Here is a 72089-nt window from a genome sequence, read left to right as displayed (position 1 = left end):
AATATGGAACCCCTGATAAAGCAGGGAAAAAGCCAAAGAAGAGTGAGTGAGTGAGTGAGTGAGTGAGTGAGAGAGAGAGAGTGTATTTATATTGTACTTGTATGTTGGGTCACACTTTGTTTTTGATGGTCCGTTTGTTGAATTTAGGTAACATTGCATCTACATGTCAACTAATTCTCATTAGATTATGTAGTCTGTTAGGTTGGGGTTATGGTTAGTGTAAGTTGACATGTTCTTGCAAAGTTGCTTATAGTCAGTTGAATGTCTGTTGAAGGAGCAGTATAAACAGATATTAAGCAGACAGTCTACTAACACTCAAATGGACCATCAAAATAAAGTGTTACCATATGTTGTGTGCCAGTGCCGAATATGAGTTTCTGCCAAGAACTTTTGTACAGGCAGTAAAGTAAAGTAAAGTAAAGTATTACTCTGCTGTTTGCTTTGAGCAGAAATTAATCCTAAAGAAGTTTCTGACTAGCTACATCATGTCCTGTCCTGTGCATCTGTGTCCTGGCAATCAGCTGTTTAAATTGCATTGCCTGAAAAATTATATGTCAGCCTCCGGAAAAAGAGAGAGCAATATGACCTCTTAGAATAAACTGGGATGCTGCTGGCCAAATGCTACTGACAGAGAGGAACAAAGTTATTAGCACTGTGGGGCCCAGCTTGACTGACAGTGGTAAGAATAAACCGAGCGGTCAGATTTGGAGCTTACGTTCTCCTCAAACACTGAGCATTCTCTCTCTCTCTCTCTTACTCTCTATCTCTCTCTCTCTCTCTCTCTGTCATTCTCTATTTTCCGGTTGAGCTAAATGAACACTTGCTCTGTATTGTTTCCGTAGAGCATTAAAGACACACCCTTGGTTCACAGCTTCCATGGGATTGCTACAGAAACAGACATGAAGCTTTTCAAGGTTTGTTGTTTTTCTCTTTTGTTTTTCCCCATATTTCTTTCATCGGAGTAAACATTAATCCACATCAGTTCACATTTATTACCCTCCCACATAGCAAAATTTCTTTGGCCCAGCTCTGGCCCACACAATCAGCTTTTGCTTGGCCCACATGCCACAGTGAATTACGGTACATAACTGAACCAAGTCTGGCTTCCATATAAGGGCCAAACATGGACCATATCTAGGCGTAGTCTCAACCAAGTGAATAACCCATAACTCGGACTGAACTGGGCCAGCTGTTGACCATGTTTGGCCATTGTCTGGAAGCATATTTGGTGTGTTATGACTGCAATGAATTTGATAAACCCATGAAGCATTGCGCTTTAGGCACGTTAATAATGGTATTGGTTAATAATGGTAAATAATAATATAATCTGTAAAATAATAATTTGGTTAATACATTTTATGTAATGTAAGTTAAATTAAGTTATTTTGTACCATACAGAAAACAATAGATTAATAAATCTTGATTGTTTCATGGAATAAAATAAAGGCATTAAGGAAATGACTTCAAAACATTTCCTTACTCATAAACTAATTTAAATGTATTTTAAATGTGGGTCAAGATAGGCCAAACTATACTTGGCCCACATATAAATGTTTAACATCTAGGTCAAATACTACATTTGACATCTGGCCCATGTCTTGCGTGCCACCTTAAAGACAGTGCCACCTCTGTCAAACCTGGGCCATGTTTGGCTCACATGCTGTATGCCAGAGCCGGATGAATGCCTGCTGTGCCAGCTTTATGCCAAATCTGGGCCGGAATTCATTGCGACCTGGGCTGGTAAGCACCACACTTAACCGTTATGGAAAAATCTCCTGGCAAAAAAAAAAATAATAATAATAATAGCAACAAAACAAAGTGAATTAAAACTAGTAAAATCAATTTAAAATAGCACGGACACACACACACACAGACATAAATAACATTTGAATTATAATACTTTACTATTATTATTATTATTATTATTATTATTATGGGTCTAATGAACAACAAACAAAAAACAATCAACAGTTAACAAGAATCACACATTGACAAACTATTCAAAACATCTACAAGCCTGTGTTTCAATTTCGAAATCATTTATACTCTTTTTAAATTTAGTCAAACATTTAGTCAAATCAATTCTTTAAACTGCAACCTTGGTTGTATATTATTCCATGCAAAAGGTGCTGCGTATTTAAAAGCCTTTTTTCCCATCTCAGTCCGCACTTTAGAAACGGTAACTTTTACTTTAGGACAGTAAATAAATATCCTGTGACCGAAGGCCATAGCTAAGGACAGGTTTTTTACAAATGTAATTCTGAAGATGTAATGGGAGTAAACCCAATATAAATTTGTAAACAAGTTGTTAAGTAATACAGTTAAAGTCAGAATTATTAGCCACCTGTTTATTTTTTTCCCCAATTTCTGCTTAACGGAAAGAGGATTTTTCAACAAATTTCTAAACATAATAGTTTCAATAACTCATCTCTAATAACTGATTTATTTTAGCTTCACCATGATGACAGTAAATAATATTTGACTAGATATTTTTCAAGACACTTCTATACAGCTTATTGTGACATTTAAAAGCTTAATTAGGTTAACTAGGCAGGTTAGGTTAATTAGGCAAGTTATTGTATAATGATGGTTTGTTCTGTAGACAGTCGAATAAAAATATACAGCTTAAAGGGGCTAATAATTTTGACCTTAAAATGGTTTTTAAAATATTTAAAAACTGCTTTTTTCTAACCGAAATAAAACAAATAAGACTTTCTCCAGAAGAAAAAATATTATCAGACATACTGTGAAAATGTCCTTGCTCTGTTAAACATAATTTAGGAAATATTTGAAAAAAAAAAATTCAAAGGGTGTTTAATAATTCTAATTTCAACTATACATTATTCCTTTCCTTTCATTAATTTTCCGTTGGCTAAGTCCCTTTATTCAAGGTTTAATCGCCACAGCGGAATGAACCACCAACTTATCCAGAATATGTTTTACACAATATGTTTTGCCCTTTGGACTGTAGGGGAAACGGGAAGAAACCCATCACGAACATGGAGAAAATGTGCAAACTCCACACAAACGGCAACTGACCCAGCCAGGACTCAAACCTGCGACTTTGCTGTGGTGCTAACCACTGAGCCACCGTGTCACTCGTATATATATGTTATATATAAGATAAATAAAAAAAGGAAGAGAAGAAGACAGGATTTTGCTCAGCTATCTTTGCTCAAGTATGATACAGAAATATTCTAAAATGGGGCACAATTTGTCCTAAATGAGGCCAGAATGTCCTGAAAAAAATGAATGAGTTATAGTTTTATGTCTTAACATAAGTAAACATTAAAATATTTCTTGAATTTATTTACATTTGGTATTTGTGGGAAACGACTGTGTATTTTTGGGTTTAGAAAGGAAACTATCTTCACTGACAGGTGTATAATGGCCCGGTGGCATATGTTGTAATCCTCTGTAATGCTGTAGATGGAAATGTCTAATTTGTTACTGTCATGTGTGTCCACAGGAAACAGTAATTGTTGAGCATGCATGCTGCTATTCCCGAGTAGAGCAATGCTGCTGGCTATTTGTGGTGTTTAGTGCTGTTAAAAGGCTGCATGGCGAGTGTTGGGTTTCAGAGTAAGCCTGATCTCTGGCTCGGGGTCTCCTGTTGCCTGGGCTTGTTTTAGATCACAGGTGCTGACTTCAGGGGCTCTGGCATGCTTGTTGCAGGGGAAAATGTATCCAGACCTCTCCCATTTCCTCCAGAGAACTAGGTTGGGTTCATTATGTGCAGGACTCGGGTTTGAAAACCACGCGGTCATCAAGGAACATGCGAAACTATGCAGATAATCAAACATAATAATAAATGTGACAGTATGATGATAAGTCACATGGCTCATTGATTATTTAAAGAGTGTAATGGACTGTTAGTATTAGATTTTCTGAAAGGAATTGTTCACCCAAAAATTTTAAATCTGTTATCTTACAACGCTAATTGTTTCTTTCTTCTGTTCGACACAAAATAAGAATTTTAGTAACCTGTAACCATTGACTTCCATTGTATTTGTTTTTCCTACTATGGAAGTCAATGGTAACAGGTTTTTAGCTGTCTTCAAAATATCTTGTTTTGTTTTCAACAGAATAAAGAAACTCAGAGGTTTAAAACCACTTGAGTGTGAGTAAATAGTGATAAAATGTTCATCTTAGGGTGAACTATTCCTTTATGAAACATTTGTAGAATGATTGTTAAACTTTCGTCAATTTATATATATTGCAAAGCATCTGTATTTCAAATAATAATGTATTTCAATCTAAATGCTGTTCTTTTGAGCATTTGTATTCAGATTACTAAAACAGTGTATCACGGGCAAAGCAATGCTGCGGATAATATTATGAATTGTTCCTTGAGCTGCCAATCATCTTAATAAAATGATCCCAACTGTAAAAAAAATCCTGGTTGCCTTAAATTTTTAAGCTGAATCAAATTAACCTTATCAGTCCATTGAACTTATATTATGTTAAACTGACTTAAAACATCTTGTGTAACTTTTAAGATTGAAGACAGAACATGATTAACTTAGTTTAATGAGTTACAATGACCTAAAAACATATGCTGTCAGGACTAATTGATCATATAATTTTTTACAGTGTGAAGGATCTAACTTTAATGACTAATGACATGTTCTATGAAGTGTATAAAAACTATTTATAATCATATTTGACAAAAATTTTACAATTGGTGTGTAATTATTTTCAGGGACCACGTGGCTAAAGTGGTTTTAGGCAGGTTTTGCATTACACAGTTCATATTAGTATGCTAAATGATTTCAGTTATTTCACAGCTAAAACTGCAATAATAATAACAATAATAATAATAATCTAATCAAATCCAAAGGCTTTAAATGAGATGCATAAGAAACTATCACTACACACAGGAGTGGTTTGAGGACAGAAAGCCGACAAATCGCTTGATACAACAAAACAGTGTCTTTATAACCACACTGTAAAAATTATATGATCAATTAGTCCTGACAGCATGTTTTAGGTCATTGTAACTTATTAAAACTAAGTTAATCATGTTCTAACTTAATTTTATAAATTACGCAAGCTGTTTTAAGTCAGTTTAACGTAATATAAGGTCAATAGACTCATAAGGTTTAATTTGATTCAGCTTAAAAATTTAACCAAGGCAACCAGGATTTTTATACAGTGTGGTATAAGCAGAATAATCAACTCTGTTCTATTGAATTATTAGAAAATAATGCATGCTCAAGGTTATTAACCCTTTAACAAGCATCGTAACCACCTGGTCGACTTTTTATCCATCATTATTATTTTAATTGCTTATTACTATTTATCAGAGTTGTGTCAATATATCGTTTAATGAAAGCGTGGGCCAAAGAAAATATTTTCAAGCAGTGCACCTTAAAGTATTAAAGGGATAGTTCATCCTAAACTGAAAATTCTGTAATAAAACTGTGCCTTCACTTTGTTACAATCCTGATTGGGTTTCTTCTTTTAAACAAAGAAATAAGATATTTTTTGTAGAAAGTTGGAAACCTGTAACCACTGACTTTCATAATATTTGTGTTGTCTATGGAAGTTAATGGTTACAGGTTTCCACTTTTTTCCCAACCCATCTTCTTTAGTGTTCAACAAAATAAAGGAACTCATAACAATTTGTAACCACTTGAGGATGAGTCATTTTTAATTTTGGGCCAAACTATCTAGATAATCCAGTAAAGAAAATGCTGAGTTTTTTCAACTCAATCTTTGGTAAAATATGGACAAAATCAACAGCTGGGTTAATTTTTCAAATTTAATTTACAGTATCAAATTAACTCAACATTTGGGTTTGTCAATTTTAGGCATGGGCCGGTATTAGATTGTGACAGTATGGATAAAAATATCACGGTTTAACGGGTTCACGGTATTGCGATTACTACTCTAAAATATATTCTTTTTAAATTTCTGGGTAAAAAAACAACTTTTTTACCCTTTGAACAGAAAATATTTTATTTTAAGAAACATTTAAAAAATGTTGGAACAGTAAACATGTCAGGCTAAATCATTCAAATGAATCATTGACTTTTGCTGTCTTCATTTGTTTCAAAAACACACGGAAATTAAAAAAAAAATGTAAAACTGCTAAAAGAAAAATCTTTTCTGCTGGAGATACTGTTGTCCTAAAAATGAAAAATAAATAAAAATAAAATAAAAATAAGTAAAATATAAAATAAATAAAAAATCCTACACATACCTTAGAAACAGTATAGCAGAAAATGTTGGCGGTTTTAAAACCTTGACTTTCCAAACCACGATAAACCTTGAAAACAGTTATCGTCCCATGCATGCGTAGTCCATATTTTACCTAATTTGTGTTGAAATGACCAAACTTTTGTGAATATATGGGTGTGTTATTTCTTACATATTGCTACACTCTCAAAATTGTATTACTGATGTGTAAAATTTTGCAAAAAATATGTATAAAAACTAGGGATGTCCATATCTGATCACATATCGGAAATTGGGCCCAATCATGCGATTTCAGACTCGAACGGAATTGGACGTTACCTCCCGATCAGGACTTGAATATATATGTACATATATAGAGAGATTCTCATTATTTTTAACACATCTATAGTTATGAGGTGGCACAGAGTTAGACCTCTTTCTTGACTAGTAACAGCAACACGTGCAGCATGACATCACTTTGTTGCAGAGACGCTATTGGTTAAATGCCGGCAAAGAAAAACATGGAAGCCGCTTGAAACGGACTGCTTGTCTGCAGTCTGGAGGTATTATAAAGTTGATGATCACAACATTGCCATAGCAAACTGTGAGAACTTGGGATTGCTGTGTATTTTAAGTTGAGGAGCTATTTGTTTTTATATGACATTTTTTTTATATTTACTGTTGCACTAAAGTCCAAAAGTGAAGAACTAATGTTATTTATTACTTGATTTTTCAAGCTACATCACAGAAGTGCTCTGTTTGTTAATAGAGTTGCTTTAGGTTAAAAATAAGGTGAATTAAAAAAAAAGGATTATCCTGGATCAGTTTCTTTACTCTTTTTATCCTTTTTTTATGGATTATAGAAAGTATCGGATCGAGTTTCGGTAGCAGTAGATACTCTAAATCAAATGACTCGGACTTGGACTTAAGGGCAAAAAAACCTGATCAGGACATCCCTAATAAAAACCTTAATTATTGTCATTGATGCTTATAAAAAATGTGTCTAAAACACATTATTTGCCAAAGATCACCGATTTCTTCAGCCTTCAGATTAAACTGGTTTACTAAACATTGGCTCCCCTCAGCTGTGACTACTAACCGGCACTGCACAGAAGCCACTCACTCGCCCACAGTTGTTTCCCTCTTCCCTCTCCCTAAAGCAGCCATTGAAATGGGGTGTAAAAGGGGAGCAGCGGGTGTAGGGTGTCTTGGGGCCAGTGTGAACAGCTGAGAGGTGTGATTTCACGGCTCTGATTGGGCTGGACAGCAGGCCCCAGATCCTAAAGGACACCAACAGGTGGAGCAGCACGGGGCCGAGGGGGAGTATAAGGGACGGCGAACACTTGAAAAGCCCAGGAGCGAGTGGCAACGTCTGGACAGAAATCAACAGCCACGCAAAGAGGACGGTACACTGTAGCACTCAGAAGAAGAGGAGAGATGAGGACTGAGAGGTGTGGGGAGAGCTTTCATTTGGTGGTAGTTGAGGGGGCTTTTGATAGCACTGTTTTATTGTTAATGGAATAGTCATTTGATAATATTTGAGGCTTTAGTATTTTTTACAATTACATTTTTAAAGATTTTTTATTATTATTATTATTATTATTATTGTTATTATTATATGCAGCTCTGGAGACCACTAATTATGTTTTTTTTAATTTGCCGTTTATAGGAACATGTTTTAGTAGAATGCTTATTTGTTTTTTATTTATTTCTACTGACAGCATGTCTTCAGCATTAGAATTTTGTATATAAATATGATCATTTTGAGCACCTATTTGTAGAAAGTGACAATTGGTCAATATAAAATGTCAAATATTGGGGAAAAAATGTATATATGTTAAATAAATTTATGCAATTTTTCTTTTTTGTTGCAATATTTAAGGTCTAAAAACATGGAATATGTAGTATTGACTGTTATTTTACAGATACATTGTCTAAATTATAATATTCTTACTTTGAAGACACTTAATAAAAAGTTTCTAAGATAAAATGTTAATGAACAATAACTATTTCATACTAATGGCAAATCTAGAAAACCAAAAATAATTTATTAATAAGTTTTTTTCCAGAGCTGTATATATAAATTAAATAAATAATACATTTTAAAATATTTAATGTAGTAGTTTTAATCTATTTTACAAAAATATATTTTAAGTATTTTCTCACTCTTTAATTGTCAATGCTAATTGTTTTTTATGATTTCAGAATAAATGCTGCAACAGCCTGCATTTTATTAGAACTAAAGTTTTTTTATTTTTGCCATGTTTTTTCTTTAACAATACGTAGTTCATCTTTATACATTATCTATACCTCAAATTCGGGTTTTCTTTTGTTCCTGAGATGCTGGGTGACATCTCTATTTTTTACGAGGCAGCAAATGGAAGATTTTACACTTCTGCCTCTGGAAATGGTGTTGTTAAAGGAAATGGAGGTCTAGCGCGTTACTATGTTTTCACCTGAGGTGTTGTTACTCGACTTTGATCTACTGTATATCAAGCTCCTACATCAAGAAAGAGTCTAAAAGGGGCAGTTTAGCCACATGTCATAATAGAAAACCAGGTCTATTTAAATGCAAGATAGATGTCAGAGTGCTACATGTGCTAGTCCTCTTCTGCTTGACTGGCCTTCCTCCATGTACTTTTCTGTCTACGGACACACAAAAAACAAGTGAAGGAAGAGACAACTGCACACAGGTAAATGCGCTTTTCTTTGCACATTAACTGTAATATTCCTCAGTTGACACAATGTCAGTTTTTGTGTGTGTTTTGAAATGAAGAACAAATGTCTGGAGTCATGAAGGAATCCTGAAATGCTGCTTTCAACCCAAAGTTTTGATTGATCTGAAGTTATTGTTGTGTACCTTCATTTAATATATAGCTTAAACAAATGATTAAATTAAAATAATAATAATATACTAATTACTTGTCTGTATGTGTGCCTGTTCTTTGAAGGAAACTGAATGTTGCCTCTTGTGAAGACATGCTTCCTTATATGCCCATATTAATGCTCAAGTTATGGAATGTAAGGAAGTGTGTGGTTTCAGGGGGAAATTTCTCCACACACAATGATATAAACTGATTAATTATAATTATATTGTACAGTTTTAACCTTAGGTTGACTTAAATTGGTGTCCTATTGAGCTCTGATATGTTCTTTGTTCATAAATATAAATAGACTATTTGTGAATAGATTCTTACTGCACTTACTCTGGTGGTAAAACTGTTGTTTGAGTTGGTTAGCAGCTCATAGACCTCCACACCGCGAAAATCAAGCCTAATTATGCCATCTTTTTCCTTTTTTATCATACTCTGCTTCGTTTTGCACTCAAATATGAAAGGAGCTCGACAGATGCGCAGTAGTTAGCGGATTACTGTATTTAACTTTTAATTTGCGCGTGCGCTGTTGTGCGCGGTCAAACCCGATGACGAAAAACGCATCACGAGGACAGCGTGCGACCCATTGCTTGCGACCGAAGACTATTTATATAGGTATCGTTTTTCACTGATTCACTTCTACTGAAGATCCTGGACAGACTGATAGAGCACAGCTGTTTCTTAACTTCAAACCTTGAGGTTTTTCTAGAGAAGAGAGAGTCTACTTTTCTCAATTATCAGCATATTAAAAAAAAAAAAGTAGCAGGATTTCATTCATCAGCTGTAGTAAAAGTGTAGTAAATAGATTTTAGTGCTTTGATTACCATTTTTTTAAACTACTGTTTAAAGGGATAGTTCACCCCAAAATTTTAATTGACTCACTATTAACTCGCCCCCATGTGGATACAAACTTTTATGAGTTTCTTTCTTCTGTTGAACACAGAATATATTTTGAAGAAAGCTGAAAACCTGTGACCAATGACTTTAATAGTAGGAAAAACAAATAGTTTGGAAGGAAATGGTTGCAGGTTTCCAACATTTTTCAAAATATTTTCTTTTGTGTTCAACAGAAGATAGAAACTCAAACTGGATTGAAATAAGGCAAGGGAGTTTTCATTTTACTATCCCTTTAACTACAAATGGTTAAAGTAGACAATAGCCACACCATGGTTGATTTGTTTTTACCATGGTTTATCTACAATAAACTTTACTTTATTTGCTCTAAAACTATGAATAATTTTCATAAGGGTTTAAATGTTGTCTTACCGCAGAAGAAGCCGAAACAATTTGTACATTTAGCAAAATTTTTTAAATGATAATAATTAATTGTACTTTGTCTTCAACAGGTAAGCCAGGAGAACAGTTTCCTGAAGATTGTCAACATAAGCTCTGTTAGACTTCCTCCGTCTCTTTCTGAAGCAGCACGCCTTGCTGTGGCTGGTCAAATGGAACCAAGTCAGGTGTTTCTGCGAGGTTTGGTCCCCTTCAACCAGCTACTGCGTCGTGAATACAGCCTACATATAGATTTTAAGAGAGTATATGTCTGCTTAAAATGTACTAACACTTACTTTGAAAAATAAAATACCACTCAATAAACTATTTTACTGTTGCAATGTTGTGTTCATTTCCTTCTTAAATATAATTGAAGAAATGATTTGATAATGATCATTCAGTCCCTGAGCTTGCATTCAGTGCGTCTTTAAAAAAAGATGTGCACCTAATTGTTTTTAAATCTGCACTCGCTTAATAAAGAAAAACAAACATTTTCATGTTTCTTAAAGCTTGGCTATTGTCTACTTTAACCATTTGTAGTTAAAGGGATAGTTCACCCAAAATGAAAACTCCCTTGCCTTATTAATGTGTTGGCTGATATACACTGATCTGTTGCCAGTAGTATGGATGTTTATTTCTATTTTTGATTTGCATTACATTTATATTTTTGTTAGTTGCATTAACATTGATTTCTGGCTGAACACATTTGCATTTTTTAAAGTTTAACAAAGTACATTTTATTGACATATTTAGTCATTTTAAACAACATGTTGTCTAGGTTGGCCATGTAAGTCACAGTACCAAAACTGGTTAATGAGCTGCCACTATTTTTCTGTTACTGTTGAAATGTTTTATTTATTTATGTATGTATTAGTTTTGTTAATTTATTGTAATTTAGTTTAATTTAACTTTAAAAAGGTGGTTCAATCCACTGCAGTGACCCTTGATAAATAAGAGACTAAGTCGAAGGAAAGTGAGTGAGTGACAAAAATTACAATTTTTTTTTTAATTTGAAAAATAATGACAATTCTTCGAGCACAGATCCAAATGTACCATTGATAATTACATAAATGTGCTCAAGCCTCCATTACTACATTATTTTATAACATTACATCAGAAAATGCAGGTAATGAAATATCTGAAATATCTAATGAAAAAAACGCCATGAAATTATCATCTTTGTTGGGGTCTGTTGGAGATATTCATATTGTCCTTTTTTTTGATCTCCAATATGGTGAATAGCCTATATACGTAGTAGCCAGAAAAAAAGAATTTGTAAATACTACAGTGTTTTTCAAACTACAGTTAAGTGTGTTACTTTAGGTACTATTAAGGTTCTTTTAAGGTACCACTACTGTGACAAGACACTTTGTACCTTAACAGTGTCAAATGTGTTCCTTCAAGAGCTATTTTAAGACATTTTGCTGCTGTATATCCAAAATGTGTCAATTTATTTTCAGTAAATATAAAACATCATTTATATTCTTAAGCAATGTTTTAAAAAAATGTTTCTTTTGTGTAAATGTACATTTTTCATTTACAACAAAGAATAAAAAATACTTTAACATAAATTGAAAGATTTATTTTTCGCTAAACATTTCACAACACTTTTCACAAAAAATGTTACAGAAGTACATTCTCCCATGTACAATAGAAAACTTTTTTTTTCTCCAATTTTCACACAATACCTTTGAAATCATATAAAAGTAATTTACTTAATTTTAAAATAGAAATAGAATTATGTAAAAGTATTGTAATGAGATGCACAATGTTTGATTAGTTTTACAATACTACAATGTCTGCATGAACACTTTGCATATGATGGTATGGAGTTAGATTTGTTTCTTTATTATTCAATCAAAAATATTTAGTTTTAAAGAAAAATGAAGTACGTAGTGATTAAAAAATAAAAGAATTCAAATTAAAAAAACATGTTTAATTAATAGTCAATGATGATAAAATATTTTGGATTGGAAAAAATAAACTATTGTCCTACTATGCAGTTACCACAATTTTCATTGCACACTCATTTATTTTGCTCTCTCTTTTGCTGTCATTTATTGCACATCTAGAATCAATGCTTGCGGGTTGAAATGTTTGGCTTGTGAGTTGAAAAGTTTTGAACCCATGTATGCTGAGGTTGATTTTGTCTTTATTATTCAAACAAACATATGAAGTTTTTGACCAAAATGAGGTACAATGCAATTAAAATATAAAAGATTTCAAATAATAAAAAATATTTATTTAAAAAATGCACACTGCAAAAATTAAACTATTGCGATTTTATGCAGTTACCACCAGATTAATTCAGTGTGTGCTGATTCATTTTGCTTTCGGTTTTGTTTCATTTTTTGCTGATCTGAAATCTTTGCTTGCCAGTTGAAAAATTTTGCGAGTTAAAAACTCGATCTGCAGCTCAGTGGGCGGGATCTTCTGAAACACCTTATACCATTGGTCAATCTGGATTGAGATCACAGGTTGGCCACACCCATTATATTTTCTGGACTGGACCATAGATATATACATTACATGTCGCCTACCCTGTTGTTGTCTATTGGAAGGAATGCGTCAATAGTGCCGCCATTTTAGTACAGGGTAGCGCTCCTTTGAAATAAATGTTCGACGAAGTTGCAGTGGAGGACTGTGGCCATCCAGAGCCAGAGAAATACACATATACACATATATCTATGATCGGGTGTTTTTGTGGAGGTCAGTATGCAATTTTTTTTAAATTACGAAAATTATAATTGTATATCACTTTTCTACATTGATGGATCAGTGATCGCACAGGCATTCCTGACAAAAAGCATGTGTTTGTGTGTATGGAAATGTACTACTCACCCTCCCTGTTAAATTTGATCTAATCCATGTCCTGAAACACTGCTCCTCTCCTGCTTTCACTTTTTTTACTGACGGAGGGAGCGATTCGTTTGTGAATGAATCTCTGTTATGAACGACTCGTTCACTTAGCCGACAATAAAACAAGTTTCTGGCACTGCAGCATCTCGGTATCATATTTCTTTTGCATTGTTTGCTGATTTTATTCAACAAAACTAGCATAAGCCAAGTATTTAGTGCGAGTTGGTGCTACTTTACCTTATGGTGAATGCTGTAAGTGACTGTATTATCATCAATAACATTACCTGTTTAGCACAAAAGTTCATAACATGCAAAAACGTAAAAAAAATAATTCTTACCTATAAAATGTTCTGCCTTTGTGCTTTGTTTTCTTTGTTTGATCGTTACTACACCCGTAGACAGCGCTAAAGTCCAGCAACCTCACGTAACACTGTCTTAGTGCGGTTGAATGACACTTGTCCTGGGAGCACTGTACAAATATGGCGGCGCTATTGACGCTTGCTCAGGGTCTGTATGCAATATCTAGTGTATATATCTATGGGACTGGACTAAAACTAAAACTAAAATATAAATGAATACATTCACAAATATGACAAATCAGACTCATGTTGTAGTTAGTTCATGATTAGTGCATGCCTTAACTTATCATTAGTTCGTAATAAAGTGATGTTTAGTTTACATAATAGCACATCATTATTCATGCACTGTTATTGCAAATTGTTTCCCATAGGCAGTAAGCAGGTCCGTGCACAGGAGGGTGGCACAGCCACTGCCCCTTTGCCCTCATTGGCTGAGGTGCCCTCTTGCTCAATCGCCACCGCCCCCAATCAGCAACCCCCCCCCCCCTCATCCCCCCATCAGTGTGTATATATACATACACACACACACACACACACACACACAGTTGAAGTCAGAATTATTAGCCCCCCTGTTTATTTTTTCCCCCAATTTCTGTTTAACGGAGAGAAGATTTTGTCAACACATTTCTAAACATGATAGTTTTAATAACTCATTTCTAATAACTGATTTCTTTTATCTTTGCCATGATGACAGTAAAAATATTTTACTAGACATTTTTCAAGACACTTCTATACAGCTTAAAGTGACATTTAAAGGCTTAACTAGGTTAATTAGGTTAACTAGGCAGGTTAGGGTAATTAGGTTAACTGGGCAGGTTAGGGTAAATAGGTAAGTTATTGTATAACGATGGTTTGTTCTGTAGACCATCGAATAATATATATATAGCTTAAAGAGGCTAATAATTTTGACCGTAAAATGTTTTTTTTAAAAAACTAAAAACTGTTTCTATTCTAGCCAAAATAAAACAAATAAGACTTTCTCCATAAGAAAAAAGTATTATCAGACATACTGTGAAAATTTCCTTGCTCTGTTAAACATCATTTAGAAAATATATAAAAAAGAAAAAAAAATTAAAAGGGGGCTAATAATTCTGACTTCAACTAATGCTGTTATTAATTATTTAACTACTATTAAATTGTATTATTAATTAATCCTCTCTTTAAACAATTTATTAAGTTAAATTAAATAATCAGGCCTGGTGGTTCTAAAGACCAAAAGTTGGGTTATTATTATTATGTTTGATTTATTTTTATTATTCAAATGGCCACATTCTGACTGAGAAAAGTTTAATGTTCTGGTCAGTTTGTTATTTGCCTGTAGGCTGTAATGATAGATGATAATTAATTTGTATTTTAAAAATAAGTATCTTTTTTATATTTGTTTATTATAAATTTTCATTATCTTTAAAAAAATGTAATATAAAATTTACATTAAATGCACATTTGTGAATAAACACTTAAAATAGCAAAATAGTATGGCAAGCAATTTGACTAATTTTGGTACATCAAAAAGTGTGGTTATGATAATGATCTGACAAAATAATTCAGTAAAAATAAGTTATTAAAATCTCACTAAAATTTAATATTTATACCTCATAATTAAGTAGGAAATCAGTTGAATAACTGCAAAATGGATCAGTTTTTTTTTTTTTTTAAATCATCCATTTTAATAAGCTGGGTATGGGCCTGATAGTGTAATGTTAAAAATAATGTTTATTAACTGATAAAGAGAGAGTTTAATAAAGACTTACGTTTATTTTAGCCATAGTGCAAATGAAACATGTCTCATATATAGGTAAAAGATGGAGCACAGGCCATTGCTGTTGGGGGACCGGTGCCTTTCTCACCTGGACCATGGTACCGAGGGTGGTGATACGGGCTCAAACCTGTGACTTTTCGATCACAAGTTCAACTCTCTTAACCATTAGGCCACACACATGCAGTGTGTGCTTGAGAGTGTATACCCAATGGCCATTTCATTTCGCTGTGGCAATCAATGATAATGCAAAGAGTTAAACTGATGAAAATATGCACTCATTTTGGCCACACTTTTTATTAGTTACAGATAGAGTTCGTTCCATGTTGCCAGATAATAGTCTAATACATGGCTGGAATTTGGAAATATTAGGAAATATTATTCATTTATTCATTTTCTTTTCAGCTTAGTCCCTTTATTAATCCGGGGTCACCACAGCGGAATGACCCGCCAACTTATCCAGCGCATGTTTTACGCAGCGGATGCCCTTCCAGCCACAACCCATCTCTGGGAAACATCCATACACACTCACTCACACTCATACACTACGGACAATTTAGCCTTCCCAATTCACCTTTACCGCATGTCTATGGACTGTGGGGGAAACCGGAGCACCCGGAGGAAACCCAAGCGAACGCAGGGAGAACATGTAAACTCCACACAGAAATGCTAACTGAACCAGCGACCTTCTTGCTGTGAGGCGACAGCAATTCCACTGTGCCACTGTGTCGCCCTAGGAAATATAATTAAAATATTATTGAATAATAATTATAATAATATTATTATAGGGGGTTGGTTGGTTATATCTGCAAATAATCCCCTAAAAATCCCCTAACAAAATCACATGGCACATATCAAATACATATAAAAAATTACCAACTTCACATTTCTTTACATCAGATATCCTTAATACTTTCTTTTATCTTTTTAAGGGTGCTTTTAAATCTGTAGTTCGGTTCATTTCGTCTAGACCAAGAGCAACAAATGATACATTGTAGCCATTTTTGGGTCCTTTTCACAACATACTGATTACTTTGGTCCGAAACAGTTGAAAAGAACCAATATGCTGTCATGTGACAAAATCCACATTACTCATTGGCCAGATGTTATTGAACGCAATTCCTAAACTGTTTTTCGATTGGTCAGAATTAACATGTGGGAAAATACCAATGGAACTCCCGCAAGTAAACAAAACGGCAGACACAAAGGCCCAATCCCAATTCTACTCCTTAACCCTTCCCCTTACCCCTACCCCTCGTTTTGCGTGTGCACGCCAAGGGGTAGGGGTGTCCCAATTCTCTTTAGCTTGAAGGCGTAGGGCGAAGGGGAAGGGGTGAATACCCCTTCGAACGAAGATTTTCAGGACCACACTCGAAACCAAGGGGTAAGAAAATTTCCCAGAATACACCAGCCACAGCTGCATCCGGAGGTAAGGAGATCCACAAATAAGTATTTTTTGTCATTATTACAAATTTTTATGACAAACAAACACATGTTTTAATATATTCATAAGCGCGTGCGTGTTTTACCATCATGCTTAAAAAAAACAACGAAAAAAACATCCGCTAAATTTCACGATCTATAATCCCTATTAATAACTCCTGTACAGCAGTCCCACAACATTCTGACACTCGATGACACTGGAATACCCTGTCTGTAATGTCTAGTGGCTGAGAATGAGCTTTTTACAGTGTCTGCTATAATGTTAATGTTGTGTTTGTATGTTTACATAGATGAATATGGCCACTGTTGAAATACACAGTACATCACGATCTTATTGCCACATTAGATCGTTATAACATAAAATATGCCTTCAGTGATTTCCTGAAGATAAATACCAAAAAATAACAAAACTGGAATCGCTACAGCAGTCGCGATCATCTGATCTCATATGAAGCTAGAGATCGCGATGACATATGATGACGTGTGCAGGTGCTGTAGTGCTGTCCCAATTGTTAGGGGTACATTTTGAAGCCCTTCCCCTTTACCCTCGGTTGTGAGGGCCACGGGGAAGGGGTAGGGGTACAAAAATAGAATTGGGATTGGGCCTAAATGTCACTTTTTACCATGGAGGGACGACTGCGCAGGCTGATTGTATCCCTCGTCATAGTATACTATATAGTTTATTTACATCACTTTAGACAAACTATACATTTTGAGAATGAAGTGCAGCTGTGGCTGAAAAACAATGTTTTAATGCATTGCAAATGGCGAAGGCGTGTTGCAAGTCACTTTAGGAGGAGGCTTGAATTAATTTAGCTAAACTGCGACATGGTCATCTTCTGGAAATATTACCAATGATCCATTAAGTACATTAAGTGTTTTTTTTCTCTCTCTCTCTTTGTTTAAAACTGTTGGTAAAGCGCTGTCAACAAATATTTTTCCTCCACACCTTATAAGATGGGTCAGCGCATCGGACTACGGCAGCTGGATTAGTCCAAAAAAGTGTAGTACTTTTTGCGGTTGGGTCTGTTTTAGTTCGGATCATATTCTCACCACAAACTAACTTCTCTATGGTTCATTTGAAAGTGTACCGAGACCACCTCTTCAAGGAGATCTCTGTGTGCTTTTTTGGGGTGCTTTTACACCTGTGGTTTATTTCATTTGGTCCAGACCAAGGGAAACAAATGATACATTGTAGCATTTTTCTGCCGTTTTGGGTCCAGCAGACACAAAATGTCACTGCACTGGCTGATTGTATCCCTGTATACTATATAGTTTGTATATATACATCACTTTAGACAAACTATACATTATACAGCGGCTGGAAAACAATGTTTTAATGCATTGTAATCGGCGATGGTGTTGGGAGGAGGTGTGAATTAATTTAGCTAAACTGCGACATGGTCATCTTCTGGAAATATTACAAACGATCCATCAGGTAATGCCCCCCCCCCCCCCCCCCCCCCCCCTCTCTGTTTACAACTGTTAATAAAGCGCTGTCAACAAGTATTTTTCCTCCAAACCCCATAAGATGGGACAGCGCATTCACACCTGCCCAAACGAACCGCACCAAGAGGGAAAAGGAACTCTAGTGCGATTCAACCAAACTAAATAAGACAGGCTGTAGGCTATTGATATAGGCTACAGCAAGCATTAACAGGTTACATGAATGCCGCATAGTCCGGCACTCGGTAAGCACTGTCACACCAAGAAGGTCACTGGATTGATTCCCAGTTGGGCTACCTTTCTGTGAAAATTTGTGGAGTGTGGGAGCTCCGGTTTCTTCAAAAGTAAAAAAACATGCAGTGTGGGTCAGAGCGTATTCTCAATCACTAGTAAAACATATGCCTAAGTAATTGCCATTTTTTATTAGATACAGAAAGAGTTCATTCAATGTTGTCAGATGAAAGTCTCATACAGGGTCATGAAAACTTGGCTGGAATTTGGAAATATTAGAAAAATTAAATAATAAAAATTAATGCTAATAGTAATAATAGGGGGGTCGGTGATGTCTGCAAATGATCCCCTCTGCGGTGGGTGGTATAGCAGAGGATATTTCAATCAGTAGAATCAACTGATATTTTAATTTTATATCAGTGCTTCACCGCCATGCTGTTATTTTAATCAACATAAACTAAAAATGTTAACTGATTAATATTAGCAAATTAAGTTTATTTGACAAAAGAAAATATGTGATAACTCACTGTAACCTAATTTGTAAAGCATGTCAGTGACCTCTTGTGGCGAGCAAGTTAAAATGCAGTTTTAAAATATTTATATTTTTAATAGGGTATATGCCGAAGTATGCTAATAGGACTTTTAATTTGCCAGTAACCTGGGTTAAGCATTTCCGTTGAACTGTATGTCATTGCAAAATCGGAGCGTTTAAGGTCTGTTTTCTTTAAAAATCAGCGATCTCCACTGGGTTTCACTTAGTGAAATCTGATATAAAGTGGGTCTCAGATTGTACAAGAAGCATTGCATTGAATTACATTTCCCCCGCCATGTCTTTATAATATGAGCATTTATTTTACCTCTATTGAATGGAGCTTCTGCGCTAGCCTGCTGATTCTGACGGGCGTGTGCAAGTAAACGGCTTTTTGTCTTGTTTTACGCTTGAGCAACTGTATTTTAATTACATTACAACATCGATGCTGTAAAAGGAACCGTATAAAATGGAAAAAAACTCACAATAACAGGTTTACCGGAGGTTTATAAGTATGGGAACAACACTAGCTCGGCATATACCCTATTAACGTCCTACAAGATATTTAGGCACTATTCAGAGCGTTTACAACATCGATTGAACAGAGTTATTATGTTTAGTGATGCTAATTAAGTAAAAACAGATAAATTAATTCCTTTATTAGTTAACAAAAACAAACAAAAATTGCCAACTACACATTTCATTACATCAGATGTCCTAAATACTTTAAGACTTAAAGATGTTTTATCTTTTTAAATGTAACTAATGGAGACAAGAGAGAGGCAAGAGGTAAGAGAAACACATGTAGTGATATAGGCTACAGTAAACATTGCATAGGTTACATGAATGGCACATAGTTCGGCACTCGGTAAGCACTGTCACATCAAGAAGCAGGAATAGGCAAAAATGCATTGAAATGTAATTTAAAATAAAATCCCAAATACCTCAATTTTAAGTGAATCAAAATAAACTACAAAATACAGCAGCCAGAAATGTATCAAAATAAAATACTCTATTTCTGTATTTTGAAAATACTACTAAATACTTTTACAAGGTAGCATGACATTTCTTTGCAAACCTTCTATCGACAGGCCAATTGGATAAATCCCTTCACCATTAAACTGGCTTAGTGAAGTAAACAATGTTCGACAGCAATAGCGTTTCTCTGAGAACGTTTGAGTCAGCTTCTCTGTCAACTCATTCACTTCTACTAAACATAAAAAATGTAACTTGTGTTTCTCTTTGATTTTAGTATAGATTTTGTACACATTTCATACAGAAAGTATTGTCTTGAAGATGATCTCTTTAATCACTGTAAAAATCATTCAATGCAGATGAGTTGGAGTATTATACTATATCACTTGATTGTGAAAATTGCCACCATCTCTTAAAAGTCTTATATTTCAACATTTTTACAATTGAAATCTTCAATACTCAATGTAAAATCAAGATTTCTGAAAACTACTAAATTCTCCTGTTTTAATCATTTCAATTGTTTTTTGCAATTGGATTCTTCAATACACAATATAAAACATACTGTACTGTACATGAAATATACAAAAAGACATTTGCAATACTATCATAGATGTATTTGCAATTTTTTTTTAAGTATACAACTATAAATAACCAAATACTGTACATGCAATATACAAAGAAACTATTAGATTTATAAATATTATCTTGGATGTAACAGCAATGTAATTAAAATGTAGTGACACAGTAATTGCACACAAGATAATAGTTTGTAATTACTTATTACATCGCAGATGTAATTACAATGTTATAACAATGTAATTACAATGCCATTACATCCAAAATAAAAGTTTGAAACTGCATAGGTACTGTGTATATTATAATACACAAATACTGTACTTCAAATACACAAAGAAACAGGTTTACGATCATAATCTTGGATGTAATTACAATGTAATGATAAAGTAGTTACATTGTAACGACACCATAATTGCACACAAGATAAAGATTTGTAATTAGATGCGTACTGTGTATATTTATGTTTACAACTAAAAATACAAAAATAATGTACATAAAATATACAAAGAAATATTTACATTTATAAAGATTATCTTGGATGTAACTGCAATGTAATTACAATGTAATGACATAGTAATTACAATGTAACGACAACATAATTACGTAAAAGATAAAAGTTTGTAATTACGTATTACAACTCATATGTAATTACAATGTTATAACAATGTAATTACACTGTCAGCCAAACTAAAAGTTTGTAATTACATATGCACTGTGTATAGTAATGTATATAACTATAATTTACAAATAGAGGACAACATATATACAAAAACACGTTTACATTTATATACATTATCTTGCATGTAACTACAGTTTAATTACAATGTTACTACAGAGTAATAACAATGTAATGATATAGTAATTACAATGCAGTGATAAAAGTTTGTAATTACACATTATATCTCAGATGTAATTATAATGTTATAACAATGTAGTTACAATGACATTACATCCAAAATAAAAAATTTAAATTACATATGTACTGTGTAAATTTACATATAAATACACAAATACTGTACTTAAAATGTTTATAATTATTTTCATGGATTTAATTGCAATGTAATAGCAATTTGATGACATTGTATTTACAATTTAGTGAAAGAGCAATTTCACACAAGACAAAAGTTTGTAATTACATGTGCACTGTGTATATTTATGTGTACAAATATAAATAAAGAAAAACTGTACACACAATATGCAAAGAAACATTTACGTTTATACTTCAATGTAATTACAATGTAACAACATAGTACTTACATCCCAGATAAAAGTTTGCATTTACTTATTACATGTGTGCTGTGTTTATTTATGTATACAACTATAACCAAATACTGTACATGCAATATACAAAGTAACATTTACATTTACAAATATTGTCTTGGATGAAACTACAATGTAATTACAATGTAACGACAGTAATTGCACACAAGATAAAAGTTTATTGCATATAACATCTCAGATGTAATTGCAATGTTATAACAATGTAATAACAATGTCATTACATCCCAAATAACAGTTTGTAATTACATATGTACGGTGTATATTTACATATGTGCATAAATATTATCTTAGATGTAATACAATGTAATAGCAATGTAAATACAATGTAACGACAGTAATTGCACACAAGATAAAAGTTTATTGCATATAACATCTCAGATGTAATTGCAATGTTATAACAATGTAATAACAATGTCATTACATCCCAAATAACAGTTTGTAATTACATATGTACGGTGTATATTTACATATGTGCATAAATATTATCTTAGATGTAATACAATGTAAAAGCAATGTAAATACAATGTAACGACACAGTAATTGCACACAAGATAAAAGTTTGTAATTACTTGTTTACTGTATATATTTAAGTATACAACTATAAATGAACAAATACTGTACATGCAATATACACAGAAAGATTTACATTTATAAATATTATTTTGGACGTAACTACAATGTAATTACAATATAATGACATAGTAATTACATCCACGATAAAAGTTTGTAATTACATATTACATGTGTACCGTGCATATTTATGTAGACAACTATAAATAACCAAAATACATAAGTACATAGTAATTATAATGTATTCACAGTGTAATTACGTACAAAAATAAAAGTTTGTAATTACATATGTACTGCGTATAGCTACGTATAAATACACAAATACTGTACATGAAATATACAAAGAAACATTTGTTTAAAAATATCTTTGATGTAATTACAATGTAATAGCAATGTAATTACAATGTAACAACATAGTAGTTTGTAATTACATGTGTACTCTGTATTTTGTATGTGTGCTGTGTATATTTGCGTATACAACTATAAATAAACAAATACTGTACATGCAATATACAAAGAAATAGTTACATTTGTAAATACTATCTTGGATGTAATTACCTATAACGTCTAAGAAGTAATTACAATGTTATAACTGTTAAATTATTGTTACATAGTAATTATAATGTAATGACAATGTAATTATTTTCAAAATAAACGATTGTAGTTACATATGTACTGTGTATATTTATGCATATTAGTGGCGTAGCGGATCACAAATCTCACGATTCGGATCACACTATGGTTTTTGAGTCATGGATTGGACCTTTTTTTATATCAGCAAAAAATGGAGGAGAGAAATGTCATTTGCTTTCCATTTATACATAAATATTACTGCAAAAACCATTGGTTTTAACAAACATAACTTAGAACCTGTAATTTGAATAAAAATAAAAATCAAGAAAGAACTAGCTGAAAAAAGAGAAAATATTCAATATGAAAAACGATCTTTGCTACTGTTAATGCTAAATATAAAAATCTAACATCTTGTACAACATATCATATTTATTTTCAATTAATGATTCATCAATTCACACACGAAACTGCATGTTTTATTATACTGTAGGTGTATCATTTCTGAAAACCTATTCAGTGACATAATTTTCATGGTTGTTTGTAACCTCCTGTTGGTTACACAATGTAAATGATTTCACCAGCGTCAAACATTCACCAGCGTCAAGTCCATTAAACGGTGATTTTAATCTTTACCATAAACACCAGTGTTTATATCTGAACTATAAACTGTTCTCCCAGTACTTCTGTGTTATTATATTGTTTGTAACTCACTGAAAATGAGTAAAAACTGAATCTCTCTCGATCAAACGCAGATTTGAATGCAGCGTTTAAAAGGATTAATAAACATATGCAAACTATTATTATCATTTATCGTTTATGTTACTCGGGTTTGAATTGAGATCACCATCTTTTGATGTTTAATCATGCAGCTTTACACTGAATACATTAATGCAGGCTAAACAAACAGTGACTATAAACACTTTTAATTGATAGCCTAAGAAAGCATTTAGGTTAGGTAGGTCCTACGACTTTTTCCATCATCATTATATTTTACGGTTTTGAAAGACGCTGGAGGCTGCAATTGCGATCTCTGCAATTGTTATAAATGTTGGATTAACATACAAATTCAAAAAAGTTATTATTCCTCAGGTCATGTGCGTTCCCAACTGTGGGGTGTGATCTGTACGAATCACTCATCAACTGTGATCTGTTACACCTCTATTGTATATATACAGAAATACTGTACATGAAGTGTACAAAGAAACAGTTACGTTTATAAATCTTATCAAATTATCAAAACAAATTATCTTGGATGTAATTACAATATAATAGCAATGTAATTACATTGTAATGACATAGTAAATAAGTTTGTAACTAAATGTGTACTCTGTATTTTTACGTATACAATGATAAATAGCCAAATACTGTACATGCAAAAACATTTACATTTATAAATATTATCTTTGATGAATCTACAATGTAATGACACAGTAATTGTACACAAGCTAAAAGTTTGTTATTACATATTACATTGCAGATGTAATTACAATGTTATAACAATGTAATTACAATTTCATTACTTCCAAAATAAAAGTTTGTAATTACATATGTACTGTGTATATTTATGTATGTGCATAAATGTTAACTTGAATGTAATTACAATGTAATAGCAATGTAATTACAATATAATCACAGTAATTGCAATGTAATGACACAGTAATTGCACACAAGATAAGTTTGTAATTACATGTGTACTGTATATATTTTCGTATACAACTATAAATGAACAAATACTGTTTATGCATTATACAAAGAAATATTTACATTTATAAATACTATATTGGAAGTAATTACAATGTAATGACATAGTAATTACAATGTAATGACATTTACATCCAAGATAAAAATTTGTAATTAGATGTTACGTCTAAGAAGTAATTACAATGTTATAACAATGTAATTACAATGTCATTACATAAAAAGATAATTACAAATACTGTACTTAAAATATGAAAAGGAACAAGTTTATATTTATTATCTTGGATGTAATTACAATGTAATAGCAATGGAATTACAATTTAATGACATAATAATTACAATATAACGACAGTAATTGCACACAAGATAAAAGTTTGTAATTACATATTACATCTGAGATGTAATTACAATGTTATAAAAATGTCAAATTGTTGTTACGTAGTATTTATAATGTAATGGCAACGTAATTATATCCAAAATAAACGATAGTAATTACATATGTACTATGTATATATATATATATATATATATATATATATATATATATATATATATATATATATATATATATATATATATATATATACAAATACTGTACATAAAGTATACAAAGAAACATTTACGTTTATAAATATTATCTTGAATGAAATTACGATGTAATAGCAACGTAATTACATTGTAATGACATAGTAATTAAGTTTGTAATTACATGTGTACTCTGTATTTTTACGTATACAATGATAAATAGCCAAAAACTGTACATGCAATATTCAAAGAACCATTTACAAATATATCTATTATCTTGGATGAAACTACAATATAATTACAATGCAACTACACAGTAATTGCACACAACCTAAAAGTTTATTTCATATTACATCTCAGATGTAATTACAATGTTTTACCAATGTAATTATAATATCATTACATCCAAAAAAAGATTGTAATTACATATGTACTGTGTATATTTACATATGTGCATAAATATTATCTTGGATGCATTTATACAGCAATTGCACACAAGATAAAAGTTTGTATTTACATGTGTACGGTTTATATTTACGTATACAACTATAAATAGACAAATACTGTACATGAAATATACAAAGAAATATTTACATTTATAAATATCTTGGACGTAACTACAATGTAATTACAATGTAATGACATAGTAATTACATCCAAGATAAAAGTTTGTAATTGAAGCATTGTAGGTATCGCCACTGTAGGACTTTTTTATGTTGTTTGTCTTATTTTCCTGTCTTATTTTGACTTGCTCCTGAATCTACCCTTACTATCTGTCTGTTACTTTCTTTATATGTGATGTATAATTTCCACCCATAATCCAAAAATTGATCAACTTCTTCAGTATTCTTCTGTTTTCTAGTCTTATCTCAAGCCTTGGCAAGTAACTGAGCACCAATGTAGACTTCTTACCAAGTATTATAAAAATACAAAAATACAAGACACTAAAGTATTTTGATAAAAAATATTAACACATTTTCATAAACCCCATCAAATACAAATGACAAAATACTATTTTGTATTTAAAATACATATTTGAAATACATGTATCATAAATACTGCTCATTCCTGTCAAGAAGGTTGCTGGTATGAGTCCCAGTTGGGCCAGGACACCTTTCTGTGCAGAATATTTGGCGTGTGTGTGCTCTGGTTTCTCCAAAAGTCCAAAGACTTGCAGTGTGTGTGAGTGAGAGTGTATTCTCATTCACCAGTAAAACATATGCCAAAGTAATTGGCGTTTCAATCATTGTGGCAAACCCCTGATAACTCAGGGACTAAAACCAAAGAAAAGTGTGTAAGAATAGCGCATCCCTCACTGACACACGCTGTGCTCTGCTAGTATACTATAAATGCGATTGCACTGTAGGTTTTCCGGGGCTTCCACCAAAAATCATACATGCTCACTTGTCGGGATTAGGGAATACTTAATTTGGCTCATGGCTGTCGCTAGCCCCTCCTGTATTTCTATCAGCCCTCCTAAAACTTTTTTGATTAGTTCCCAAACTGTAGACCAAATTATCCTCTCTGTCCCCTTTAAATTTGAAATAGACAGTGGCAGAAATCGGACACTCGCTGACTTACGTTTTTCATTTGATCAGCAAACCACAGCTGTGCAGAGCGATAGAACAAGGTGTGTGTTTATCAATAAATTGTTTTAAAATTTGTTTATTTGCAGTTTTTTGCTGTACACTTGTATCACTTGTACCCCAGTGTCAGATGGGAGCAATCGGGAATACTGCTAGTTAAGCATACAACCCTACCATGTGTCAAATATTTTTAGGTGTATTAAAATTAAATTTGTACTTTATATATATATTTATTATATATATATATATATATATATATATATATATATATATATATATATATATATATATATATATATATATATATATATATATATATATATATATATATGAATAGTTTATTTATTTATTTATTTTCCTCATATGGAGCTGAGCCCAATAAAATGAAAATCCTAAAATCTCCTCTGATTTGATTACACTTTTTATTAGATACAGTTAGAATTCGTTCCTTGTCAGATGATAGTCTAGTGATGAAAACGTGGCTGGAGTTTGGAAATATTAGGAAAATTGAATAGTGATAATTAATACTAATAGTAATAATAGGGGGTAGGTGATGTCTGCAATTGATCCCCTCTGCGGTGGGTGGTGGGTGGTAGCAGAGGCGACCAACAGGCTCAAGTCTTTATAATTTAATTAGTAGAGTCAACTAATATTTTAATTTTATATCAGTGCTTCACCACCATGATGTTGCTTTAATCTACATAAACTAAAATATTATCTGGTCAATGATAGTAAATGAATTTCATTTGTCAGAAGAAAACATGTCAGTGACCTCTTGTGGCGAGAAATCTGAAGTGCAGTTTTCATATATTCGTATTTTAATAAACGTCCTACGAGGAGAGTTTTGCCCACTGTATTCAGAGTCTTTACAATTGATCAGATTATTTATGTTTAGTGAAGCGAACTAAGTGTAAACAAGTGTATAAATGAATTCCTTTATTAGTTAACAAAATCATCACATGCTGGCACACGTCATTCATTCATTTTCCTTAATCCTTTATTTATCAGGGGTCGCCACAGCGGAATGAACCGCCAACTGTTCTGGCATATGTTTTAAGCAGTGCATGCCCTTCCAGCCCAGTACTGGGAAGCCCCTATACACACTTGCATTCACACACGCCAATTTCATGTACCCAATTCACGTATAGCGCATGTCTTTGGACTGTGGGGGAAACTGGAGCACCCGGAGGAAACCCACATGAACTCAAGGAGAACATGGAAACTCCACAGAGAAATGCCAGCTGGAACAGCAGGGACGTGAACCAGCGACCTTCTTGTGAGGCAATAGTGCTAACCACTGAGCCAGAGAAACACTTTCCATCCTAAAATTGTTACTCTGGCATGTGTTTTTTTTTTTTTTTTTTTTTTTTTTTTTTTGTTTGTTTGTTTATGCGGCGGATGCAGACACTTCAAATCCACTAGATGTCACTGTTCAACCGATTCAATATTTTCTAGCTTGTGCATTCATTAAAAACGGCCCATTTCCTCATTAAAACTGCCTTCATTTAATTCATTTATATTACTAAATACAGTCCTCAGCTTCCCACATATACCTTAACCTGACAGATGTGAGATGATTGATCATTTTAATGAATAAACAATATAATATAAACTGTCAAATATCAAAAATCAAACCAAAAAATCTCCAGATCCTACAGCTTGTTTGAGGTAAATACAACCATAACAATTGTCCCTTATAATACAAATTGTATGCAAGTCTTGTCTACACTGTGAATCCACTTTTGCTCCACTTATGCAAGGTTACTAGGCAACAGAGGCAGTGTTTCTGGAGCAACTGAGAAAGCACGAGGTTTCCGAGAAATGGCCTGATAGCTATAGGCCTAAGTGATGGAACTAAACAGAGGGAAACCAAAAATCTGACAAATTATTTTTCATTGATGCTGGATTGGTTTTGGCCATTTTATTTCTTAGCTCAAAAAACGAATAATTTTTACAGGATTTTTTTTTTAGCAATTTTGGTATATTTTATATAATAATCACAGAACACAAAATAATTACGATTAGCACCTACCAATCATTTGTCTCGAAGTATACTATCACTGAAACAAAAAATCAAAGATGACTCCTTGGATTTACACTTGTTTTTTAATTTAAGTGGTTGTAAACAATTTATTTGGGCTAAATTTAAACAAACTAAGTTGAATATTATTAAATTACAACCCATATAAATTGTTTGCAACAATTTTGCAGAAATCATTTTTATCAGTGTAGCTCCTGAAAGGGTAAAAAGGTGAACATGCTGATAAACTAGAAGCTGCATTGTGCATTTTCTATAGAATACTGCAGGAGTTCCCAAACTTTTCAGCAAGCGACCCCCATAATAACAATGCCAGTGACTCGAGACGCCCAAATTCCTCTGAGGTCATTATAAATATACAGATGTTGCGCATACAGTAGGCCTATATAAACATGAGCATATTGACAACACAAAAAAGTGGTCTAACAACCATATAATTTTATAATCATTTATTAATTTGTTTAATTTAATATTAACCTCAGGTAAAGAGATTGGTGGGCACAGTGTTTTCAGCACAAGTCTATTTTTGGTTTAATTTTGGAGACCACCACTCAGAGATAATTTTCAATGTTCAGTTGTTGCATGTATATATTTTTTATGTATTTTATTGCCATAAAGGTGTCAGAAGTTAACCTGGTGCTTTAAAATGAATCTGCTGCCGCTGATGCTATTGCTGTGTTGTTAATCTAACGAAAACACACGGATCCAATGAAAAAAATAATTGAAAGCTTTTCATTTGAATGTTGTTTTTTATGTAACTATTAAGTACTATTTTTATCTTCTGTGGGTTATGAATAAAATATGGTAATTCTAATAGTTTAATCAAATTTATGTGATTTTGGATATGACCAAGAGACCCGTCATTGTCCTGCGACCCCCACTTTGGGAAGCACCAGAATACTAAGAACGTTCACTGGATAATAACAGATGTCAAATGTTTATTTGAACTATTATGGGGACTATATGAAATCATACTTTACTTTTAAACAATTTTATTGCACATCAGCCAGAATCAACAATTCCAAAGCACTGTACAATAAGCAAAGAATAATAGATGGCGCCCATTGAATTATCAGAAAATAATGAATAGGACTAGGTTTTTCAGCTGAAACCACTGCTGTGTAGTATTAGTTCTTATCTTAAACCCTTTGTTTAGTTTTGTAGTGATTTCTGTCTGCTGTAGGCCTTGTGTAATTTGAAATAACTGAAATAAAGACCTGCCTGAAACTACTTCATGTGTTTATCTGAAAATAACTGCCCAATTTAAAATGTTCATCAACACAATCAACCATTTAACAGCTTCATAAACAGTGTTGGGGGTAAATTAACGCGAGTTGCGTAATGATATTACTTTTCTAAGTAACGAGTAAGGTATCACATTACTTTTAAAAAATAAGCAGTAATATTTGAGTTACTTTATTAAAAATGTAACTTGAGTTACTTTTTAGTTTAATTAATTAGCTTTTAAAAAATACATTTCTGAATGCAAATTAAAGTAGTCACAATTAATCACACAGTCAATGAGAGCATGTGTTCATTATTTGGAACACATTGAAGAATCGGAAAAGGGGATTGTCTTAATTATAAAAAGATAAATTAACATTTTTTGCTTGAGACAAATAGTACAAAAGTAGCAAACACATTGCTTTAAACTATCAAAAATCTGTATACATGTCACGTATAGCTCTGGGGTAAGGAAGTTCTCTGATAACATTAACCTAAAATGTTTTTTAAAGGTAAATGTAGGTGTAGGTTATAGACTGTGCTAAAGCTCACTGCAGAGCTCATCTATTAAAAAAGAAAAAAAAAAGTTCTGAAAATGATCAAGCCTCAGCCAGGCAATAATAACGCAAAAGTAACTATAAAGAGCAACTAAGTAACGCAACTAGTTACTTTTTAGTGGAGTAACTCATAATTGTAATGTATTATTTTCAAAAGTAGCTTACCCCAACACAACATAAATATGTACACTGGAATGTGTGAGTTGAACAATTGTCCGTTTTGTATCTTCACTTGATTTAAACACATGCTTAAGAATGACTGATATAACTCCCGGAGGAATCACATTAAGGCAGCTGGCAATGTCAGAGGACACCAAAAGAGCAAGAGCAAAATCACGTGATTGGCTGGAAAGCATGGTGAGCGAAGTTAGTGGCTCTGCTGATACACTTTCAAACAATCATTTCAATGTTCTGATATAAAGCGCTTCTGTTTAATCTTCCAGCAGGCTTTGCTTTAGTAACCAGTGCTGGGGAATGTTACTTTTGAAAGTGCATTACGATATTAATTGACACCCCCCAAAAAGTAACTAATTGCGTTACTTAGTTACTTTTTATGGAAAGTAATGCGTTACTTTTGCATTAATTTGCATTACTTCTCCTTACATGGCTGGGGTTTGATCTCTTTTAGAACTTGCAGGGTTTTTTTTAACCTTTTTATAAAGAAGCTCTGCATTTAATGACCACCTATAACCTACACCTTAATTTTCCTTTTAAAAAAATGTAGAATAAACCTATATTTTCAGAACTTACTGAGCCCAGAGCTATACATGCTATATATACAGATTAATGAAAGCATGCAAAGTAATGTGTTTGCTTCTTTTGTATGTTTTATGTTATTAGTTAAGTAAATTCACTGTCCATTGAGATAAAGATTACAATAAAGCCTAAAAGTACTAACATTAAATAATTTATATTAAGGCAAAAACTGGTTTTAAACCTTTAAAATGTTTAATAACAAACTGTATTATGATTACTAAGAACAACATGATTAAGTGAAGCAGATACAATATATCTGTTTGGCTTGAAAATAAAATAACATTTTAAACCAACTGTTTTGATAACTGATAGCCTTTATTGACAATGTCCTTCCCTTAGTATAGCTATAAAAAGTTTTAAAAGTTGATCAGAGTAAAACATCAGTTATTTCAACTAGACTGTATTCTTTCCCACAGTCAGAATATTACATCATACAGCTAAAATAACATAAACATTTTCAGTTCTCCCACTGCTGGTTATTGAATGTTAGCTTTTGTGCTTTTTGTTCGTCGGTTCTGTCAAAAAAATGTTTGTATCACACTGCAGCATATTTATAGCAAAATTGTAGTGCTACTTGAAAAATAAAAGACAAAGAAAAAACAACTACCATTTCCATTTACTTTAACGCTTAAAATTTAAAAATAAATTCTATTTTAATTAAAACATTTTTAACGCTTCTAAGTTAAAATGCTAAGAAAAAATCTGGAAAATACCATTACAGATTTATAGGCTACAATATATGGGACATTCACACTTTTTTTATTATTATTATTATAATTCATCATCATCATTATTATTATTAGCTGAAATAATTAAACCCCAACAGGAAACAGGCAATTAAGCTTAAATGCGATATTCATCAAACGGCGAACATTAGAAGTCAAAACATTCTGTGGGGTTCTCCACTGATCACATGGTGAAGCATGCTCTATAAAAAGACCCAGTGTTGGGTGTACAGTCTGTAGGACAAACACAGGCGAATGCTCAGAGTCCAGACACGCTCGGACTACGCTCTGCATTTTATCACAATGGCCCTTAGAAGAGTAAGGGAAGGAGGTAAGCGATCTATAGCATGACAAACACTAACTTGTTTAGCAAATAATGTGTTTTGATTTTAAATGTAAATGGACGTGGATTCAAGCTTTTGTTGGAGCTATGACTTGGCTATTCGTGATATTGGTTGGTAGCTTATTTATACAGTATACCTCTTAATGAAGGTTATATCTGCTATATTTGCATTTCATGATTTATGCTAAGTCGTCGCAAGAGAGAACGCTGCCTGCGGGTTTCCACAAGCTAACGTTAACTAATTAACGGACGTTACGGTTGTCTAAAATCTCTGTCAGTACAATAGTCTGTCTAAGGTGCTAAACTGCGAGACAGCAATCAAGTTTTGACGATAATTCCCATGTCACATAACGTGTATTGTATTCGAATAAGTTATATCATTTTTGTAGTTTGAAGTCTAATTTACCGCCCTTTTTATTCAGTTTTAGGGAATAGCCTAATCTACTCATATCAGCGTTAAAGTTACGTCATGGCATTACGTCTTCATCGTAATTAGCATCTCCTAGCGGGACATATCGAAGGAACTGATTTAATAATAACAACATAACACGACATAAAACAACGATGCGCGAAACAGGGATGTGCTGTAATGGCGCTAATCGATATAAGAATGTTCGGAGTTCGGAAGCGCTTGAGCTTGTTAATATGAGACCTTTTGCCTGATAATGGTAAAGAAGACTGGAAGGCTGAATATTAGACTCAACTCGTCGCAGAAAAGATTCGAGTTTTCTCTATCTGGCACGCTGTATACGTCCACAGTGTGCGTGGACTGTGGAGGCACCTCCCCGATTTGGGCTGCGTGCGCGGACTCATCTTTCCTATCAGACTCCTTTCAAAACAAAAACGCCGTTCGATTGCTTTGCTGTGGTTCCGGTGTTGTATCGAAATCTGACTCCCCTCCCATGAAAAACCTGTTTTAATAATGACGCACCACTTGGATAATTTAGCAAAATGACTCTATAGAGGAAGATTTGACATCAGCGTGGTTTATATGTGACCTTTTAAACCTGTATTTGTAGGGGAGCACATTTAAATCAACTTTCACCAGACTCGTGTACTTTAATGTTGCTGTATAAGAAGTTAAAAAAAGAAGCTTTTGTGAATGAGTTTATAAAAACCCAGTTCTCATTTTTAAACTACAATTTAAAAGCTTTAAGAGAATATTTATTTTACAGATAAAGCTTAATTTTGCTTGTGCTACTAATGTATGTTCCCTATCTGTTTGTCTTTCTTTCTTTAAATGGTCTTTAAGTTGTTTAACTTAACTAATATTTATAATAACTAATATATAATATATTCAACTAAATACATATTTAGTCAAGCATTTTGTTTTTATTATATATTATTAATGTATTTTTTTTCATGGAAATGGTATTTAATTTACATTTAGCCTATGATTAGGTTAAAAAAGCAGAGGGCAATCAAATTCCTCAAAGCAACAAAAGAAGACAAATCAGTTAAGCAGTACACAGTTTTTAAATGAAAAAGATAGAAAGAGAGAGGGAGGGAGGGAGTGCGTGTTGTAGCTCATTCAAATGATCCTCAATCACAACTCCAAGGTTGATGCACCAATTCAGACTGCAGGATTTTCAAAGTCGTGTCACGGATGTTTTCACTCTGCATGACTATCTATAGGCTAGCGTTCTGTCGGTGCTGTGTTTACACTGAAGGATGGATCAGCGACAGGAGAGTTCACACTGCATGACTTTAAAATAGGAAGAATCGCCCACAACTTTGTCCAAATTACATCTCACAACCAAACAAATGCGAGAAGTGACATGGAAACAACGCAAGATCATGTAATATATCTACTACAAAATGGAAAAAGAAGGCTTTAGCTTTAGAAAATGTACTTGTTTTGCTCACCTGGCTTTTTAAGTGAATTAGCAATTTCTCCTCAATTTTGTTGTCTGTTGTGGTAATGCTCAGATGACATGTCAAACAGACACAATGCTTCTGCCAAATTTCCACTAGTTTTTCTTTACCACTGAGAGAGCCTTCTTAAAGAAAATTGCCACTACAGTGATCGCTGATGTTATTTTCAATCAGAACACATTTCACATGACATGATTTGAATCGTCGTGAGGTCCAGATATTTAGAGTGCCAAATATCTCACGGGTGTCAGCGACCCATCAGCGATTCTCTCAGATCATGTCCTTGATAGCACACTGTGTGATTGTTACTCACGTGAATGCGCACCAATTTGCCAGTGATTTCAGGCATTTGTAGCCGATTTCACAACATCTGTCGGCGAGTCAAAATCGGGGCTAAAATCATGTAGCCTGAACTCGGCATAACAGAGTTGATAGTAGAAAATAGCACAGTTAAGTTGAAGGTGTGTTGAGATGTAGTCAGCTACAGTCAGATCATAACATGGTTGCAGTTCAGAACAAGTGATATGGAACACCGATGGCAAAAAGAGAAAAGCTGAACCTGATATAATTTATTTTGTCTGTTTTAATCTAGTGCTAAATTAAATAATTTAGAGAAGTACATGCATTTGGCAAGTCTTGTATGAATAGTTGATATGTTAGCCAAGTTGCAACTTGCTGGCCTTGTATGCTAGCTAATGGACACAATATTATGATATTACTACAACATTTATTTTTGTTGCTTAAGTAATTAAGATGGTTGACTAAACATGCTAACCAGTATTTGGGGTGGTGTCATAGGACAGAAATTATTAACTGAAACCATTACATCACAAAGTCCTCATAATGATAGTTGTTTTTACATATTTTCATATTAACATCGCTCTCCGAAGTGTGGAAGAGGTCTGGATGTTTGTTATCCGTATATCGTGGCAAAGGTATTTCCAATGTCTTTTTACTTTCATTCAAAGAAATAAGAAGAGCTTCACAGAGAGTATATCATATGACAAAATCACAATCTGTCATGGTTGTCACATCTGTATTTTTTTATTCTTGTTTTCCTCACAGAGCTCTGACACTCATTGTGTTCTTCTCTCGTGTTTTGTGTGAGCAAATGGCTTTGCTTTGTTTGTCTGTTGTTTGACACTGGCCATCTTGTTACTGCTTATTTATTAATCCCCCCACTTCTGCAAAACTAATTGCACTGCTTGCTCTACATCACAGGTCTTAAACTCAATTCCTGGAGGGCCGCACAGTTTTGCTCCAACCCTAATCACCCTAAACACAGCTGATCCAAATTATTGAGGTGATCATGACTTTTTAAAAAAAAAAATTTTTTGGGTAAGCTGTGTTTGATTAGGGTTGGAGCAAAACAGTGCAGAGCTGTTATCCTCCAGGGATTGAGTTTGAGACCTATGCTCTACATTTTATTCTATGGGTGTTTTCAGTTCATTGCCAAATCATGATTGTATTTCCCTTGTGTTTGCTGCTTGCAGTCCTGTTGTTCAGTCGTGTTCACGTGCCATTGTTTTTTTTCCCAACAGGGAACATTTTAATTTTATTTGTCAATAAAAAGCTGTCATCCCTGCATTTGTGTCCTTTACCTATCCATACAACAAAATCTGATGGAACAAAATGGCAAACAAGAGAACTAAATTCAGCCAAAACTGGGCATCTTCCTCTTCACATCTCCTAAACCATGGGGCTTTGTGAGAGATCAGATAATCTGAAAAGTCCGGCATCGATTTCTAAATCAGAGAAAGGCTGACATTAGGGATTTGGTCTGTGACTTTCACATGGTTGGGGATAGGCATGGGACGATAACCGTTTTCAAGGTATCCTGCGGTTTGGAAAAGTCAAGGTTTTAAAACCGCCCAAATTCCCTGTAATACCGATCCTTAGGTATGTGTAATATTTCTTATTTCCATTTTTTTTCTTTTTTTTACTCAGACATTTAAAAAGAATATATTTTAGAGCAGTAATCACAATACTGTGAAACCGTGATATTTTTATCATGCGATCATAATCTTATACCGGCCCATGCCTAGTGGGGGATGATCCGAATTATGAGGCACCATGGATCTCAAAGAGGTTTTACTTGCTGGACATCAGTGTCTGATATGGGAAGGCTGGGGAATTTGCCATTCTGGGAACACAACACAGACCTCCTCCAATGACTGCCCTCCATTCAAACTGCAGTCGGTGTCCTCAGATGGCCCAAACATATTGGAAGATGAAGAATAGGTCCACTTCATCTGGCACCCTTACATAAGTAATTCCTTGCATTTATATAGCGCTTTTCTGGATACTCAAAGCGCTTTACACATTAGAGTAATCTCCTCATCCACCACCACCAGTGTACAGCATTCACCTGGATGACACCTGGAAGGACATCCTGAGATTTTTAATGACCACAGAGAGTCAGGACCTTGGTTTAACATCTCATCCGAAAGATGGCGCTCACTGAGCAGTATAGAGTTCCCATCAATATACTGGGGCGTTAGGACCCTCACAGACTGCAGGTTGAGCCCTGCTGGTCTCACTTACATAATTTCCGGCAGCAACCTAGCTTTCTTATGTGGTCTCCCATCTAGGTACTGACCAGTCGCAGGCCTTCTTAGCTTCAGTGGGCAACCATGTGAGAGCTGCAGAGAGCTTGCTGCTGGTCAGGTGGCTGCAACATTTCTGGTAGGGATGCACCGATACAACTTTTTTACAAACCGATACGAGTATGAGTATTTTAATTTGTGTACTCGCCGATACCTAGTACCGATACTTCGTATATATGGTTTCAATGAAGTTTATTTGTTCGTTTTTTTTTTGTTGTTGTTGTGTTTTTTTTGCCTGTAGCAAGGATGAACACAAAAATCTTTTAACAGAAGGCTGTTCCAAGCCAAAAATATACACACATTGTTGATAACCCTGCGAATCCAGACCTTAAATATTAATGATTAAGCATGGACATTTAAAGGACTAGTTATCCCTGGGCTTACATGCGTCCACGACTTTACACATTACACAAAGTGTGTGCAGTGTACGTTACCTTATGGAGTCACTCTCTTGGTATTGCACATTAGGTACGCATAAAACCCTGTTATGCGCAATTCTTTCATATTCATGAGTCCTGCCATTAATCCGCTGGTCAGGTAATCAAAAAGTATGCTACTTGATATTTAACTATGGGTGGGTCGCGGGTAGATAAGATCAATAGCCATAAATGGCCAATGCATACTTATTTTAAAAATAACGCGACCATCATCTCACAATGTTTAATAATAAATAATCGTATTTTTGATTAAAACAAAAGCGATTTAGCACTGACAAGCCAACATGCAGAGAAACAAGCAACCATCGCGGCAACCGCAGTAATTACTTTTTTGATCATTATGCGTTTATTGTTAAAAAATCAATAATGAATAGGCCTATAAGAGTGTATCCTGTGTGTGTGTGTTCGTGTGTGTCTTTTATCACTGAAGCCGCTCTATTCAAAAGTTGAAAGTTGCTTTGTCTGTCTGGTAATATTTCGGTTTTTAAACGAATGAAAAGTTAGTTTAGGTGAGCCAATACTCAAAAATTGCAGTAAAGTAACTGTGACGTGCAGCCACACATCGAATCTGAGGTCTGATCTCATCTCTCTCTCGCTGTCATCCAGACATCGATACCTATAGACGCCACACAAGTAAAGTCGCAAGACTGAGGCTGGTACCAGCTGATAGTTAGAATAGCTGAAGCCTTTGCGAAATCTATCAAAATACAGCACTGAAGTTAAAAGAAATAGGCATAAATGTCTATGAGCCAAAAAGTCTATCTGTAGGATATCTGTAAAAACGCAATCGGAGCCAATGTTATGTAGAAGTTGTGAAGCCTAATAATTATATTAATTCTAATAAAATGAAAACCAAAATAAACAATTCATTGCATTTTTCGTTTGATAAAAAATATACAGAAACGATAAAAAAATCTAAGGGTGGCTAGTTTGTATTAATGTGTTTTAATATTAATACATATATGCTCAGCCTATATAAGCTTAACGGTTATATATACGCCGCCAATAGGCAAGCCATTCAAAAAATATTATTTTACTGTGTACTGGGTTATAATGTATATTTTACAATAAATACTAAATGTAGCATGTCTCGCTGTCATTTAAAACATGCAATTCATAACACACCAGAACTGTAGGGCTATAGTCTATGCAATGTGTAAACTTAGGCTACAGGGCGGTGTTGGTTACTGCGCAACATGTTATTGAACTCCAATATCTCTGAGGGAGATTATGTTACCCGATAGCCTAAATTAACTTGAGAGATTTAAAAAACAAAAGGCATTTTTAAAAAAGGAACAACACGCAAATTGGCAACAAATAAAACTGATCCCATGGAGTTCAGCACCTGTCATCTTGCCATGCTGTGTAGTGTGTGTACAGCCCATGTCACCTGCCACTGGTGAGAGAGAGATAGAGAAAGCGCGCATAAAGAGCTCAAAGCTGGCAGATAACCAAAAGCAAGATCATATCATTATAAATATTCTATTAACTATACTTATTAAAATATTTATACATTTACATTGTGTTTATTGAGATTGTGTGATCTTTATAGGCTGTCTGATCTTTACAGAAGCTGTAAACTGACAAATGCACGGTGACTGCAGTGATGTTTAACTCTGACGAGGCGCTTTTATTTAGCCTGTAGTCTTTAGATTTTTTACATAATGTTCCATTACTTAAAATTTCATTCATTTTTTTTATTTATAGTTTATAAATAAAATGAGTGCTGGTTTGTTTAGCTGTGATCATTATGCAAGGATCATATTTCATATTCTGTTTATTCTTCAGTAGCCTAAAGATTCGTTAATAATGTATTTTATAAACGGATAGTTTATAAGGACTAAGCTATTAATATATAATACATTAGGCTAATTAATACATGTAGACATTGAAGTCAGGTAGGACAACAAATCACATCCATGTAGTGAATTACTGTTGAGTGGTATCGGTGCATGGTATCGGACTTTCATGTCCGATACGAGTATTTTAACCAAGTATCGACCCGATACTGGTATCGGTGCATCCCTACTTTCTGGTAACTCCGTTTATCCCATGATGTGCCTGCTACAGGGAATTTATCTCCACAGTGGCTCGCAGTTGCAACCCTCTGTGCACAGCCTAGTGTAAACTCGAACCTCTGAGTGCAATAGAGTGATAGATATAGCTTTTTAGTGCAGTACAGTACCTACTACATTCTCTGAATGCATTCAGCTCCAACTCCGGCTCCACCCATGCACTCTGCTCAGTCAGATTTGCCCCAGTTCCTTCCTCTTGCAGTCATATTTTCCTGGATCAAGCAGACTCCAACAAAACAGGAACAATCAAGGCAGAGCCAGCTGGAATTGTTTTTCAATAACTGTGATGGTTTTTGAACATTTTTCTAATATTCTGATATAAATAACAGCGTTTGGCATTAAATGACGTTCAGGGCACATCAGAAAGGCTGCTTGTGTGATGATGATCTACATTACAGATACACAGCTAGTCAGCGCTGAGCAGTATAGTTGCTCATAGCTCTGAAAGTGTTCACTTTTAAAAGTTGCATCTATCAGCTGATCTGTCAGTAGATTGCTCATTTCTGCATGGTTCAGTGCCCATTAAAGCACTCAGTGAAGAGCATGATCATTGTAGACAATCAAAGACATTTCTGATTGGCCAGAAATGGCCATAAAAATCAGCCCTATTCCTAGCTTTAGCTATGTCAAAAGAGAAAAGAGATTCATTCATCATGTCTTTACCATGTCATCTATATACTGTATCTGTTAATCCATCCATCCATCCATCTATCTATCTATCTATATTTAGTTGTAGTTGTTCACATTATTTTGGCTGAAGCAGTCGGCTGTTATTTCAATCTGTAAGAATATTCAGCCTATATTATATAGACTATAGATTACTATATAGTTATAGAGAGTTTTGTTTATTTGACCATTGTATTTGTGTTTATTTAAAATTATATTGTACAATAATATAATATAATAATTATATAATATTGACTGCACTTTAGAAATATGTCATGATATAAATTTTGGCCCTATCGCCCAGCCCTAAATCAGAATCAAATTCCAGCAACCACTAACAACTGTTAAACTTACCCTATACAATAACATCAACCGTATCTCTGATTCCATTTAGAAAAAGACCTTGAAAAAGGTGAAGAAATCCAAGGTGATGAAAATGGAGCTGAAGCACAATGCGAAAAACAAAAGCATGAATTCAAAATACCAAAGAATATCAAAATGAAAAACGTAATCACAAGCAAAGGGAATTCAAAATCTGAAGCTGTCTTCAGAGCGGAAGTTGTAGGTAAATAGTTCAATGTATTTGTGGTGTTTTTTATTTTATTTTTAATCAAGTCATGATTTTCATTTAGCACCCATTACAGTATGTCACTGTTCTTTTACTCAATTTGAAATGATTAAATTAGATGTTTGTTTCAATCGATTTCTTAATTACATTTCAGATGTAGACTTTGAGGCCATTGAATGCATAGCAGATTCCCCTGAAGATCCTGAAGAGAAAAGTCAGAAAAGCAAAATCAAATTATCCAATAAAATTAAAGTGCCTAACTTCATGAAACGGCAGAAGAATTCAAAATACCCCGAAGCTCCCTCAGGTATAGTACACACTTGAGAATTACCAGAAGCTGAAGATTAATTTTGTAGGTTGATATAACAGAATCATTTTCTCACATATAACAGTGAGCCTAGATTTTAATGGGAATCTTGAACAGAACCGTTTGGCTGATGCACAGCAGCTGCTGGTAAAAACTGAGGAACGTCTCTTTGGTTCAAGTAATGCAGCCAGAACAGAAGATGAGGAGGACAAGCTGCAGAGTGACTCTGAGATATTCAGGAAGCGACTGAAGTTTGCTATTCTTGACTCTTTCAATGAGGAAAATCAGGAGACACTTAAGAGTGCATTGACTTCAATACTTCAAGAGGAGGCACAGGACAGACGCTGGGCAGAAGTGTCTGAAAACCAGCGTCCAATATGGAGACCCACAGAGTGCAGACAAAAAATCCATGATCCATTGCTTAAGACTTTAGTAGAGACACGATTGAAAAATGCAGATGGACAAGAGAATAAAGCAGACAAGCTGTCTACTTCCTTAAAGAGAGAGGTGTGCCGAACAGGGAAACAAGTGCAAAAAGACCTGCTGAATGTGGTGCAAAATATAAAGGAGTGTTATCCAGCAGACTTTGACATCTGCAAAACATATGCTCAACTTTACCATCAGACCTTCTCCGCCAGACTGGAAGAGCTTACCAGATCCAGTATTGAGTTTGAGGATTGCGTCTATATACTGAGCTGGATAAAGATCTACTACCCAAAGTAAGATTGATGACTTAAAAGCACATTCATCTACATGTCATCTATCTATTTGAGCTGTGGGGAAATATTGTTTGAGAAATCAATTCTGCATTGATTTTGAGATGCTCAAAATGCATTGCTACTCTCTCTTTAATTGATGCTTTATTAAAGAGCCGCTATTATGGGATTTTGAAAATGACCATAAATGCATTATATAACACAGCTCTAAGTGAATGAAAACATCCAACTGAGGTTTAAATATGAAAGTGCACAGTGTTTAAAACTATTGATTCTAAACAAAAAATAGACTTGGAGTCGATTATATGATTTTTGTCTTGAGTTCAAGACCAAGTCCAAGCCCTATCATACACCTCGTGCAATAAGGCGCATGACGTGTTTGGCGTGATTTGTTGCTAATTTCAGACCAGCACAACCCTAATTTTCACGTTTTGCGTCACGTTGTTTAAATAGCAAATCCATTCGACCCACTTTGTGGACTCATGAGTGTGTTAGTCTGAAAAGGAGGTTAAGTTTTGAGGAACTAAAATAAATCATGCCATTGACCAACCAAAAGCCCGTCTAAAGTCCAGCGCAGCAGTCCAGCGTGTTAGTCCAGCATGTTAGTTATGCGCCTATGCGAGTCCACTTGCTTACACATTGCTTAAAACACACTGGATGTACAGAAATACACAAATATCTTTACATATGAAAAAAATAAAGGATTAAAATGTTACAAAAAATTATATTTTCTACATAAACATAAAAACCACTACCTCTAAGCCATGTTCTTCATGACAGTTTGCTTTTGTATAATGTTATTATAATTATTATTATAAGTATTATTTATTATATCCATACTTCTTTTTGTTTTAATAAAAACAAGTTTAGATTTGTCCATCTGTTGGACAGAAGAATATAAGAATAGGACGTGTGTTTGGATAAAACTCTTTTTTTCTTTTTTTTTAACCAAACTTCCTTATTATTGTTCATTTATTTGTTTGCTGGAAATTAAAACTGAATTTAGAAATAGTTTTGAAACAAATCTTTGTGCTTAACAAACAAAATTATATATGCAGGCTAATGGATGTCTTCAGTGGAGTGCGTACAACACCGTTTTCTTATCCACGAAAGTAAAGGAGTAAAGAGTAAAAGTTGTGTAAAGTGAAAGTACAGACACTCATTCTTTATCCTCACGCTGCAGATGGTCTGTTTAACCATTTTCTCGCTAGGAGAATGATCAGAAAATGATCAGAAATACCAGCATCAAAAATGTCATGGATATGTACAGAAAAACCATAAGTCTCGAGTATAGCCTTGATTATGATTGGGGCTGGAAAAATGCACAAAATTTAATGAATCTAAAAGACTCATGAAGTTTTTAAGCAATCACCTAAAACCAATATCCTGTCACAACGAGACATCAAATCAGACAGGAACTCAGAAAATTCATTAAAGGAGGGTGTACTAACTTTGGGAGGTCTATAGACCAGTACACAGACAAAGGGGCCATTTAGATCAGTCTTTAGTACTTGTGCTTCAAAACTAGGCAGGCCATCAACATGCTAAAATCTACATTTAAAAGTGCTTTTAAAAACTGTGGCTAAGCCACCACCAAATCAGACTTAGTCATTGGACCAATCACCGCATCGTGCAAAGTAGGGGTTTAAAAAAAATGAATCGCTGAACAAATCATATACGAGTCGTTGGGAGAAATAGGTAAGAATAAATGCATGTTATAAAACAATGAAAGTTTTTTTTGATCTTGCCTGTTGTTGGAGACCCACAAAACTAAAATATGACATTTTATAATGCATAATAGGAGCTTTTTAATGATTATTTCACATTTGAGTGGTACTTGTAAGGAATTGGATGCAAGCAAAGTACTGCTGTTTTGTAAAGCATACAGCACCATCTGCTGTTAAAAACTAAACCCAGAATCCAATCAAAAGAGAATAGTTGATGCATTTTGAAAGAATTGATGCAGAATAAATTTCTTGAATGATTTTTTTTATTTCACAGCTCTATAATATCTATATTATAAACCATTCAGTAGTTTCTGACACTGTTTTTAAATATTAATGTTCTTTTTTTATCTTAGGGATGTACTGAAACACAAAGAACTGGAGGAGCACATCGACAGTTCATCACTTGGACCTCTGTTACCTGAGGAACATCTTAAAAGATTAGAGGATCAGTACTTCTCATGCAAAGAGGTAATTTTATCAAAATCATTACCAAATGGTTTAATCAATAGTCAACCTTATTTGCATTCCACACCATAGTGCTCACTTCTGTTGGCAGTGTGAGCTGATCTTATTGTTAGATTTTATCTTCTACAGTGACATGTTGTTTTTTAATAATTATTTGTACTAATTAGAATGAAGTCAGAAGTTGGTTATCCAATGCTTTTGAAAAAGAAGTGGATAAATGGAGTGATGGCTATGAACCTGAGCTCATTGAAGGATGCTACTTTGGTAACCTTGCTGTCGATGTTTTACCGGTAAGTTAAGAGCTTTGTTGCCATGCTATGCATTAAAAAATATACAGCAGCATTTCATAAAATGTAAATGTTTTTGCTTTCAAGCTTATTGAAGGAACTGTGAAAGAGGTCAATGCACTTTTGGGCTGTGAAAGTAAATCCTGGAGTCTTCTATGTCTGCTGGATAGCTCTCTACTGAGGTAGATAATACTTATATTACTACTATTACAAATTCTTCTTATTTCATTACATTAAAATAGTAAGGCTGATGGTATTTTTTCCCATTTTCCCCAATGGCAGCTATGGGACAAGTCTGAAAGAACTTGTCAAAAGAAAACAAGAAATCATTCCTAAAATTCTCAGAGACAGTTTGGTGAATATTTACGTGTTTAAGTGAGTTTCACTGACTTTCAAAAAATCTATTTTGTACTATACTGCAAAAATGTGTTCATATACAGTTTAAGTCAGAATTATTAGCCCCCCTGAATTATTAGCCCGCTGTTTTTTTTTTTCTTCCCCAATTTCTGTTTAACGAAGAGAAGATTTTTTTTCAACACATTTCTAAACATAATAGATTTATTAACTCATTTCTAATTACTGATTTATTTTATCTTTGCCATGATGACAGTAAATAATATTTTACCTGATGTTTTTCAAGCCACTTCTATACAGCTTAAAGTGACATTTAAAGGCATAAGTAGGTTAATTAGGTTAACTAGGCAGGTTAGGGTAATTAGGCAAGTTATTGTATAATGATGGTTTGTTCTGTAGACTATCGAAAACATATATAGCTTAAAGGGACTAATAATATTGACCTTAAAATGGCTTTTAGAAAAAATGTAAACTGCTTCTATTCTAGCCGAAATAAAAGAAATAAGACATTCTCCATAAGAAAAAAAATTATCAGACATACTGTGAAAAGTTCCTTGCTCTGTTAAACATAATTTGGGTAATATTTAAAAAAGAAAAAAAAATCAAAGGGGGGCTAATAATTCTGAATTCAACTGTATATCATATTCATATTATCATATTCTTATTATCATTTACTTTAAAATAATTATAAATGACATGCTTGTTGACAATACATTGCTGATATTTGGAAAATATATAATTGAAACAAATATTTTAATGTAAACTAGCAATCTTCTATCAGTATTTGGGTAATACTAAATTGTGTCTACAACTATTTTTCTATTTTTTTAGGAATTATGTACAAAAAGTTGAACATTTTTTCTCAGAGGACATTAGAACAACACGGATGTCTACATTATTGGATCTCAGAAACATCTGTCACACATATTTCCTCAGCCGAATTCACAAGGAACTGAAGGTTAGTGAAGGAAATGGATATTATTGAAAGCAACTTGTTTACCTGTAGATAGTATTTACTTACTCACTTTTATGCTACTGTAAATATTAATGAATGTGTTTAGTTTATCCAGTTATGTAGAGGTCAGAGCAAGGTAATAAACCTATTTGAACTTAAAGTATTTCCTAGGTCAACATTCATGTTGGTTCTGGAACATCATTTTAATCAGTGGTTAGAAAGTTAAACATTTGTTTGAAATGTGTTGACATGTTTTAGCTTTGCAAGCACAGATCAGCATGTAACAATGAAATTAGACACTTCTCATCCTTAACTTAAAATGTATTATGTTATGGAATGTTAAGGAGCTGTATGCAAATGTATTAATTTGAACAATTCATGTTTACAGTACCTTACGATACAGAACTAAACTAGACACAGATGAGGAATGTAATCAGTGTCCCAGTAAACCAATAAATTGAGAAACATTGTCAATAAACTGTCGAAATAATAAACACTGTAACTAAAACACTATTCTTCTGGATAGTGCACAACATAGGCCTGTTCTGCTTACAGGCGTTCCTCATAGATGATTCCCTTGAGGTGAGGAGGGGTATCTTAACTATATCTGACCTCCATGCTGACAGTTGTTTATAGGATTATTCTCCCAAAATGACACTTTTATATGATTTACTCATCCTCCATACATCTGGTGAATGCACGGGAAGATATACTGAAGAATGTAGGTGGAAAAGGTAACCATTGTCCACCATAATATTTTTGTTCCTACTATGGATGTCAATGGCAAACATTTTTTTAGAATATCTTGCTTTGTGTCATACAGAAGAAGGATTTTAAATTTAGAACTACTTAAGTTTGAGTAAATAAACATTTTGGGGGAACTGTCCATTTAAGGATCTAATTGACTTTCTAAAATGTTGTTAGAAAATAAAAATAAAATATAATAGAACAGAAAATGCAGCAGCTTTGCATGCATGTAGACACAAGATACTAATTAATTAAACTAAACACTTCTCCCTTAAGTATGGAAGGTGCAGTATGTTAGTTTGACACCCAGTGGTTGAACTAGGTATTGCACTCCTGGATCAAAAGAAACACGAGCGCAGGTTACCAGATTGATGACCAACAGGAGCGAGCCTGACTATCAAGCCTAAAGGCTTATTTTAATAATGTCATATATAAAAGCAACGGCACGCGATGCAAGGAAGATTCTCTATATTAAAAGGAGTTTTTGTTCCAACCAACACCTTGAATTTATATATTAGAAATGGCTTCTTGCAGCTGAACAACAGGATAAGCTGACAATGTTTACCATAGGTACACCTCACATGCTTTATTCAGTGTTAAATGCTAACATAGTGAGTTTGAATGCCATTTTATATTACATTTATTGCCATACTACTGAAAGCAGCAGCAGATCTTGTAAATAAAACAAACTATTTGAAACTAAACGTTAGAACTGTGACTGTGAACTGTGCAAGCCAGCACATATCAGTGATTCAGCATCTACATTTAACAATGTTAAAGAGGTTTTCTATGGATTAATCAGATTACAAATTCATGAGTATTGTATTAATGTATTAATTAGATTCACCATTTCATGAGTGAGTGCATGTCCTGTGCTTCTGAATAGCTGTACTTAAATTTCTGTCGTGTTTCATCTGGTACAAACTGCCAGTTTGCTCATCACTGCAAATCTTGTCACTTAGCGCGTTGTTATGGCATGCAGTTACAATTAGGGTTGGGTATCGTTTGTGGTTATTTCGATACCGGTGCTAAATCGATACTTTTTAAAACAGTACTGGTGCCAAAACGGTGCCTAACCCGATACTTTTGAGCCACAAAATTATAGTGGATGACTCTAGAAAAATGTTTTTTTTGACAAAATCTTTTAAAAAATAATTTTAAAAGAACAATATAATTTAAGTTTAAAGTAAACATCAATTCATATTTTATATATTTGAATTACATTAATATATTTTCTTTGATCATTTTTTGGTTAGCATGAATTTAAGATTTGCATTATGAAATTACATTAGCTTACAACTAACCTGTGGAAAGGCTGTCATCAAAATACTGAACTCCTTTTTTCTAGGGTTGGGGCTTGTGTCTATGTGTACATGGTTATCAGTAATCTAACGATTTGCCTTAATCTGAATAAGACAATAGGATGTAAAGGTGTTTACATGAGTTGCTTTTTGAATGTTCCTTTCATTATCCTGTCGTACATGTTATAGTCTATGGTTCTAGACCAGAGAAACTGTGGAAGGGGGGTGGGGGGGGGGGGTAAAATGTTATATATAACTTGTAAAATGTTATCCACTGACTGTCACCATGTGGAAGATAAAAAAGTAGATATTTGAAATTAGTTAGCTTAACTAATGTTTAAAAATGTGTCGTAAATAAATCATGTGTTGAAGACGGAAATCAAAAATGAATGAAGGCAAAACTAAACGAGTTGAATATGACTTACATGAGCGTGACTGAAAACTACATTTGATTGTGTTACATCTGTTTTTTGGTATTTGCCGACTGTTTGTAAATTCAATACTGCATTTCCTAACGTAAAACTGTGTACACTAGATTTCGGATTAGTTATGGTCTCTGCTTAGCCGAGGACTTCCTATATCAAAAGTGTTAAAATCGCTATTACCTGTGTCAATTAGGGCGTCAACCTCTAACGAATGCGGGGAACTAGGCTAATGCGCGCAGCATCGTCACTGACAGAGAGAGCAGGCGCACGCGGGAGCGAGTGCCCGAGAGACACCTAGAGCGCGCAGAAAGAGGCCTCGGTCATATCTCCGCAGTCTGCCACCGATGGCTGATCTCGCTTCTCTGTGGCGTTTTGACACAACAATACGCTTCCAAATTCAGAGGGGCCAGAGGAGGCCAAGCTTGTTGACACGGGGACTGGTGGAAGAGTGCTCTTTTAATGGAATTTGATACTGTACGTTAAATGGAAAGAAAAAACCCTCTGCATTTTGCGACGCAAATGTGTCATTAAGTCTGACGTGTTTCCCCCTTACACGCAACTTTTGTAAAGCATCTGCTTCATGTTGCAGTGTCATAATCATTGCTCGTAAAATACGCTTTAGAACGCTTAGTTTAAGAAAATTTGATGAACAAGATCATGTGTGTTGATCTGAAGAGAGTCGCTCTCGCTCGCCGAATGCGCTGTACTGCGTGCGTTGCATGCATCCGTTCCCTAAGCAACAAGAACAAACACTTGACATCGTTGTGTGTATTCCTCAAAGTTGTTTAGGATTAAATGTTTAGAGATGGTGTGACAACGCATACCTATGTGTGCCTTTGATGCACCCCTTGATACTTCTTACGTCCTTGTCGCAGCACCAGTGGCAACGAAATTCCTCCACTTCCTCCAGCTCCTCCGGGGGGATTCCAAGGCATTCCCAGCCCAGCCAGGAGACATAGTCCCTCCAGCGTGTCCTGGGTCTTCCCCGGGGCCTTCTCCTGGTGGGACATGCCTGGAACACTTCCCTAGGTAGGCGACCTGGAGGCATCCGAAACAGATGCCCGAACCACCTCAGCTGACCCCTCTCAATGTGGGGGAGCAGCGGCTCTACTCCAAGCTCCTCCTTGGTGACAGAGCTCCTCACCTTGTCTATAAGGGTGCGCCCTGCCACCCTACGAAGGAAACTCATTTCGGCTGCTTATATCCGGGATATTGTCCTTTCGGTCATGACCCAAAGCTCATGACCATAGGTGAGAGTAGGAACGTAGATTGACCAGTAAATCGAATGCTTTGCCTTTCGGCTTAGCTCCTTCTTTACCAGAACGGACCAGTACATCGACCGCATTACTGCTGCTGCTGCACCGATCCGCCCGTCAATCTCACACTCCATCCTTCCCTCACTCGTGAACAAAACCCCAAGATACTTGAACTCCTCCACCTGGGGTATGGACTTTCCTCCAACCTGGAAGTGGCAAACCACCTTTTTTTGGTGGAGCACCATGGCCTCGGACTTGGAGGAGCTGATTCTCATCCCAGCTGCATCACACTTGGCAGCAAACCACCCCAGTGCATGCTGAAGGTCCACATTCGATGAAGCCAACAGAACAACATCGTCTGCAAATAACAAAGATGAAATTCCCAAGGCTGTTCTTCGAAATTCCGTCCATAAAAATTATGAACAGAATTGGTCACATAGGGCAGCCCTGCCGGAGCCCAACATGCACTGGAAACAAGTCTGACTTATTGCCAGCAATGCGAATCAAACACCTACCCTGTTCATACTGGGACGAGACAGCCCTTAACAAATCGCCTCTGACCCCATAGCACCCTCCACAAAATGCCACGAGGGACACAGTCGAATGCCTTCTCCAAGTCCACCAAACACGTGGACTGGTTGGGCATACTCCCATGAACCCTCGAGCACCCTGGTGAGGGTATAGAGCTGGTCCAGTGTGCCACGGCCCGGACGAAAGCCGCATTGTTCCTCCTGGATCCTAGGTTCAACCATCGGCTGGATCCTCCTCTCCAGTAACCTGGCATAGACTTTCCTAGGAAGGCTGAGGAGTGTGATTCCCCCTATAGTTGGAGCACCACAGACCTTACGGCCACAGCTCCTCACAGTCGCGTCAACAATGGAGTCAGAGAACATGGACCACTCAGTCTTAATGTTTCCAACGTGCCTCGGGAGTTGAAAATCCCTCTGACTTGAGGTTCAAAAAGACGTTCCCATAGGACCCTCACAATACATGTGGGCCTGCCAGGTCTGTCCAGCTGTACCCCCTGCCAGCGGATCCAACTTACCACCAGGTGTTGATCAGTTGACAGCTCTGCCCCTCTCTTTCACCGTGTGTCCAAGACATACGGTCGGAGATCAGATGATACAACTACAAAGTCAATCATTGACCTCCGCCCTAGGGTGTCCTAGTGATATGTGCACTGATGGACACCCTTATGCTTGAACATGGTGTTTGTTATGGACAAACTGTGATTAGCACAGAAGTCCAATAACAGAACACCACTCGGGTTCAGATCAGGGAGGCCGTTCCTCCCAACCACGCCTCCCCAGGTATCACTGTCATTACCCACGTGGGCATTGAAGGTCCCCAGTAGAACAATGGAGTCCTCAGCCTGAGCACCTTCCAGCACCCCTCCCAAGGACTCCAAGAAGGCTGGGTACTCTGCACTGGAGTTTGGCCCGTAGGCACAAACTTCAGTGAGAGACCTATCCCTGACCCTAACGCGCAGGGAAGGAACCCTCTCGTTCACCGGCGAAAACTCCAACACATGGTGGTTAAGTTGGGGAGCTATAAGCAAGCCCACACCAGCCCGCCGCCTCTAACTGTGGGAAAAAAACAGGCCTGGCTCCAGGGTGGGGCCCCGGCTGCACCATACCAGACGATGTTACGGTCCTCGATGTAATTAAGTTCATAAGGGGTTTTTGAACCACACTTAGTCTGACCTGTCACCTAAGACCTTTTTGCCATTGGACACCCTGCCAGGAGCATTAGCCCCTGACAACATAGCTCTTAGGATCACTCAGGCACTCAAACCCCTCCACCACGATAAGTTGGCGGTTCATAGAGGAGCGGCGGTTTATGGAGGTTCATAGAGGACCTAATGTCTACGTTCATAATATTTATATTATTTGCTAATTAAAAACCTCATGTGAAACTCTGAATCTGCGTCTCATTTTGGAGTCTGCTACTGTCCACCGGAGATCACATTTCAGTCATGGCCGAACACTTTGAGAGCCTTTCTGAATGAATTAATGAAATACATCATTGGTTTTCCAACTAAGCAAACTGGGGCGCAGATATATAATTGGCTAAACTGGCATTGAGCTGTTAAAGATACCAAAACAAAGACAGACTATTCTGAACGTAACACACATTTTCAAAGCAGAATATCTGACTTCAGCATTGTTTTTCAGATAAACATAAATGTTCACTTACCATGTTTCCTAAATATCTGCAAACATATTATGGTATTTTTATGCTTTAGAAGAATCAAAAACTTACATACAGCACCTTTGAACCATAAATGCAGTTTTTATTCATTAATTTTATATCATCATTGCTTTGAGACTTTAATTACTAAACAGCACAGAAAATGTATGTTATGTAGTCCCACTGAAGATGACAGGAAATTCTATCTGTAACCTGTGCTCTGAGGAATCTTCTGTTGCATTTGTATGTAATTTTGTGTTTCTCAGAAAAGTGCATTGCACATTAACTATATGTATAAAAAATTATATAATCAAAAAAGGAATTATGTTTCAGAACCAACACAAATGTCATACTGTCATTGAATGAATTACATGATGCACTTTGCTTCCTTATTTATTATATGCAAGATAAAAAACACATGTTTTTGTTTCTTCTATACAGCCAGTGTACCGAAAGCTGTGGACTCAAGCTTGGTTTACTGGAAACTGTGAGGTTGTAGAGGAGCTGGTGAAGGCCATTGAAAAAATCAATAATGATTTCAAAGATCTGAAGCCTGGCTGCAGAGAGGTCAGAATCACTTTCGCAAATAATTTTATTTTTCTGACACTTAAAAGGACAATGTATATGTTGTAATGATGAAGATGAAACCAGGGTGGACATTTCAGCAAGACAAACTGATCTAAAACACAGCCAAGGAAACTCTTAAATGCTTTCAGAGAAAGAAAATTAAGATGTAGAATGGCCCAGCCAATGACCTGACTTGTGATTTTAATACAAAATAAAGATCATAATTGAAAGACGAGACCCACAGAACCATCAAGATTTTTACACTCTGTTGAAGTCTGTGAAAAACTCACACCTGAGCAAGACATGTGACTTTATTCTCCAAATGAAAGGTGTTTTAAAAGGCTGATTTACAAATCTCCACTGGCATTTTTATTGTGAATGTACAAATTAAATGATGCCAGCAAACTTGAAACAAAACTTTTGAGAATTACTGTAAAAAGGCATATGATCTTACACTGGTCTCTGCAATGACAATGTTTCTTTCACACTGATTTAATAAACAGTTCTGTTTGTGCATGTGATTGTTTAGGAACTGCTGGCTGAGCTGCATGTAGAAGTAATGGTTGAGTATGTGAGGCGAATGATGAAGAGAAAACTTAAACTGAAAGACAAGGAAAAGCAAGAAGCGGCTGCTGATTTCATCTCCCAAGACAGCAATGAAATATGCTCTGTTTTTGTCAAATTGGTGAGATCACATCGAGACCCACATGTTTATGTACAGTATATGACCAAACATGAACATGCACAATGGCATTTTAATACAGATTATTCTTAGAGAAATAACAAATACTTAATTACAGGGGAGATGTAATAAGAGGACAGAATAATTCCAAGTCCTAGATAAGAGAGAGGTGGTCTGGTGGATGATGCATATAGTTCAATACTTGGATCTTGCTTACAAACGCAACCTAACACCTTTAGGTTAGGTAAAGCTGCAGGAAAATATGTCAAAATCTCATTTGCTTAAACAGTCAAAATAACAAATGTTAATAACTTCAGGGGTAAAGGTAGTAAAAACATTTGGAAACTTTTGACACAACTTACCAAATTCAAGTCCATCTTGTGCCAAACTTTTTTCTAATTGCGTAGAAGATTGTAAAAGCATTTGTGTTCATTAAAAATGTCTTTGATCAATATATTAAAAAGCATTTTTATATAGTCATTAAAATCAGGATCAGTGTTTATGGTTAGAGGTTTGATGTATAGAGGGCTTGGCTTTGGAGATTTTCTAAATGAAATACAATTATCTTCTCCAGGGATCCAAAGAGGATTGGCTCTCTAAAATACTGCCCAAATTATCAGAGATTCTGAAACTACAGGATCCTGGAAGTTTGCAAATCGAGATTGCTACTCTGGCAAGGGATTATCCTGACATTAGGTGAGTCTGTTTGATGATAAAGGTACTAACGGTACTTTCACACAACAATGATGTACTTTAAGTAGTTTTTGCCTCAAAGGTTGTGTGTCAAAGTGATCTCTATTCACATGGAACGACACAAACATCTAAAACACTGTAATATAGATTTCAGGCCAGAAGATGGAGATGTCACTTTGACACTTTGTAAAGAAAAACTACGCACCTGTATTCTTCTGTAGTGAGTATATTATGAGCAAAATGTGTGTCAATATTTTACAAGGAACATCCATCATTTTGCAAAAAAAACACAATCTGCTTTGCAAAGACTCACTCCACTTGCAAACAAACAAACAGAAAGCACTTTGCAAAAAAAAGTCGGTTTGAGCCAAAACGCAATTGTGTTACCAAATAAGCATATTATGTTTTGCGATACACTGTCCATCTGGCATGTAAACCTTGAAAAAACACTAAACCTAGCGCGTACAGCTGCATACCTGCGGATTCTCACAAATGCATTGAAGCAGATTTTATCATAAATGCATCCAGCTGGATTTTCTAACAAATGGATGGACGCGGATTGTCTAACAAATGCATTCAGGCTATTTTCTCACAAATACATTCAGGGAGATATTCTCACAAAAGCGTTCAAGGAGATTTTCTCACAAATGCATTCAAGGAGATTTTCTCACAAAATTCATCCAGCTGTATTTTCTTACAAATGGATGGAGGTGGATTTTCTAACAATTGCATTCAGCCTATTTTCTCACAAAAGCATTCAAGGAGATTTTCTCACAAATCCATTCAAGCAGATTTTCTCACAAATGCATCCAAGCATATGTTCTCACAAATGAATTCAGACTATTTTTTCACAAATGCATCCAAGCAGATGTTCTCATAAATGAATTCAGGCTATTTTCTCACAAATACATTCAGGCTATTTTCTCACAAATGCATGCAAGCGTATGTTCTCACAAATGAATTCAGACTATTTTTTCACAAATGCATCCAAGCAGATGTTCTCATAAATGAATTCAGGCTATTTTCTCACAAATGAATTCAGGCTATTTTCTCACAAATACATTCAGGCTATTTTCTCACAAATGCATCCAAGCAGATGTTCTCACAAATGAATTCAGGCTATTTTCTCACAAATACATTCAGGCTATATTCTCACAAATGCATCCAAGCAGATGTTCTCACAAATGAATTCAGGCTATTTTCTCACAAATACATTCAGGCTATTTTCTCACAAATGCATCCAAGCAGATGTTTTTACAAATGCTTCCAGCTGGATTTTCTTACAAATGGATGGAGGCGGATTGTCTCATAAATGCATTCAGGCTGTTTCTCACAAATACATTCAAGCTATTTTCTCACAAATGCATTCAAGCAGATTTTCTCACAAATGCATTCAAGCTGATTTTCTCAAAAATGCATTCAAGCAAATTTTTCACAAGTGGATTCAAGTTGATTTATCCCAATTGCATGGAGGCGGATTGTCTCACAAATGCATCGAGGCAGGTTTTTCACAAATGCATTCATGCAGATTTTCTCACAAATGCATTTAAGCAGATGTTCTCACAAATGCATCCAGCTGGATTTTCTTACAACTGGATGGAGGTGTATTGTCTAACAAGTGCATTCAGACTATTTTCTCACAAATACATTCAGGCAAATTTTCTCACAAATGCATTCAGGGAGATATTTTCACAAATGCATTCAGGTAGATTTTCTCACAAATGCATTCAGGCAGATTTTCTCATAAAGGCATTTAAGTAAATTTTATCACAAATGCATTCAGTTGGATTTTCTTACAAATGGATGGAGGCGGATTGTCTAACAAATGGATTCAGGCTATTTTCTCACAAATACATTCCGGGAGATTTTCTCACAAATGCATTCAAGCTGATATATCACAAATGCATTGAGGCAGATTTTTTCACAAATGCATTTAAGCAGGTTTTCTCACAAATACACTTGGGCCACTTCCCCCAAGACAACGATGTCAATTTACGTTACTCTGCTGGGGAAACCCTGAAACCAGTGCTAACTACAACTGACATGTTTTTTTATTTAATAATTTTTATTTTTATTTTAAAAGTTTAAAATAACAACAGCACATTTAAATTAGGAATTACTTAGAATTACTTCACAAACAATAACATTTAAATTTGTCTATATGATAGGAATGAAATATGGTGTCATTACTAATTACACACTAGTAAATATTTTGTGTTTTGATACATATATTAGTTTAAAATAAACTAACTAAAAGGTCCAATTTGACTCAAATTTAAAGAATTAAGAGTTTAATTTCTATTGAGATTTATGTGGATTTTTTTGTATTCAGTCAAGTATTATTTATTCATGCAATTAGTAATTAATTACTTTTTGAGGTAACTTAACCAACACTTCCTAAATGCAGCTCTGTTTTCCTGAGAGACAAAAACTACATAGCAAGACATCTTATTTTTAAACTTTAACTTTTTGTCTTTGTTGTCATTCTCTACTAGTGAGCAGCATGTTCTTGCGCTCCTGAACCTGAAGGCCAACATTTCAAGCTCAGATCTGCGTAGGATTAAAGGATGCTTGACTGACAACAGGAGCCCACAGGAGTCGTCCAATGCTTTCTTCTCTAAAGTACTCGTCAAGCGAAAAATTATCTGAAAAACACATTACACCTTTAGCTAATGTTATGCAAATTTGATCAGTATTATATTAAGAAAACTCTGAACACTAGAGTCCTAAAATAGCTTCTCTAAAGGACTCGTCAAACAGAAATTCCCCTAAACGTCATGTTACAATCTATAGCTATATTCTAACTATACATATACATGATCAGTATTGTGTTGTTAAAGAAAACACTAAGATTTAGCTGTTATCAGGTACATTTTACAACACATTGGAACATCACAAGGTGTTCAGTTGGATGCAAGCTTTGAGTAAAATCAGTAAGGAAAACCTGTGAAATGTGAAAATGTGTACCTGTAAAGTGTTTTAGCTTTATTTGAGTGCATGTTCAGGCTATGTTTCATCTTTAAAGCAGCTCTAGCATTATATTTAAAAAGCACGACGGAAAAACGTTTAAATGATTCTAGTTGAAAACTTGTCATTCACTGTAACTGTCTGGACAATACAGGTTTAAATAAACATTAAATACCAAGCTAAACATAGGACTAATTTTTGTTATTGTTAAAGGGTCACGAAACACCAAAACACATTTTTTAGATGTTGACAGTTGTATATATATTCCACGTTGCTAAAAGCACTATTAAGACACATGTATTTCACTAAAAAGTGAAAATTAGGTGTGTTTGCGTTATTTTGAGCAAATTCGTTCTTCCGGTTAAAAAAGAAATTTAGAATCTTTGTTGCGGCCATGAGATCCTTGTGTAAATTCCAGAGTGGAGACTGGATGCCTGTACTGGCGGGTACAAAGTTATGTCTGAGTTTTCAGCATTTTCAAGAGAAAGACTTGGTTCAAACCAATCAGCGCTATTGGTAAATGATGTGCAACTTCATAAAGATGCATGATAGCTTCGGAGAATGTGTTACCTGTTCAGACGTGTTGCCTGCAATTAAAACAAGTTAAATAAGAAGAATTGTCTGGAGGCATGGGTCGTCAGTGTTGTTTTTATAAATGTGCCGCAACAAAGGTTTTTGTTTCATTTCCCCACTATGAGAACGCAGCGTGTGGAATCACATATGTGGATTACAGTGGTCTGCTAACACGTGACAAAAATACTTTTGTAAGAAAATTTTTTTTATCCCAGAGCTTTTCGCATCTGGAAATGGTGAAATCTGGATTTGCCGCTCATCTTCTTTTAAAAAAGATATGGTTCAAGTTTGTGTTGATTGTCCTGTCTCTCATAGGCGGAGCGTGTGTAAGGCTGGGGAAGGCTTAGCCTCCCCCTGGCCAGAGGCCACGGAGATAGCAGCAAAGAAAAGAACTGCATTAAAAACATGTAACGGGTGTAAGGCGGAATATGATGTTGATGGTTAACAGAACACTTTAGTTTTTGTAAGTTTGTCAATCAAATTAAAAGCCCCCTCCACACAAAAATGGAACAGTCCAACTCTGTAACTCTTGCACTGATGAGCGCTGTTTTTGACTGGAGTTGGCAGCAACTCTGAAAATGAAACCAAAAGTGCTGGCCAGCGGACTTTTCTGATTTGCTGGTCAATGACATAAGTAATAATATGAAAAGTATTACGAGAGAGGTATAATAACATATTATTCTGGTCTAATTTGTTTTCAGCATTAAATGAAATGCCTTATTTTGGTAGTTGTAACGTAGTAGTCAAGCCTAGTGTAGTAATCCTGGTTAGGCGATCGTGTGGAGTACTCGTTTTACATTTCAAAGGTCTGAGATCTAAGCATGAACTTAATATTTCATAAATGCGCATGATTCAGTATACTTGTACTTTACTTTATTTCATCAAATGTAGGCCTATAGATTATTTGGTTGCATTTGAAACTTACTTTTGGTTACTTTTGAAACAACATTCTTCACTCGTCATCATTACTGATGTGTATGCCTCACCTACTGGCGGATAAGTGTTTTCTACAGGGGTGATTAATGCAGCATAAAGTCAAGATTTTTAATGATGTTTTAATTTGTATTTTGAAACAAGATAAATCTAATTGAAACAAACAATTACTCATGCTAGTTAATGGCTACTGGATCACCTTTACTCCGCAATGGTTGCCTATAATTGCCAATAACTTTACCACAGCCCGTGATAATGCAAATAAACACCTAGTTTATGTTGTCATATTTTCATGGTCTTTTTTTGTTGTTTCTAGTTCAATAAAAAAATCTGTGTCCGAATCACAGTTTAAAAATGCTTTAAAAGTAGCAGAGGAACTCGACGCTGGAAGGAAGAAAAGTTAGCAGAGGAACTCAACGCTAGAATGAAAGGAAAGCAGCGGAGAAACTCTTTGCTGGAAAAATCAGTGAAAAATAATGGGAGAAATCCAGGGCTGGAAGAAAAGGGGGTTAGCGGAGTAAGTCGATGCTAGAAATTATAGAAAAGTAGCGGAGAAACTTGATGCTAAAAGGAGGGGGAGGAACAGGAAATGGCAGTGTCATGCTCATGTCCTTGTACTCTGGGTGGTGGATGTCGTCTGGTGAGAGACAGCTGGGCTTCCTTGAGGTGATGTCTGCTGAGTCGGGTGTATGTTTTGAATGCATCCTAGGACCAGCGACCGAGAGCCTGGATTTGGTTTTAGGAGAGCCCGTTGTGGGCGGCTGTAGTGGCGGCTCCGATTCTGAAGGAATGGCTAGAGAATGATTCAGGTGGAAAGCCAGATAAGCGTAATATTTCTTTCAGGTGTTTTTGAAACAAAAAACGAGTTACTGGGCGGTTAGCGTCATCAGTAAAAAGTGGGGAGGATGGATTGGAATCTTGGGATTTCCTCAGCTGTAAGAATGCTTGGAGGGTTTGAAATGGGTGTGTGGGAGAGGGGAGAGTCTCAGAGTCTCAGGTGGTCCTGTGGGTTGAATTCCGGGTTGTTTTCCTGGTTGTTGCTGGTGGTGTTGATGTTGTTTTCCATTTTTTAGGTAGCTGGTGGCTGATGTGTGGGTAGATATGGATGATAGGCTGTTAGGCTGGTATGCTGGTTGATTGGTAGGCTGGTAGGTCGGTTGGTTGTTGTTGGTGATGGTGGTAGTTGCTTAGTCTGCGTTGGAGGGCAATGTGGACGTAGTGGTCTTCAAAACGAAGATGACTGGAGTAAAAAGCTCTGTTAATTTAAAGTGTGTCAGTATTCATCTGATTGGTGCAATATGCAGAGTTAATGCGGTACCGGCTGTGTTCAATCATAAGCACGTGATCCTCTCGAAATTAGTTTATAAATAAACCACATTTTGCCACATTTTGTGACAGGATAGTGTTTACACACACGGCTCTTTGATGCTATTTGTTTTTTCCCTCCAAATAGTGTGACAAAGACATAAATTGAAAAATAAATTTAGTTCAGTCGAAAAAACGACGCTATTGTTATGAAGTGACGTGCGTCTGTTCAATACAGCTCGAGCTGCAGTTGTAGGCTGCGCAGAGAGTGAGTAACCTGACATTAGACATCGTGTGGTGCGGGCAGCCGAAAACATTTGGATATGTTTGTAGAAGAGGCCTTTTGTACAATGCACTGATATCTTTAATAGGGATGCAACGATTAGCCGATTTCACTATTAACCGCGCTTTAATTCATTAGGGTAAATTAATCGTAACGTGCACGAAACAAAACTGCTGCAACTAAACAAAGTTATGCCAACTAGTTTAAAGTTCCGAGCTTATACCGGGGCCAATACACACGCACATTGGATTAACTATAGCAGCAGGCCGTTCACATATTGCGTCTTTTCTACATGCAAGTTCATTATTTCCAATGGAGACGTGCACATATTGGTGCATGCAGACCGACACACTTGCGCCCTCCAGACGCACACAGTAGAAATTATCTCACGCTGTACTGGTGAGAGTTGTGCGTGGCTTTCAGTGCAACGTAAACAAAAGATACGTTAGACGAATGATTACAAATTATTAATATGATTATGTATGTATGAACACAGATAATAACAACAGTTCATTTAAATTCGTAGCTAATATTTAGCCTTAATGAACATTAGACAAATACTATTTTTTATTTATTCTTATTTTTATTTATTTATTCATTGTTCTGCCATTTATTCTCATTGTAAAATTATCACTCATATTTCAATCAAAAAATTTTTCTTTTTTCAAGCCCAAATAGAGAAATGGCCTATTGTTTGTTTTTTTATTTATTTTTTTATTAACTATTTTGTGCTGTATTTGGATACTGAGCAGCAATAAACAACACTTTAAAATAGAAGCAGTTTTCTTGGGATTTTCTAAACTAGTAGTGTTTTGACTTTGTTCTTCAGACTATAATCGTACAACCAAAATCTATAATCGTTGCATCTCTAATTGTTACACAATTTAAAACATGAATGTGTTTGAATGTAGAAGAAGCCTACTTGAGCAATACACTGATTTTGTTGTGCTTCGAAACAACATTTGAATATGTTTGTAAAAAAAAGCCACATTGTACAATGCAGTGATGTCATGTAGTTTCAAAATACAACATATTAACTTTTTTATGGTAAAAAAAAGCCAATGTTGGTGTTTTAAGAAGCAAAAATACAGCATATGGGGCTCCTATATTGCTGTTGTGTCATCACTTATATTGCAAGTCATATCTCTCTGCCCCTTGTTTGAGATGATTTTCATGAAATGGCCCCCATGACAAACTAATTGAAAAGCCCTGCTCTAGTGCATCAAAGTTACCAAGAAATACGGAGGGTTTTTTTCTCCTATACGGCATGCGGTATCAAATTCCATTAAAACAACACTCTTCCAGCAGTTCATACTCGCATCCAATATCTCGTTTGTCACGGAGGGCATGAATGAAATGTTCCTGAATGAAAGTGAAAGTGTCAAACTGCAATTAAATTAAGAATGAAACACCCGAAATTACATGAAACTCCAGAGGAAATGTGGATAACGTGTATAACGGGATCATGAAAAGAACTTTTAAAAAAAAGCAACTCATGTAAACACCTTAATCATATTATTGTTTTATTCACGTTAAGGCAAATAATTTGATTACTGATGTCCATATAAACGTAGTCACTGTCAATCCCCCTGCATCTGTTTGTGTTGCCGCTGTGAAAATCAGTGCATGCCCATACTGAAACTCCCCTTTACATGCAAACCCTTACCTCTTTCGCCACTTGACACTCCAACCTAAACAAAGCTGGACTCACCACCTTTCCTGACTTTTTTTAAACTAGAGGTGTGAAAACACCCTGCTGAGACAGGGGGGGGGGGGGTCATGTTCCTTTAAAGCACTAATTAAACCAAGAGAATTTCTCTGGAGAATATTTCAGATCATGCATGGAAACAAATAGTCATAAAATTATCAAAATAAATATTTCATATTAGTTATATGCATTTTTTCATAGATATTTTACATTTATATCCCAATATATCAGTATAATTTGTTCTGAACTGCAATTTACTAATTTTATTTTGTTCAAAACTGCAACAATGTAGGAAACTACACATATACAGTGTGGCAACAGTTTGTTATAACAACAATGTCGTTTTACAATAAAACTTTCATCAAAAATGAAACAATATTACAATAAAGTTACAACTATTTAAATTACAAAAAACAATTACAACAAAATCATTAGATTAGATCAGGTTTTGTGTGTTTGCTTTGTGTAATATGCTGTTGTGAATACGTTTGCAGAACCTGACCTTTGTATATACTAAACACAAAGGCTGAAGCTCTATATTTACCTCTGTATTCAGATAGAGAGAGCAATAATACAACCCACCATGTTTACTCTTTGGCCTTGCTTGCAAACCCACAAGAACTTATTGTGCAAACTACAGCAATTCCTGAACTACAACAGCAAATATGTTTGTCATTATGTTCTGGATTCTTATTCTGACAATGCTGCTTCTTATTATGGCCTATTATTTCATAATCAGAGTGTAGCAGAGTTACTAGTTAAAATGTTTTGGAGAGTTAAACCAAATGCGCTTGACACGCTGAGTTTATTTCCATTTATATTTTTAGATCAGAAACTGACTCAAAACATGTTAAATACTGTACTGCACAAAAACACATTTACAATACTGTCACATTTGTGATTACAATGTTATAATAATGTCATTACAATGTTATTACATAGTCATAATAATGTAATGACATAGTAATAACATCTCAAATAAGGTTTGTAATTATACATGTACTGCGTATATTTAGGGGTAAATTCACAAATACTGTACATGAAATATACAAAAGACATTTAGGTTTATAAATAATATATTTACAATGTAATGACATGGTAATTAAATTTGTAACTACATGTGTACTGTGTATATTTACATACATAACTATAAATAACCAACTACAAATAAATATAATAAATAATTATAAATAATGACATAGTAATTACAACGTAACGACACAGTAATAGAACACAAGATAAAAGTTTGTAATTACTTATTACATCGCAGATGTAATTACAATGTTATAACAATGCAATTACAATGTCATAACATCCAAAATAAAAGTTTGAAATTACATATGTACTGTGTATATTCACATATAAATACACAAATACTGTACTTGAAATTTACACAAAGAAGCATTTGTTTTTAAATATTATCTTGGATGTAATTACAATGTAATGGCACAGTAATTGCACACAAGATAAAAGTTTGTAATTAGGTACTTTGTATATTTACATATACAACTATAAATAAACAAATACTGTACATGCAATATACAAAGAAATATTTACATTTATAACTATTATCTTTGATGTAATTACAATGTAATTACAATGAAAGTAATTACATCCAAGATAAAGGTTTGTAATTATGTATTACGTATTACATGTGTACTGTGTATATTTATGTATAAAACAAATACTGTACATGAAATATACAAAAACACATTTACAATACTACCTTAGATGTAAAATACAATGTTATAACAATGTAATTACAATGACATTACATGGTAGTTACATCCAAAATAAAGGAAATTACATGTTTACTGCATATATTTAGGAATAAATACACAGATACTGTACATGAAATATACAAAGAAACATTTAGGTTTATAAATATCATCTTGGATGTAATTACAATGTAATATCAATGTAATTACATGGTAGTTACAATGTAATGACACAGTAATTATATCCAAGATGAAAGTTTGTAATTACATGTGTATACATCTATAAAGAAACAAATAATGTACATGCAATATACAAAGAAACATTTATGTTTATAAATATTACCTTGGATGTAACTCATATATTTTACAATGTAATTATAATGTAATGACATATGTAAATACAATGTAAAGACACAGTAATTGCACACGTACAAACATGTTTATAAATCAATAATATGTTTCTTTTTTTCAACAATGTAAAGTTTAACATTTTATCTCAATGTCAAAAATGCTTCTAAATCATCACATTTACACACACTTTTTCAGTTTCAGGTTTCTACTCAATTTTATGTTGTGCTGCATTATTTAGTCGACTCTTGTGTTTCTTTCTGGTCTTTCCCGCTGTCAACGGAGCAGTCCGGCGAAATGTCAAAGAAAGCTGATCCTGATTGGCCCTAATGTGTGCATTTAAAATGCTAATTGGCTCACAGAAAGAACCTTATAGAGCCAAGCTAGAGTTTGACTTTGTAGATAAAACATTTTTTGTTTTTTAAATAAAAACTCTAATGTAAACAACTTATAAAAAAACATCATATAATGTAAATGAGTTGTCATTTAATAAGAATATGTGAATAGCCCAATTTTGACAAAAATGCCAGATTGAACCTTATAATTTTAAAGTGAGATCTGTCAATTTAGAAACCATGTTCAAAACATTAGGTCAATACACATGCTGAGTGTTCCCAATGGAGGTTTTTGACAATTCTTTCCTCTTCACTGATTACATATCACATGACCATCAGATTTTGTTGTTGTTCGGAGGGAAACCCTGGCTTACGTTATTCACCTCATCAGGAAAGAAAGACAGTGAGAGGGGTCCGAGCACAGTGTCAAGCCCGGCCTCAGAACGCTCCCCCCGTATGGATTAAGGTGCGGCGATGGGGTGGTGGTGGGATGCTGAAGATCAAAAGATAATGGGATAAACGATACATGACTATTTATAGGGGTTTGGTCTTGTATTGACTGAATAATGATATAAATGGTTTGTCGATGATCCTTATGTGCTTCTCTCAAAATTGATCATTAATGCCTAAGTGTGTATGTATATATATATATATATATATATATATATATATATATATATATATATATATATATATATATATATATATATATATATATATGCACACAAACCCGATTCCAAAAAAGTTGAGACACTGTACAAATTGTGAATAAAATCTGAACGCAATCATATGGAAGTTCCAAATTTCAATATTTTACTCAGTATAGAACATAGATGGCATGCCAATTGATTACCCTGTGAAAATGTATCATTTAAGGAAAAAGAAAGTTGATTTTATATATCATGGCATCGACACATTTTTAAAAAGTTGGGTCAAGGCCATGTTTACCACTTTGAGGCTTGCCCTCTTCTTAGTACAAACGTCTAGGCACTGCGGAGACAAGTTGCTCTAGTTTAGGAATAGGAATGTTCTCCCATTCTTGTCTAATGAAGGCTTCTAGCTGCCTTCATTAAATCTTCTTTGTCACATCTTCTTCCTCTTTATGATGTGCCAAATGTTTTCTATGGGGGAACGATCTGGACTGCAGGCTGGCCATTTCAATACCTGATGTTGTAATTGATGCAATATGTGGTCTGGCATTGTCATGTTGACATCTGGATGGGAGCATATGTTGTTCTTGAACTTGGATATTCTATTCAGCATTGATGTTGCCTTTCCAGATGTGTAAGCTGCCCATGCCACATGCACTCATGCAACCCCATACCATCAGAGATGCAGGTTCAGAGCCCTGACAACAACTTGGGCTGTCCCTGTCCTCTTTAGTCTGGATGACATGGCGTCCCAGTTTTCTGAAAAGAACTTAAAATTTAGATTTTATTTATATACACACATATATATATATATATATATATATATATATATATATATATATATATATATATATATATATATATATATATATATATATATTGTAAATCAAATATAAGTTTATGAGATTTATAAATTATTGCATTTCTGTTTAATTCACAATTTGTACAGTGTCCCAACATTTTTGGAATCAGGTTTGCGTACGTATATAATATTAATGTAAGCATTACTCTTACAAATATTTTGTTTTCATTGCAAATATATGAAATGTCAAGACATCACCCTCATTTAATCTATAGAATACAAACATAATCTTAAAAATAAAAATGTTTTTCAAAAAGTATTTGCTCATGTTTATAACTGAGTTTTGTTGGTATCGACCCAACAAATGTTTTCAACATTGAGAAATAATAGCTTTTTAGTTGCAAATAAGCATTAGACTGATTTCTGAAAGATCAAGTGACATTGAAGACAAAAGTAATGATGCTTAAAATTTCAGTTTTTTACATATCATTTGCTAGTTTGTAAAAAAATAAAAAAAATAAATAAACATTTGTTGATAGTGAGACTTTAAAAAAATCTTTCTAATAACCGACTTTGAAGCTTATATTTGTTTTTGTTTTTTATTGAAGCTGAATCACACTGCTAGGCTAAAGAATATGAACAAATACAGTTGAAGTCAGAATTTTAGCCCCCCTGAATTCTTACGCCCCGTTTATTTTTTCCCCCAATTTCTATTTTAACGAAGAGACATTTTTAGCCCATTTCTAAACATCAGAGTTTTATTAACTCATTTCTAATAACTGATTTATATTATCTTTGCCATCTTTGATGTCAGTACATAATATTTGACTAGATATTTTTCAAGACACTTCTATACAGCTTAAAGTGACATTTAAAGGCTTAATTAGGTTAACTAGGCAGTTTAGGGTAATTAGGCAAGTTATTGTATAATGATGGTTTGTTCTGTAGACTATCGAAAAAAAATATATCTTAAAGGGGCTAATAATTTTGACCGTAAAATGGTTTAGAAAAAATATAAACTGCTTTTATTCTAGCTGAAATAAAACAAATAAGACTTTCTCCAGAAGAAAAAATATTATCAGACATACTGTGAAAATTTCCTTGCTCTGTTAAACATCATTTGGGAAATATTTAAAAAAGAAAAAAAAATCAAAGGGGGGCTAATAATTCTGACTTCAACTGTACATCATGTGTGTGCAATGACTCTTACTTATGTGGGGGTTGAACAAGATATTCTATTGTCAAGCTGATCTAAATCCAAAATGTAAACAAAAAGTCGTTTCTCAGATGAGTCAGTTTTACTGTAAATCATCTGCTTGATGACTGCTTGATACGTCATGGAGTTTTTCCTTCTTTTTCAGTGTCATCAGCCTTGATGACGTTCTGCTCCAGCTTAACAATGTCAGCCTGTTTATTGTGTCAACAGAGCTGTCCTCATTAAACTCAGAAGAAAGGAATCTTTATTCAATTATAGTAGGAGGGTTTGTCTTCTGCTGACTGGCTTCCCCGCCACCAGTTATGAGTTAACACATAGATCCTAGTGTGAATACTGCAACGAGCTCAAATATCCAATGTGTGCATGAGCAAGTCTGCTTTGTGCTTTTGCAAACAAGTACTGTTTATATAAAAAAATCCTTTGCTGTCAGTTGTTTATAAACCAGCCCATTTAGCTCAATTTCTTCCCTTATATAGTGGATTGCTGCTTATGAGTTGCTGGAAAGGCTTGTGGAAACATTTGCAAGTCTTAGTTTCGTTTTCACTTTTTATTTTAGTCTCGATGCCAGCTGAATGAAAAGCCTTCATTTAGAGAGGTCTGTTTTTTTAGGGGTTTTCCCTTAAAGTGATAGGCTGAAGTGTTTCAAATGACTCTGGACCACAACACCAGTCATGAGTCTCTGTTTTTGTTTTTAAAACCTTATACAGTTCTCTTGTTACTGATGTTTTATCATGGTATACAGTATTATTATGATATTGACCTAAGCTGCAATAAAAGGTTACTTTAACAGGTATAATAGCCAAAAATCCTTTGTGTATTGCTTTATTGTATATGCATGTTCAGAGTAAACAAATGTTTTAAACTAATTAAATTGCAAAAGCAGGATAAAGTACAGCAGGTAACACTAAAGGTAAAAATAGGGTAATATATGTCTATTATTCCATTCAAAAGTTAAATAAATAGGTTTTCCATTGATGAATGGTTTGTTAGGACAATATTTGGACATCTAAATGCAGAGAATTCACATTTAAAGTTGTTAAAATAACATTTTTAGTGATGAATATGATAAAAAAAGTAACTTTTGATATATTTACAGTAGTAAATTTACAAAATATCTTTGTGGAACTGATTTTTACTTAATATTCTAAAGATTTTTGGCAAGAAAAATCTATCATTTTGACCCATACAATGTATTTTTGACACAATTAGACAATTAGCACTATTACAGTAAGGGTCATACCATTTAGATGAAATATTAATATATTATATAAAATATTAATGTTTTCATTTCTGTGATTGAAAATCAGGATTATTCCACCAAGTTGTATTTTTTGTAAGCCAATTCTGAAGTTAAAATATGTGTACTGTATCATCTAAAAATGAATGTGAAAAATGCCAGAAAAATGTGAAAATTTTTGTTATTTTTGACTTATTGTCATTTTATGCTCTAAATAAATTTTTTTAAATATATTTTGAGCTAAAAAGATTAAATAAAAACAGCATTTTATTTTAAATTTAGGAGAAATGTCATCAGTAGTTTGAAAATGTAAGAGAAAATAGAGATTTGGGGTTTCTTAACTTTTTTTTGTTGTAAATTCAAGACAAAATCAACTTTTTTAAAGCTTTGCTCTCCTTCTTCATTTACAAATCAGCACATTTATAGCTGGATGTAATCCCTTTTGTGGTATTTACTAAAACATTTTTTTTGTTGTCTAAAATTGAATATGAATTTGGTTATTTTGGCATACTGTCATTGTATGCCCTAAATGACAACATTTTATTTTAAATGTAGAATAAATTTTACCAGTAGTTTGCTGACCAAAGCAAAAAAAAATATGTTTACTCAAATTGTACAAAGAAAGAAAGAAAGAAAGATTTTTTTTTAATTAGCACATTTATTGCATCTCTATTTCATCCTATGATTCCCTAGAAAACTTGTGGAAACAACCAACACAGTTGTTCTCAAATCAGCACATGTGGTGCAGCTCAATGAGGTATATGCACACAGACTTTTAATTTCAGCCAGCAGGCCTCAGCGCCTGATATATGATATAAAGTGGGGGTTATCTCAGACCGGACAAGAATCACTGCATTAAATTCCTTTTTCCTCTGCCATGTATGTAAAATATGACAGTTTGTTTTATTTCATGTCGTTTTATGCTTGAACAACTAAATAAATGCTTAAATCTATTGTGATTACATTACAACATCAATGCTGTAAAAGAAACCTTATGAAATTGAAAATTGTCACATTAAGCTTTCACCGAACGTTTATCATAGGCTGAAAAACAGTAGCTGTGCATACAGCCCATTTCTTCCATTATATGGCATTTTACTGTTTATCATTTCCTGGAAACGCTTATGGAAACACTTTTGAGTTTCAGTTTCGTTTTCACTTTTTATTTTAGTCCCGTGTCAGCTGAATGTCATTGTCAAGCCTTTATTCAGAGTGGTGCTGCTGGTCCTCTTTAGGGGTTTCCCCCCACAGTGAGGGCCTGAATTAGCACAGCCATTACAATTAGCTGATGTTATACTGCCATCTGCAGTGCATTCGGCAAACTGCTAATTTTCAGGTTAGGATTTAGGAGTGTTTCAGTCTTGAAGTGTCCTTTACTGTGCCTCCATGAACAGGGCTGGGAAACACTGATTTAGCTTAATTGCCTTGTGATATTTGCCTTGTATTGTGTATATAGCCTACTGTAGTAGTCAACATTTAAAGTGGATGGAATTTTTTCTAAAGTGTCCTAAAACAAGAATGCGTGTTGTTCAATATTTTTTGGGCATGTTTAAGGGCAAAAAGGTTTTGATCCACTTTAAATGCTGACTATACTGTGTGTGTGGGTACATATATCAACCCAGGCTCTCTGGAAAAATGTGCCCAGATGTGTTGCAACACACACACACACACACCAATGAAAGTCTAGTGGAAAATCCCAGAAAAAGGCAATGTTCTGTTCTCGTTTTTTCTCCTTTTTAATGCCAGCTGAATGAAAAGCCATCATTCAGAGTGGTGTTTTTATAATGAACACTTCAGTCTATCAGCGATTGAAACTTCTCTGTGAGTCCAAAATAACATCAGACCACTCTGAAGGAGAATGCCTCTTCGTTGAGATTCCAATGGCATTTTCTTGGGTATTCCACAAGCCTTTCCAGGGAAATGTGGAAATTCATTCATACATTCATTTTCTTTTCGGCTTAGTCCCTTTGTTAATCAGGGGTCACCACAGTGGAATGAACCACCAACTTATCCAGCCTATGTTATTACTCAGAGGTAATGGGAAACATGTATGTATACCCATGTATCCACACATGCTTTTTCACACACATACACTACGGCCAATTTAGTTAATTCAATTCACCTATAGTGAACATGTTTGGACTGTGGGGGAAACCGGTGCACCCGGAGGAAACCCATGCCAACACTGGGGAGAACATGCAAACTCCACTCAGAAATGCCAACTGAACCAGCCGGGACTCGAACCAGTGACCTTCTTGCTGTGAGGTGATCGTGCTACTCACTGCACCACTGTGACACCCCAAAATGTGGAAATATGATTATTTATTTTTTGTACACTTGTATAATTTTCCATTATTACCCTAAAAATGAAAGTGAACTGTGACGACATGTTTGTAGATTTACATTGTAACATCTGATAGGCATGTGTGAAAATGTCGATATGACTGCTTGAAATGTTATATTATAGGGAATAAAGACAAATGAACATATTTTTTCAACAAAATAAAAATAATTAACTTATTTTAAATAAAAAGTTACAAAAGAATAAAATACTAGATAATATGACATTTATTTGTTTATTTTGTGATTTAAACCTGTAATTTTTATGTCTTCATCATAAGTTGATCCTGTCTATAAAATATTGACCAAGCAAATTGACTAAAACTAAATGGAAGGGTCATCTCACTCTATACTTACACACATTTCGGCATCTAATAAAGCGATGAAGATGTCTAGCGATGAAGGTGTCTAATGAAGGTATCTAAAAAAGGTGAAGGCTAACAGTGTTATGTTAAATAATATTATCTTTTGCTGTCCTCCTTTATGCAGTTAGGTCTGCGACTCTGCGTGTTTTATTGTGCATGTAGTCTTCAATCACACGGCCAAGTCTTTTTTAGATTTGTGTTTATAAAAGATAGTGGTTGCTTTTTTTTTGAGAGATTAATGCTATAGGACTCGTTATTTTTGTGACCATAAAAAGACTGAATGCTCAAGCTTACTTGTTTTTTTTTCTCTCTCTCTTCAGTCACAATTTGGCCTGATTCGATGCAGGTGTCAGAAACACATCTTCTTGCAGGATCCCTTCGTAAGTTTGATTCGTATAGCTGATTCTGACTGGTCAAGCACAGAATTCCAATGTATGTTATTCTCAGAAAAAAAGCCAGATTAAGCTAATAGCAGGCTTATCAGGTACTTCAAATCATCTTGACTGTCACACCTCTGTTTTCCACTAAATGGCGCCATCTTGCAACCGAATAATATCATAACATGCAGTAAGAACAAAATTTGTTTCTGCAAGCTTTGTGTTTAATTATTAGAGCTCAGAACAATGATTTGTGTCTAATTGTTTAGTTTTGTGGCAAGTGTCGGTCTAATAAGATATACATCTAGCTGGTTGTTTTCTCAAGTCCTGCAGTTAACGCCAGGTTTTATTTTGCCAAAAACAGCCAGTTGGATGAACATCGTCATTTAATTAATGAATTATTTTCCTTTGTTTTTGTCCAGACCTAAGGTCTATGTTTGCTTTATAGGTACAGAATGTAATGGAGACCAAATTACTGATAACACATGATAACTATAATATCAAGAAAAGGGCTAGGTCACAGACTTCAATCCAATTGAAAATCTGTAATAAAACTTGGAAGAAGAAAAACAGATGTTCTCCACCTGGTTTGGCAGAGGTAAAGCACTGAAGTATTCACTAAAGAATGTACAAAAATGTAAAAATATGGGTATAATCTATTAAAATAAAATTAAGATTTTTTTCTGTATTTATTTTTAGAGGAGTATTCTGCATTTTGAATGTTGTATTGTATTTTGGTTTCGATGGCATGATATATTTTTGCCATCTGACACTAAATGCCAAAAATAGAACTTCTGTCATAATTTACTTACTTGTTCCAAATCAGTTTTAGTATTTTTTTTTTATTCTGTTGAACACAAAACTAATATAGACTGAATAATTTTGGAATCCAGTAAGTATTGATTTCCATATTTTTCTACTATGAATGTTAATGGTTAAAGTATTCCAACATTTTTCAAAATATCATCTTTTGTGTTCAACAGAACAAAAAATCTGACTGGTTTGAAACAAGTCAAGGTGAGTAAACGATCTCAGAAATTTTTATTTTTAGGGGAACTATGCCTTAAATTTATTCAGGTTATTAAAACAAGAAGTTTTTTATTATAAAGTTCTTTTTTATTGTTTCAAAATTGGTCAACTGAGGCACTTTTGACACTGAAAACTGACACATGAGTGACACGGTGGCTCAGTGGGCCAGCTGGCATTTTTGTGTGGAGTTTGCATGTTCACCCTGTGTTTGTGTGGGTTTCCTCCGGGTGCTCCAGTTTCCCCGACAGTCCAAAGACATACGCTATAGGTGAAATGGGTGAACAATTGGGCCGTAGTTTATTAGTGCGTGTGTGAATGAGTGTGTATGGGTGTTTTTCAGTACTAGGATGCATCAAAACATATGCTGGAATACTCTGCGGTTCATTCTGCTGTGGCGACCCCCGATAAGTAAGGGAATAAGCTCAAGAAAAATTAATTAATTAATATACTTACATGTTTGTCCACTTACTATACATCATTTTGGTTGTTCGATAACATTAAACTGTGTTTTGGGGCCTGAAAATGGGTCTTAAAATGCAAATAAAAAGACAGAATATTTCTGTTTGGGTGGATTTAGGACATTCTGAATTTCACACAGGCCATGATAGTAATGTCAAAGGTTTAATTCT

General features: G+C 34.6%; 1 protein-coding gene and 1 long non-coding RNA gene across 3 annotated transcripts; both read left to right on the top strand.

Annotated features, from left to right (window-relative positions):
* The first annotated feature begins 7489 nt into the window (after positions 1-7489).
* LOC130247844 (uncharacterized) lies at positions 7490-10652 on the top strand. The gene is made up of 2 exons (XR_008839578.1): positions 7490-8873; positions 10400-10652. It is a non-coding gene; the product is annotated as an uncharacterized LOC130247844 (long non-coding RNA).
* Positions 10653-32275: 21623 nt separating this feature from the next.
* On the top strand, positions 32276-56858 carry tnfaip2a (tumor necrosis factor, alpha-induced protein 2a). Of its 2 annotated transcripts, XM_056481227.1 has the most exons (14): positions 32321-32363; positions 35141-35185; positions 40429-40599; positions 40757-40909; positions 40995-41628; positions 43706-43820; positions 43985-44107; positions 44192-44286; positions 44387-44479; positions 45290-45416; positions 51774-51899; positions 52429-52584; positions 53156-53277; positions 55770-56858. In XM_056481227.1, the coding sequence occupies exons 1-14, from the start codon at positions 32336-32338 to the stop codon at positions 55921-55923; spliced, it is 2142 nt and encodes a 713-aa protein (XP_056337202.1). In that variant the 5' UTR covers positions 32321-32335; the 3' UTR covers positions 55924-56858. The 2 variants fall into 2 exon arrangements, with proteins under 2 accessions (XP_056337204.1, XP_056337202.1); XM_056481229.1 differs by lacking the exon at positions 35141-35185 and having other exon boundaries at positions 32276-32363.
* Positions 56859-72089: the final 15231 nt, after the last annotated feature.

This window comes from Danio aesculapii, chromosome 20 (assembly GCF_903798145.1).
Source record: "Danio aesculapii chromosome 20, fDanAes4.1, whole genome shotgun sequence".
Classification (NCBI taxonomy): Eukaryota; Metazoa; Chordata; class Actinopteri; order Cypriniformes; family Danionidae; genus Danio; species Danio aesculapii.
The sequence above is the reverse complement of the archived record's forward strand: the minus strand, read 5'-3'. Positions and strand labels throughout refer to the sequence as shown.

Excerpts from the sequence above, each read along its gene's own strand:
- tnfaip2a (XM_056481229.1), top strand. The coding sequence starts at position 32,288 with ATGCTCAGAGTCCAGACACGCTCGGACTACGCTCTGCATTTTATCACA. Across the intron at positions 40,910-40,994 it reads ATACCCCGAAGCTCCCTCAG|TGAGCCTAGATTTTAATGGG; the intron begins GTATAGTACACA and ends CACATATAACAG. Across the intron at positions 44,287-44,386 it reads CTGGATAGCTCTCTACTGAG|CTATGGGACAAGTCTGAAAG; the intron begins GTAGATAATACT and ends CCCCAATGGCAG.